We start from the raw sequence: 58,035 nt of genomic DNA on the forward strand, positions 1-58,035 counted from the left end.
TATTTCTCTCTTTTTGTAATAGCAAAAGAGCATGAGCAAATAAACACAATAAGGCATCACTAATAAATATATTCATGAAATATTTCATCATCTTTTTATTTAAGCTCTTTATATCAAATGTTAAAGATCTTATACCAATTGCTATAAACATACAAGAAGAAATATCCATAAACTCTCATTCTTTTTGTCATAGCAAAGGAAAGAGAGATCAAAGTAAGGCATGGAACAAAATGCTTGATACTAATAATATCAAGAGTATTTTGAATGCATGTAATCAAGTGTAATATGTATAATGAAATTCACATACGTGTATTCAAGTATAAAAGTATAAATGTATCAAATTTAAATGTTATAGCCTAAAATCATTCATTCAACCTAGTCACATGAAATTTATTAGCAAAAGGATAATAAATTATATGTAACCTACTCATAAATCATGTTATCATAAGATGTGCTTAGAACTTAAAATATCAATAGCAATTAAGCATAAATTCAAGTACATACATACCAGTCCATACCAAATGTTATAAATACCAATTGTTAAGGATATATTATCATAAAGTATACCAATTGTTATCACAAAATAAATTAAATAAAATTGTATTATAAGATTTCTCTTCCTTTTCAAAATAAGAATTAATCAATTTAAGGTACACACAATTTTGCATGAAAGGTACAAGTTATATCAAAGATAGGTACATAAACAAATATCCATGAAAGTTCAAAAATTTTTTAGCAATTTTGATACCAATTGTTAACAATTATTAACTATTTTGTTCACAAACTTTCAAGAATCACAATATATTTCAAGCATATAAATAGTTCAATCAATATATGCCTAATAGCATTCTTTCATAAGCATATCCTATCCAAAATAAATATTCAATCATCATGTCATAGCAAATAATTATACAATCATGATGAACACATATGCTATAGCAAAAAAATAATGAAAGCATAATTATTCAAATATATTCTTTTTTGTTTCAATGCACAGTATTGAATTTAATCCAAACATATGCAAGTATTCAATCATATATTTTAATCAAAATCATATAAGTATATACAAAATAAATAAGTAATATACCTAATTCAAAAACAATATACAAGCATTTAAGCATAATTTGATACATGCTATCTCAGTTATCTCAATCAATGAACATGCATACAAATTTCAAATTTATAATTCATAATCTATAAGTCAAATGAATTTAAAGATAAAAAAATCAACATAGTCAACTCATGACCATATTCAAAGATTCATCTTAAACAAATATTCACGTAAAAAAAATTAATCACATCAAGGCAATCAAGAATTAGGGATGAATATTAATCAAAATGAATTAATCAATCCAAGCTTTCAAAAATATTAAGACAATTTTTATTAAATATTTTGGTGACTAATTTATGCAATGTGTTCATATGTTCAAGCACACTATCTCATTTTTACACACAATCAAAGCATTCAAAACAAATAAGTTTTTTAAGTACATATTGAGGCAAGCATGTATTCAAACTCATTCCTCATAGACACATAACATAGAGTCAATACATTTACCTCCATCGATGTCAAGCTATGTTTATGCTCATTTAGTTTTGAATTCTCCAATCTAACTCTTTTGAGCAAAACTAGGCTTGATTGATGAAGATGACTTGCTTTGCTTATTCCACTTGAAAACCCAAAACTGTAAGCTCATTCATGACCATTTCAAGTTTTCCTAGTATAAAATTAAAAAAAAATTTTGACAAAAGATTTTCATTAGTAGCATCAAGAATACTAATTGATAAAAATTATACTAATTGTTAGAAAATAAATTTCACATTATAAGTCATTATAGGCAAAAAAAATTTTATTCATTAAACACAGGTCACCAATAGCAAATGAGATATATATTTAAGCTAGAAGTCATATATCAATTTAAACATCAAATAGCACAAGAATGACAAAAAAGCTAAAATCCTCATGTAATGTGCAAAAGTCAATTTATGAAAATAATGAACACAAAAAAGACATTCAATATTCAAAATTATTTAAGAAATCACAAATTAATATGTCAAAGGCCGTATAGAAATTGAAAAGCTCAAGCAACACATTTATCATTCAAATATATTCAAAAAAAATTCATCACAAAAGCATAAATATATCTACATAAATTATAAGCCTAATTGACAATGACTTAAAGTAAAAATAAACATCATAAGAAAATTATTCACTTAAGTCATATTTTAATCATATGATCTTTGGGCATAAAAATTCAAATATCAAATCAAGCTAAATCATATTTAGCATGCACATATAAGAACAATTGATGAACCAACAATATACTTAATTTAAAATCAAGTAGTTCATCATGCATCAAATTTAAGTGCAAAAATTAAAAAAAAATCAATTAAACACAAAATAAGCATATTTCAAAACTATTTCAAAAATTAAGAAATAAACAATTTAAGTATTTTCAAATCAAACATTTTGACCACATGAGCATTGCATCAAAAATTAATTTCATCCATATGTGCATATGAGATTTATGAAAGTAATAAAATTAAATTTCAAATATGAAAAATAATAAATTCAAATATTGAAAGCAAATTCTCAATTTTAGAATAAATACTTGTTCCAATGTAGCATTTAAAAATATAATCAAATCAATATTAATATGCATACCCATTTTAATTCCGAAAAAAATAATTTTTAAAAAAATATTATTGAAAAATTCAAGATTAAAGTCCAAATTGAAAGTCAAAAATCAAAGGTAAGCTTGGCACATGTGATTTCAACCCAATTAAATAGTCAAAACTCAATTTGATGGCATTTGCTAGAATGGATTGGTTGCCTCCATGAGATGATCGATCATGTTATTGGGGTGATTGATCCCATGTAGGGTGATCAATCCTTTATTGTGATTTTCAAGTCTATTTTGCTTATGGCTAAAAAATCAATCAATCCCTTAAAGTGGATCGATCTTTTTTCTGCTAGAGTAATAAAACAATAAAAAATTATAGTTTTTTTTTATTTCAAATCTAGGGTTTTGATGTTTTTAGACAAAAATAAATTTTAAACATGTTAAAAACATCAATTTAGACTTGTAGAAATATGACATTTGGATCAAACATATTTTGAAGCAAATTTTTTGTATGATTTTGCAAATGTTCTAACTTTACCCTTTTTGCAACTCAAGTACGAAAATTTGTTTGGATAAAGTTTATGCATTAAAAAGCATTTCAAACAAGTTTGAAATGATCAAATAAATATGATAAAAGCACAAACATTCAACAAATGCATGTATTTCAGATTTTCAATGGTCCAAACCCCATTTACGTATGAATAATGCTAGAAACACCCTTAAAGTATTAAACCTTTGTCACTTTCATTCCAAAAACTTTGGAACAAGTTTGTAAACATTTTTCATAAATAAGAAAACTTGTTTGAGTCGTAAAGTATATGCAATATGAACACATTTCTCAAGCAAGCTTATTAGGCCTTATATAATTCAACCATCAATATAAACCACACAAAATGCATTAAGATCATAAAAATCATCTTTTTAACACTAAACTTATTTAAACAAATTTATTTATGCAAAACATAATAGGATAAACCATTCAAAGCTTATTATTTTTAAGATTTTGATTTTTGACACCTTAAAGCAAATTTTTACTTGGAAAATACGTTAAAAAATTTTAAAATTTTGTCAAGCTCATTTTTATTCAACTTGAATCATTCTAACAAATTTCAAATGTCAAAATAAAGTTGTTCAAGTGATCATTTGGCCTTAGATATAAGAAAATCAAAAAGTCAATTCTTAAACCCCATATTTCCTTGAAAAAGGCTACTAAGATGGGAAAAAATTTTATAGATATATTTTAAGCTCTTCAAACCATTTAGAAAAAGTTTTATATCACAATTTAAAATGTTTAAATGGTTTTTATATCCCAAAATATTCAAAAACAAGATTTGATCTTTTAACCTTCAAAAACTTTTGAAACTTGCATGTAATATTATGAAAAATTAAAATCAATGTAAGTTATCAAGTTTCTTTGTTTGAGCAAGTTTAAATTATTGAATACATGATATTCAAATTCATTTTATACTTAAATTACTAAAACAAATTTTCTTATTTTAAAACCTGACTTTAGCAAAAATTATTTTTAAAGCAAAATTTAAAAATTCAAAATCATTAAGCTTTGTATGCTACCCCTAAATTTGTGCATAAATATAAAAACAATCGAGCACACAATTAATCACACCAAACATATAACATCAATATTAACTATTTAGATTAACAACAATACATATATGGTCGTCAAAATAAGTATAAACATCTCTTAAGTAATTAAGCTTCAAAATCAATTTCAACAAGCATCTTAAACATACTAAAGAGTACAAATAAATACATACTCAATAACAATTAAGCACTTTAATATTCAACAAGAATAGGCAACTAATTTCATATTTACTTCAAATAAAAATTTGGTTTAGAGGTTATCCATCTCTATTATATATTTAGAATTTCATTTTTCAAACTCTTATTGTAGCTCATTGCTCTAGATCACTTAGAAAATATATTCTCATTTGAGTTTTGTTACCTAAATTACTTTGGGTCATTGAGAGTTAGTGACTAAATCTTTTGTTTCTTTAGGAACCTATACTTGCCTAATTTTAAATGAGATTTTTTTTTTAAATAGGACAAGTATGTAGTATGACCATGAAAATTATAAAAATCACATTTTATCATTTTAGTACTTAAACAATTCTTGAAAAGCTTTTGTTTTTCATTCATCAAATTTCTTTTGCAAATTAAAATTTTCTTTTTCTTAAAATTTATTTCTATTTTAAGAGGTTTCAAAATTTATTTTCAACTTTTTATTTTTTTTTTCTAAAATATTTTTAGCATTTATCAAAAACTCATTCTCAACATTTAACTTTGAAATCATTTTTTTATACTTCATCTTCATTGATTCACATTCGACATATAACTCACTAAAAGCATCTTACAATTTATCAAATATATATGAATTTGAATTACAAGAGTTAGAAGTTACCTCTGGTTCTTCAATGGTCATAAGACATGATGCATATTGGTTGAAAATTTATCTTTCATTTAGCTTATTCAACTTTCTTCATGTCTCATTTGAGGTTGAACACTTTGAGATCAAGTTGAAGTTGTAAGCATCTAAAACTCCATAAAGAATGCACTTGGCCTTTGCTTCATTCATCTTTTGCCTCATGTAATTTACATCATTTGAAGGAATTTCAAGCCCTTTTCTTTATCACATTTCAAGCTCTAAAATATTATGCAATTATGAACATTTTTATCCTTATTCTCTACTCACAAAACTTATATTTGTCGATCATTAGAATTTAAGAACTTTCTCACCATTTTGAAACCTAAATTGAGCCATAGAATTTTTACTAAAGATGGTTAAACCTACAAAAGGAGATCAAAGCTCTTATACCAATTGTTAGCTTTTTAGGTGAGATGGTGATCCAAAAAGAAGGTGAATCGAAAATTTTTAAATTCTTTTCAAATAATGATTTCAAAATAATTGAATGAAAATTTAAAATTAATATCAAAATATGATGTAACTGACAACAATTGATATATCTTGAAGTAAATATAATCAACAATGACAATAAAGAGATAGGGATAAAGAGATCAAATTAAAAAATTTATGAAAGCTCGATCATTTTTCACAAGGTACCTATATCCTCTCTTCTTAATTGTCCACACCTAGGCTTTAATCCATTAATCTTGAATTGAAAATATAAACCTATCTTTTTCTCTCTAAGGCGTAAGATAAAAACCTTTACCTTTTGTAGTATTTTACTTAATCTTATTGCAAAACTCTCAATATGATGTTTTTTCTCTTATTCTCTTCTCCTTTTGTATATCAAAGGTAATTTTGTAAACAATAAAATAACCTCTCTAAGGGTAGGTGTTTGCTAAGTTTAAGTACAAGAAAATGATGAATGAACAACAAATATGGTTTGGATACAATAAATACAAAGATATAAGCTTTAAAGCTCTAAAACTATTGATTTCTTTGAGAGAATGAATATGACTTGTTTGATTTTGTTCTCTTGATTCATTAGCTTATTGGTGTGTTAGAATGCTCAATTTATAGAGAAAAATGAGGAAATAGTTGTTGGGAATGCTTGGGAAAATGAAAAACCATGTTTTCCTTCTTTGAAACTAGACATTGGAGCTTATTTGGGACAAAAGGATAGATTGGCTTTGATAGGAGACGATTGGTTCTTGAATTTCACTCAATTTTTGACTTTATAGTTGAGAGGATCGATTAATTTTGGTACCCGATCAATTAGATTAGTTAGGTTTTGTATTCCCAATGATTTTGGATGAGCAATGCCATTGGTAGTCTCCTACGTTACACTCTACTTACTAATTTAATCATATCTTGAGTTATATAACTCCAAATTAAGAACCGTTTGAAGATTTAAAAACTAGACTTAAGGGGTTTTCTATCCATATAAAATTCATCATCTAATTCATTGTATTCAAATTATAGTGAATTTTCAAAACTATCTTTTATGCAATTTTTAGACAATTGCATGGTGTCTAATAAAAATTCAAAATCTTTTCTTAAAAAATTTATATTTTGATTTGTTTAATCCATTAGAAAGTAGACTCAAAGAGTTTTTCAACAATATAAAATTCAAACATTAAAACTTTGTGAATTAATACAGAAAAATAAAATAAGTTCAATATTAGAAAACTTTATTCTTGTAAAATAATTATCTTAAGTTAATCTATTTCTTAAAATCAATATTATCAAAATTATATTGAGTCCACAATGAATAAGTTCACTTAAAAAAAATAATTAGATTTTTATTTAAGCTCAAATAAATAATATTTAAAGATAGTTTTGATTTGAGAAATAATAAAATATAAAGAAAGTTTGTTTAAACTTTGAAAATCATATTATTTATTTAGTACCAAATTAATAAAACTTAAGAACATATACTAACTAAATATTTTTTAAAATCTTGATCAAGCTTATTTAGCTTAATATTTTATCATTTCAAAATAAGAATCAATTTAAAGCTAACAAATACCTAACCTTTTTCTTTTCTTTTGTTTTATTTACATGATGTTAAACATTATGGTGAGTCAATTAGTTAATTTATAGAAATCAACACATTTTTCTTTATTTGAATCGGGGTTCTTTTTTTTTTTTTTTTTTTTCTCCTTATGGCTAAGCCTAATTAAATGTTGAGGCTTTTTCCTTTTAAGGTTCATTTGATGATGATTGAAGGTCCATTTGAATGGATAGTAAAATTGATTTTGATGAGATTGAAAATAATAATAAAAATTATTATAATTACGATTAAAAAAAAGTTATTATAATTAAGATTAAAATATTCAATGAAAAATTTATATTGAATAAACCTTCCTAAAATTAACATTTAAATTTAATTGATAGTGATTAAAATTTAATTATAACTCACTAAAAATGTAGTCGTTTTCAAACATCCATTGAATCGGGTGAAATGTGAATATCGTTTTGGCTCCGAATGATGTTCCAATATGAAATGAATTGAACCCTGCCCAACATCATCCAACAAGCCTAAATCCTTTTTGTTTTGGTACATTAACGACTTATTCGAGGTATTTTGATTTTTTTTTATTTGAGTCAATTTGACTCATTATTTTATTTTGGGTTAAATTAATAACGTTAGTTAATCACGTGCAATCATGTGACTAATGGTTTTGTTAAGGTTGTCACGTGGATTGACATGTGTTGGTCCACATGGCAAGCCAACAAAAAAAATATTCCTCTCCTTTCCCTACAATCATTATTTTAATAATTAATTCGATAATCAAAATAAAAAGTCTAAAAAAAATCTTTGACTAAACATTTAATTAACCAAAAAAAATACTTGAATGAAATTCTTTTTTACGTTGTTTTAATTTCAGATTTACTTAAAATAATTGATTTCAAAATTAATAACATGCTAGGTGAAATATATGAAAAGGATATAATTGGTAAAATGTACTATAATGTATCATTTTCTTTCTTTTCCTGCATTAAACCAAACCAAAAATATTAGTAATTTATTTATTTTCTTTTTTTCTTTTAAAAATTCATTTTTTTCTTTACTAATAGAATTCAAATGTAGTGTAAAAGATATGTTCTCAAATCCCTTTTTAGTCTAATTTTTTTTTAATTAAATCGCATGTGCTTCTAGATGAAAAATATAGAAAGAACAAAAAAAAAGTATTAGTCAGTTAATGAAAATCTATTTTATTTAAGTTGTCATTTTGGCTTTTGGTGACCCTTAAATTTCAGTTCTCATTGACAAAGACCTCAGACTTTTGGTCAAAGAGACGTGCCCATGTGACAGGACAAAAGAACATTCCAACAAAAGCTTTGAACTATCTTTTCTTTCTTTCTTTTTTTTTTTTTGTTTTGAAAGCTTTGATTGATTGATCAATTCAAGGAACCCTTCTCTGCTCTATTTTCATTTTCCTCCAAGTGTTTAATTTGATGATAGTTTTTACATTTTGGCAAAGAAAATGTGATAAGAAAATTATTATAAGCAATTATTCCATGAATGAAGTTATGGAAAATAATTGGTTAGTTTAAGGATATGGCAATGATGATTATCAGTAATTACTGAGATAATCTCAGATTAAAAAGGCTACTATGCTTGTGATTCATGGCATCTTTTAAAAAAAGTTTTTCTTTTTTTTTTTTTTTTAAGAAAATCCAATGGAAAAATTCAGATCAATGAACATAGACTAAGGGAACACTTTGTGATTCAATAAAGTTGGCATTTAGCTAAAGCTATGGTGCTCAATAAAGTAGTTCTGATTATGGGGTAGTAATAATAATTGGTGAAAGAAAAAAGATAATGGAATTCTTTCCCTTTTTTCTTGTTTTATTTGTTAGTAGCAAAATCAAAACCAGTTACAAGAAGTCAAAAAAGTGCTTTAATTGTTTTTTTCTTTTTTTTGTGAGAATGATATGCACCCTATCAATATAACATCTAAACCTAAATATTAAGCAAACAAAAAGATTGAAAATCCTATTATTTAGTTTTTTTTAGGGTTTGAGATCAAAATACCATAGGATCTCCAAGAGAATGGCAATGCATTTTTAATTTAATGAGTCAATTGTTACAAGTTCATTGAATTGGCATTTTCAACATCAAACAAATAATTTCTCCTTTCCTGTCTTTTTCCATTAGAAAATTTCTGGCTTAAAACAAACTCTAGTCTCTTCATGTCTTTTAAAAATCCTAAATTTTTCTAATTTTGACTTTGAATATATAGATAAGGTAGAATCAATGGCAAAAATAAAAGTAGCAATTAACTGATCAACTAAACAACAAAATTGCTAAAGAGAGAAATTTTCTTTCACAATATATTGTGTTTATTCAAACTCAGTTGGTTGTTGTCCCTCTTCTCTTCCTCAAGAGACCAGCTCTTGAAGTTTGAACAGTCAACAAAGCAAGAGGAAAAGGGCTAGAGAAAGAGGAAGATCATGGCATTTTTTACATAAGCAAAGACATGTTAAAATGCAGCTTCAATGACCATAGATAACTTTTTCTTTTTTCCTATCTAAACCAAAAGAATCCATATTTGCAGCTATCATGGAATCTTTTATCCTAATTATGTAGAACATAACAATTGTTTTAATAAAATAAATAAATAAATATTAATGCATAAAACTCTTTTTTGATGTGAGATAAGAGCTGGCAAAGCATAAATTATAGATATTGATTTTGAGTTGAAGTATAGAGATTCCAAATTCCAATTATATGGATTCATAAGCATATTAACGACTTGATTGCAAGGAAAAAAAATATGAATATTTGTTTAAAATGAGTAATTAAATATAGGGAAAGAAGCTTGCTACTACTAATAATATAATATAGTATTAATTGATTTTTTTAAACCTTGATTTAAGATTATGTTTGCACATTCAAAAGTCTTATTATAAAACATGCTAACAATTTTCATGTAACTGAAGGATAGTGGTAATTAAAAATGTGGCAATCCAAAAAACAGCAAATGAAGTCAATAATTTTGATCAAATGCATTATCGCTAGATCCCAAAACATGAACCCTAATTAACAAGTAACTAGGTGAAAGGTGAATTACTAAACACAAATAAAGTTTACTTGAAAGTTTTGTTATTTAATAGAATTATTAGAGTTCGACACTATATTTCATTTCAGGCCATTGGCAACATCAGAATCCAACAATATAGTATACAGCATCTTTCATTTTCAGAGAAACCATTCACCAGTAACAGATTTGATTGTTCATTATATGTTTTAGGTGAGCATAAATATAGAACAAAATTAAAGAAATAAACAGTTGGAAAAGAAAAAGGGGAGTTCAAATAGAAAGTGTATAATTCACTGAGAAAAAGAAATGGAAAACTAGAAACCAGACCATTATTTACAAAATATTATGCCCCATTCTGAACCTACATATGTAGTAACAATACTCCGTGGAAAATGTTGTCATCTTGGTCAGGCATCTGAATGCCCCTCTGAGGGATACGTGCCAGCGACTGGTGTTGTTGAGGCTGAGCTTCCACTGCTACCACTTTGTTTTCCAGGTGCAACAACTGACATTACTTTCTTTACCAGCTGTTTAAACATCTTAACCTTAACCTTACCCCTCTTTCGAGGGATCCTTACTTCTGGCTTCCTCTCTGGAGTCTTATCATTTTTCATGGTTTTGACTTTTGAAGTTTTCTAGGAATTCTGTTTACAAGTAGAGAAGAAAGCAGAGGAAAAATTAATGGCAGAGTTTGGAAGGAACTGAAAAATATTAAGAAGTGAAGATTTATATGTAGTGAAATGAAAGAAAAAGCCATATGGGTCAGAGGGTTTTCACATAGTGTGAAAGGGTGTTTGAAATACCAAATCAAGGAAATCAACTTCTAATGTGGGTTTTGAAATAAGTATCAAAAGGACCTATCAAGACAGCTATTGATCAAGTTTTACCGATTTAGTAAAAGTATCATTGATAAGCTTAAAGCCATTTATGGCCTTAATTTTTTCTCATATTATTAGTAAAAAAGTTACAAGAAATTTATACACCTAGGTGAACACGGGAACTGGGATCTAAATTCCTTCTTATATATATATATATATATATATATGTATGTATGTTTGTATGTATGCCAGGTATTAATCTAAGTTTTTTTTTTTTTTTTTTTATTAAGGAAAGAGTGGATTCAAACCTGTTCTTTGAGTAAAGGATCATGCATCAATCATTGGGCCAAATGCTCAAGTGCCTAAGTTTTTTACTTAGAATCCATTTATTCATTTATCAATACCAAGTCCATTAATCTGTGACTGTATATTCCAAAATCAATAGCTTATGATACTGCCTCTATTTCTCCTTATATCTTCCCTTCATCATGGAGATAGGCATGGCCCTTGTTTCAAAGGGTGAGTTTAATTGTATATTCAAAGGCCATTCAACAAGTTGCAGTGTTTTAAGGCTTTTTTTTTTTCTTTTTCAGAAGAATATGCGTCCCAATCAGTTTCCAGAAGAATGGTAAAATAAACACTTGACAGGTGTGCAGGAAATGAGGAAAAAAATACAGATGTTGAAGTTCACTGTTCAGTGAAAAGAACTGCCCAAGAAGGGTTCAGAAATCACCTATTTCCTTGGACTTACTAGGTTCATCCATATCTGATAAAAAATCTTTTTCCATACCGATTTATCACTTAATCCTTTTTCTTTCCAGTCCTCACATTCACAAAGCTCCAGTCTCCAAGTGACTCATAAATAAACAATGTGAAACCTTTGGTTTATTTTAAAAATATGAGGTGCCAAATAAGCCAGCATTACATCCTTTGACTGCTGACTGTGATAGAAACATGAAAAGTATAAAAATTATAGTTAAAAGGTAAGGCATATATATAAATTGAAAGTCTTAGGTCAGAATTCAGATGTTGATAGATTATAAAACATATGAAAAAGAAAGATAGAACGAACCTAATAAAGATGAAGTTTGAAATTGAAAGAAATTTTCTCCTCCCATTTATATCTGGCCAGGCAAAACTCCAATTCAAATTGCAACAATTATTGTTTTCAAATGTTAAGGACAATAGCTAAATGTTCTGGTTGAGATAGATCAGTTAATAAATTCAACTTGAGACACAGCTGAAAACCCTTTATTTTTTAATGAGAAAAGGCATGATCTGCATTGAAGTAATAGAAAAAAAAAAGCTCAGAATTTCATGTGAATCATAGAACATATAATGGTTTATAGATAAAGGTAATCTTGACATTCTTTTCAAACCTTTGTCCAAGTAATCTTCACTTTTCAAGTTTTTGTATTATATCATTACCATTTTTTTTCACTTTATCTTTACTCTGCTTTTTTTTTTTTTTATGATTAGTCAAAAATACAAAGTGGGTGATCCAAGCATATGCTTCAGAAAGATCACATGAAAATGCAAAGAGAGAAAGGTAAAGAAAAGGAAGTGAAGTCAAATTATTTTCTGCATTTATCATTGATTAATCACTGAAAGATTAATTTAGCATATTACTGATCTCCCTTGATCTTGCTATTGCAATATGGGAGTCTCAGGTCACAAACTTTTTCCAGCGTACAGAATCAATAGTATTTTGTAAGCTGAATTGTTTCAGCAAAATAATTGAAAATTCATTTGTTTCTATATGTTTTTAACAAATGTTAATAAAAATCTCCAATGCCACTGACATTGATCCAAGTACAGAATATTTATTAATTCATTATGAATGTAATGAAAGTAACATAAATCAACAATCGTTCTTCACTTTTTGAGAGTACATATTAAACCAAACTCGATGAGTTGCATTACTCATGCTTCCTTCTCCTTCTGAGTGTCATGACTTTATATTCAGGAATAAGAAGTTTTGGATTAGATCTTGACCTATAGAGAGGCATTCCGGCAGTAAATTCTTCGCTAAGTGGCATTTCCCCTTCCATAACTTCCACAAATATTTGATCATCTTCTGCATTTGCAAACCCTCTGCACAAAACAAGGGTCACCAAGAGCATAGCTATGAACCCTGCAGGGATTTTCATGATAAATGTTGCAGCCATGTTGGGGCCCCTCAGAAATGTTCAATGTAATATTTTTGGATGAAAAATGAAATTTAAAGGTAGGAAAAGGTGGGAGATAAAAGGGTAAAAGATGTTTGGTTTTACACCGACATTGCCAAATTTTGCGGGTTGTTAGATATGATGGGAATTAATGCCTTATATTGCTTTCTATTTTTAGTGTTATAAAGTTGTTGTAACCTTCAAATTTTGTTAAAACTTTGTGGTTGAAAGAGTTTTTCGTTTGTTGGGTTCAGTACGCTTTGGAAATTGCGATGTTTTAAGGTTTCTCCCTTAGTGGACTATTTTTGGTATTAAAAAGTGGTCATATGCAATATAACCTTTTTCTTTCCACGCAAGAATTTGCAATTAACTTTGCCTATTAGCAAGAAAGGAAGCCCAAAATAACGTGGCCCCAATTAATAAATATTGAGCATTGTACAAAAGCCCAATATTTTTTATTGGATCGAGCTCTGGAGGATCCAGGTCAGACCTCATAAAGCCCAAAATTGGAAGAGTTAGCCCAAACTTGTCCATCTATTATTGATTTTATTATTAAAAAATAAATTAATTAAATATATATACGTGTGAATTATATTTAAATAAAAATTTCGTATTCTTTTACCATACCATAATTTTTTATTTTCATTTTCAAGCTATTTAAATTCAAATTTTAGGTGAATTCGGATTTTAGAATTATGATTTCTTCAATTTTAGACAATACCATTAGAAAAAATGGAGCTTGTTAGCATTAAATTTAGCATTACAATGTTCTTTTTATAATAAAATTAGAATTTTTTTCATATTTACCTAAAATGAGTGAACAAAAATACATATGATAAAAAGAAAAAAAAACATTAAAGAAACAATTATATTATTCTATATATGAATAAAAAATTTTGTAAACTCTACAAATGATTTTATATAAATTATACATGTCTATAAAAATTATATTAATTGAAGAATAATAGTTGTATTATTATATTAATATTTTTAATTATTACCTTAAAAAAATAAAAATAAAATATAACTTGTTAGCTTTTAATTGGGAAAGAATTCTTTAAAATCAACGTGCCAAAATGCTTCATCTTAATCAATCTATTCTGTAACTTATAATAAAAATTATCTCCAATTGAGCAAACACCCATCTCAGCAATGTTTTCAAAAAATTAAGGGTTAAATTTGGGAAGAAAACATATTTGAAACTTTCAGCACAATGTATGTTTAACACCTGTTAAATAAAAACAAAAACGTATGTCTAACACCTGTTAAATAAAAATTGAACAAAAATCTTTTTTTTTTTTGAGAGAAAGGGAGAGAAAATGAGTTACCTATTATCAATGCTGAAGAGGAAGAAAGGAGTCGACACGATCATCTAAGACACCATCGACAAGCTCTCGGTCCTCTGCTTGTTTGTTGATAGCTTACAGAATAGAATATTGTTGCAGAGAGAAGAAGCCCAACAGATAAGTGGTGATGATATGATTATTTTTGTACATAAATGTTGAAAATTGACTCTAACAGAGCAGATCTAGGAAGAGTAAGAGAGTTTGTTTACTTAACTTTTTTGTGTTTGTTTTTATGAGCTGGTTGCTTTTAGGTAACATAAAGAGTGAGAAATCAAAAGGAAAAAAAAAGACAATAAAAAAGGGAAAAAAGGCAAAAAATGGACTGGTTACTTTCAGTAAATTAGAAGAAGTTGTCGCCAATAAAGGAGAATGAAGGTGATGGTTGACCTCTTGTTGGGTTTGAGTTGGGATCTCAAGTTCATGGCAGCTTGTAGTTGTTGGGTTGAAGTGTTGATGTGTTTTGGAAATTGTTTTCCTCTTAAAAGAAATGGAAGACAATTTTCGTGTTTATGGTTTTTTTGTTGACCAAAAGTTATTTTCAATTGACTTTGTTAATTTCAGTTATCTAAACAATGGAAATTAAAGAAATAGATTTCCAAAAATCATTTACGTGGTTATCAAATGGAGCCTTAATTTTAAATATTTCTTTGCAAGTTTACCAACAATCAATAGCTGTAGTATGTAATTTAGATTAGCCAAAGTCAAAAATATTAATTCAAGTTTTGGATGATTTTGATGATCAAATGACTCAGCTGCTTATTAAAGAAGAGGTGCATAAATGGCAACAAGAAGGTGCCCATATTGTGTATTGGCACCATGTAATTAGAGATGGTTACAAAGCTGGTAATCTTAAGTCTGCCATGAGTTGTAGCTATGTTAAAGACTATGAATTTCTTGCCATTTTCGATACTGATTTTCAACCCACCCTTGATTTTCTTAAACGACCTGTTCGCCATTTTAAGGTAACTAATTTAATTATTTCTATTTTGAGTTTGGTTGCAGTTTAGTAAATTCAAGCTCAATTTAGTATGTTTAGGATTAGTTGAATTGAATTTTTATTTTGGTCATATGCTTACAGGATAATGAGGATGTAGGATTGGTTCGGGCAAGGTGTTCATTTGTGAACAAGGATGAGAATTTGTTAACAAGATTGCAAAACATAAATTTGGCATTTCATTTTGAGGTAAAGCAACAAGTGAATGGTGTTTTCACTAATTTCTTTGGGTTTAATGGGATTGCTGGGGTTTGGAAGGATAAGGCTTTGGAGGATTATGGTTGGTGGTTAGAGAGAACCACAGTTGAGGAGATGGATACATCTTTCAGTGTTCATCTTCAAGAATGGAAATTCATTTTCCTTAATGACATTGTTTGACGGTGTTAGTGACGCCTTTGGCTACAACTTGGACAAAAGCCGCTGTTATCTAGTGTTATCAGCTTGGCATTTTGCAACTCAACTAGGTTTCTTATCGCTTCTTATGATGAAAGCTATTGGGTTAGTAAATGCTATTAGCTTTCTAAATTCCTAATGAAAACACAATTCAAAGGAAAAAAATGTCATTCTAATTATTTTTCCTGATTGTATATATGTTCTTTGTTTAACTTTACAAAAAATTTAATAGGAAAATATGGTGGTGATCAATTTATAGGGGTTACATTCAAAATGGCAAGGTACCTCTGACCGTCTTCCAGTTACCTATCCTTCTATTCATTTTTTTATATTAACTTCAACGAGATGAGGTTTGTCCTACTCCTCTTTCAATTACCTATCCTTAAAAAATTTTGTTGACTATTTTTAGGTTTGCGCATGCCAATCCATTACATTTGGATGTGTTCCAAAGTGTGGCACGATTTGAGGCTAAAGTGGTTGCTATGACAGCTGCTTTACTTAGCAGTAAAGAGAAGGCTTTTGGTGGTGAAGTATGTGGAGACATAACATAAGGAAGAACTAAGAGCATATTATTAGCTAAGAAAATGTCTCGAGATTATATGAAGATAAATAAAAGGATTATAAGTCTATAAATATATATGTTTCCTGATATTTACTTCAATAATTTTATTACTTTTTTATTTACCCTATTGTATCTATAGTAGTGTTGGTACTTTGGCATAGAGTCATAGTTTTGCAGGTTAAAGGAGAAAATGCTTATTAGTTTTGTCTTTAGCCATATGATGATCCTGCATTTATAGGAAACACAGTAAGTTTGACAGCATATCTCATTGTTTAATATACAACTCTTTTTTACTTCACCGTTTTTTCTTCTTCTCCTATTAGCAAAATGCATAAATGTTTTGCATTTAAGTCTTTCATTTACAGGGAAATGTTCAATGCTTTCCACCATCCTTACTTGTCTCTTTTTGGTAACTCTATACCATAAGAGACAAAACATCTGAAAGTCTTTTTTGAAAGGTTTTATGGAACTGAAATCCATGAAAGTTAAGGAATATCTAGCCATGTGAAACCAAAGTCAACATTTGTGAAATTTTGCCGAACCAACTACTTGCAAGTTGTTCATCCTAAGATGGAATTATCTTTTTTTGGCAATTTGAGCATTAGAGACATGGTGAGTTCTTATCAATTCCCAGACATTACTTTTTTTATCCTTATTTATTGAAATGGCGAAGTGGGTATGGCTTCTACACTACTTAGCCCTTGCTTTTGAGCCTGAGGCATTAATCTTTCAAATAATCAAAGGATGTAGATTTTCTGAAGTCTTCATGGAAAGTGTAGCTGAGGAAGCATTCCTTTCGCTGGACATTAAACGGCAATCAGAACCACAGGTGGCATTTACCGTTGTTCTTGGATTTAGGATTGGTAAAACTGTAATACAGTGCCAGGTCTATCTTTCAATTAAAAACAAGTTAACCTGTTGATCCTTTGTTAGTCACAGAGAAGTTTTCAGGTACATTTGGACCCACAACATAGTCGATTGAACTGGATGCCATTCTTTTGACTCTTTCTTTTTTTTTTTTGGGAACTTAGATTAAATGGCTTTGCCTGGTTGCTGTGTATGTTATGGGGATATGAAACATGGTCACTTGGGCAATTTGTCTCCTTGTTTTTATGGCCTTGATGATAAAGGAAAGGCTCATTGACCAGTAATTTATTTTGTAAGACAGATCTCCCAATTTTGTTAATATTAGGCCAATGATGCTTTAGCTATTTTGCATTATTGCCTTATTCTTACGCTTTTGTATGTATATAAATTGTATAGGTTGAAAACATTTCATATCCACCATCTGTATGTATATAGCATGGGGTGCCCATGCCATGTGTTTTGCCTGAAAGGTTGTTTATATTTCTACTAATATGAATTTTGCATGGTATTTGATGGTAATTTGGAGATACCATGATTGAAGTTCAAGAATAACTACCATTTTCTGCTTTTTACTCCATTGCAGTTGGTAAATCCCATATTTAATTTTTGTTTATAATACATATACTCTTCTCAAATTTCTCATTAAATTGTTCTTGGTTGCTTAGTTTTACAAGCATTTGGTTAAGCAATATAATGATAAAATGAAAGAAAAATTAAAAAAAATTCAGAACAGATGAATGAAATTTTTATGAGCATTGTTTATTCTTGTTGCTTACTTTTATCTTGAAAATTTTTAATGGAATTTGTAGCGCAATTGTTAAGCTAGTTATTGATTCATTGTTTGAAACTAGTAGTGTTTAGGTTTTGGTTTGTTGTTTCAAAATAAATGATGTTCTTAACTTATTTTAATTCTAGGGTTAAATTATAAGTATATAATTTAATTTTACTCCCATGGCAAAACAGATCTACAACCTAGTTTATACAATTAATTTTACTTTGTCTAACCTTCATATAGGTTGCCACTTGACAGTCTCACTCCTTTTTTTTTTTTCCTTTTTTTCTTTTTATTTCTAATTTTTTATGCGTATTTAATAAATCATTTTATCAAAAAGTTGTATGGGATGCATTTGATATTATTAATTCAAAAATAATTTTCTTGATTTTTTTAATTAGATAATTTATCATTTATCATTTCTTTTTTTATTTTAGTTTCTTATTTTAATTTCTAATTTTTTTCCTTTTTTCATGCATATTTTAATAAATTATTTTATAAAAAAAATTTATGTAGGATCTATTTGGTATTATTAATTAAAAAATAATTTTCTTGATTTTTTTCTTTTTTAATTAAATAATTTTTTAAGAAATATATATTTATAAAGGTGTTAACATATCATTGAATTTTTTATTTTTTATAATTTTTGTTTTTATATTCGATCTAATAGGTACTTTTTTATATTTCTTAATTAGAGATTGGGTCAAAAATATTTTTTTCTTAAAAATTGAAGTTCTGTTACAGATAGATTTAGCCTACAGTATTGATCTTACATATTTATTTTGACTAAACTTTAACTTTCATCATGGTTTTTCGTGTCAATTTTTTTGTTTTATATTATGTGAAAAGAAAAAAAAGTTGTAGAAGGTTCAGTGATTTTATTTATTTTATTTTATATTCTGTGAAAAAAAAAAAGAGTTGACAAAAAAGATTAATAATAACAAAAATTAAGAGAAGAAGCAAGGTAAAGAAGGATTGTGCTAAAGAAAAGAAATGGCATCTCCCCTTTTCAAAGTGTTGACATGATACCTTACGTTCTTTCTTTTTTGGCTCTTTTGTTTTTTTTTTTTTTTCAACTTTTTTGGTTTTAATTTAGATCAAATTTGTGGAAAAACTAATAAAGGTGTCTATGTAACACTCTAATTTAGATTTTTTTTTCTTTTATTTGTTTTAATTAGATAAAATTTTCAACAAAAAAAACCAATAGATAAAGATGGTAAGACAATTATTATCTAATGAATTTTGATCCATCTTAATAAGATAAGGGGTAAAAAATTTTTTTTTACAATTTTCTTTTTTTTTTATTAATTTTAAATTTAGATAAATTTTGTAAAAAAAATAATATTAATGTTGTTGTCGATGTTGCACTCTCATTTTTTATTATTATTTAATTAATTAAATTTTATAACAAAATGAGTCAATAAATAAAAATAATAAAATAATCAGTATTTGATAGATTTTGATTTATCTTGATTTAATATAGATATTTTTGTAAAAAAATTGATTTTAAATTAAGTTAGATTGATTTTTTTAGGAAAATTGGCACATATCATAAGAGAATTTAAGGTGTTTTATCAAAAATATTATGTGATATATTTAAAAGTATATAAATTTTATTATTTATTATTTAATTATATATATATTATATTAATAAAATTATTATTTTATACCTATTTTAAAATATTAACATTTTAAATTCAATTTTGATATCTATATGGCATCTTAATGCTCTCTCTCTCTCTCTCTTTGCTTTTTTGTTAATTGTGACTTTTCTTTTTTTTTTTTAATTTTATTCTCAATTTTTTATTAATAAATATATTATTTGATACTTTAAGATATTAATATTTTAATCTCAATTATAATATCAACATAGTGCCCTAATGAGCTCCATTTTCTTTTCATTGTTTTTATTTTTCCTTTTTCTTTTTCTTTTTTCTTTTTTCTCATTTTTTAATTGGCTTTTTTTATCTTTCGTTATTTTTATTTTTTAATCAAATAATTTTATTAAAAAATTAATAAATAAAATTAAAAATAAAAATTTCACCCGCAACAGGCACGTCCCAGTAAAAATAAAATTCTCAAACGAACAAACCCTAAGTGGGCCCCCCAAAAGTCTCAAAACGGACTCAAGTTCGACCCGGTATCAGTTTCCGAGCCTCCTGAAGAAAGCTTCAGTTTTCTTTCTTTTTGCCAAATCGGTTCTTCAAAAGAAATTCGGGTTCGTTTCAGAAATTTCTTCAATGGCTCTCTCTCTCTCTTCACTTAATCATTCTTAGCTTCTTTCGCATATTTTCAGGTAAAAAGCCTAACTCTCTCTCTCTCTCTCTCTCTCTCTCTCTCTCCCAAGATCCAGGGAAATTTTAACGTTTTATTTTCTTTTTTAAATTTGAACATTGAATTTTTATTATGTTTATGATTTAATGATTTGAGGAAAGTATAATTCTATGATTTTGGGTGGTTTTTTTATTTATTATTGTTTTTGTGAAATATTTTGGGTTATTTTAGTGAAGTTGTAGGTGAGAAGATTTGGAACCGTTAAGTTTGATTATAAATACGCAAATCGTTTTATTTTTCTTTTAGTTTTCGGTTAAATCTGGGAAATTTTTTTATACTTGTTTGGAAAGAAATGATTGTTAGAATTGTAATTACGAGGTATGTATTCTATATTCTTTCGATGAATTTAAGGTTGTGTATTTTGAAAGGTTAAAAAAATGGTTTTCTTCGTTTTTGTGCTTCCAATATCGTACTTATAGACATGCTATTATTTATATAGGCATAGTTGGTGAAGTAGGACTAGTGCTTCAGCATCTTGTATTGTGTTGACAATTTCGGGGCTGAACTTTAGGGTATCATAGTTTAAAAAGTAATTGAATCAGAAATTGTTCCAAGAAAAATTGCTGTATTACCGAGTTGACAACAGTATTTTCTGCAACTTAGCTTAGGAGTTCAAAATGCTGGTGGAGGGTGTGATATTTGACACATAGGAGATAGTTATTTCTGTAGTTATTACCTCAAAGTGCATGATTCTGGAAAAGCTAGAGGAAGATCTTCTTTAGGTACTAATAGTTCGTTTTTGTTTTCAAGCTAATTTCTTGAGTATGTTCTTTGACTATAGTTAAAAACCTTGTAGAAGGTTCTGTTTAGCTCCTGATTATTCATATTTTTAATGCTAATTTCTTGATAATTGGTTCTTCAGTTAGAGTTATATAGGGAATTATTGTGACGACAAGTAGATGTGATGGATCATCATGAGGATGAATGTCGGGCTGGAGGTGAACACCATGGTAAACAAGATGATGAGGTAAGATTGATGGACCTGGTGAATTGCATATGGATGCATGAAGAAGTTTACTATTTGATCATTGTTCTTGTTCTTTTTCTTCATAAGAGGTTACTTTGATACGACACACTTTTATATGATTTATTCCAATTGCAGGAAGCTGTTGCTCGTATTGAGGAAATTAAGAAATCAATTGAGGGCAAAATGGCTCTTCGTCAAACCAATTTGAATCCTGAAAGGCCTGGTAGTAAACTTTACTACATTTTAGGGTTTTTAAATCCCTGTTGGCTGGTTATGGAAATGATTAAAATTGTTGATGTGACTGGTTTTATTTTCTATTGTAGCGATTTTAGCTTGTGCTGGAAATAAAAATGCCTGTAGTTATCCAGTAATTCATCCTTAATTCTTATTGACATTTGCTATAAATTAGAAACTAAATAAAGAGAGGACCATGGCTTATTGTACTTTTAGCAATTAAGGTCAGTGCTGAGATAAGGCTGCTTTAAGTAGGGTTGTAAACTTATTATTAGATGCTGCTGAAAGAATGGGGTTTGCAAGTTAGAAACTTAGATTTTGGAGCTTGTGGAGAAACTTTGTGTCTTGGCATTTAGACCATTCAACTCTTTAATTATGCTTCTCATTATTGTTTAGAAATTGAATTCCTTTCTTACCACTTTCATCCATGAGATTTTTGGTTATTTCTAGTTCTGTCTTCCCTTCCACTTGAATCAACTTGACTTTCTCTTTGGTGCCCTGGGCCTATATTGCAAATAATCAAACCATCTAAAACAATCTTCCTTTAGGTTTTCCTAGATACTGTTAAGTCCACTGTACTTGATAGCTATTTAAAGTGCTGGACTGCTAGCCTTTCTAAGTTTTGCCCATACTATTTTTTTCTCTCTAATTCATCTTAATTGGTTGTGATTATATGTTTTATACTAGTTGTCATCTGTAGAATCCCTTCTTCTTCTTATTGTATTTTCATGAAATATTCAATTTTTTTTTTCTTTGACCAATTCAATTTCTTTTTAGGGATATTTATACTCATCTGGTGATGTATGTTATGTCATAAGATATTCTTTTTCAATAATATGTGAACCAATTATATTGGAAGTTCATCCTCAACAAAAGTGTATTAACACTAAATGGATCTTGAACAAAGTGCTCTTTTAATGTTTTTGAAGATGTTTTAGGAGGCTTCCGTGATGATGACTTATGTACTTTACTTGATGGACAATTGCTAGAAAATCCATCGTGAATAATTCTTGGACTTGTAAAATACCTCAAACTACTGGTCTCTAATATGTGTGAGGGTATAAGATAGAAAAGCTTTAAAGAAAAGTGGTGTATTTTCCTTTGGGTTATTTGAAGCTTTAGATTAGGTAATGAGGCAGAAGAAAATGTGAGAGAAGATGAGAAGCATGACTTTGCAGACTTATCTCTCGTTTATTTAATTAAAGGTAAATGAACCTTACCAAGCAGAAGTGAGTGAGCAAGCAAATTTTCTGTTCCTTCTTCCTTTTATGCCTATTATTATTATGGGTGATGGAATTCATGCGCCTGTAAGACTTATCTTTTTCTTTCCTTATTGAGCTCAAAATAATATTTGTGGATTAACTTCAATATAATCTAGGTTGTGGGTATTTTTTTTTAAGTTTGATTTTGAATAACTGTCACATAGGCATTAATATGGTTTACTCTTGGTTTTAGACTCTGGGTTCCTCAGGACATTGGATTCCAGCATTAAGCGCAATACAGCTGTTATTAAAAAATTAAAGCAGATAAATGAAGAGCAGAAGGAAGGATTAATGGAGGAGCTACGAAATGTCAATTTAACTAAATTTGTTAGTGAAGCTGTGACTGCTATTTGTGATGCCAAGCTTAAGAGTTCAGATATACAGGCTGCAGTTCAGGTAGCTTTAATGTTGATCTAGAAATTGTATCATGATATTGAATTATTTGGTCATCCATGTTATCTCAGTTAATTTGCTGTGAGTGTAAAATGTCACAAAAAATCTAATGTTATTTCCAATTCAGACATGTAGAGCTAATAGTAATATGTTTGGTCAAATTTTGAAATTTGAGCTTTTCTTATATTCTCTTCAGCTGAAAATGATACATGGTTTCACGAGCAAAAACCCAAAGAGTTGAATGAATCATAGCTGTTTAAGCAAGGTAATTAAGCAGCAAGCATGTAGGTAATTTTGATTTAAATAAGAAAGAAAAAGAAACCTGTAGTCTTCAGGTCGAAATGGTTTGTAGTAGCTTGTATGATTCATTGGTTACCTCCTCCAATTTATTTGTGTGTACCTTTCAAGCTTTTGCTAGCAGACTTGAGTTTTAATGAGAATTCAATAATTTAAGGTATGAAAATTGTTTATTGCATACGTTTCAAAGATCTATGGAGTGTCCTAGTCTGGTTCTTCTTACTATTTTCATCACGTCTTTGTATTTCACCTTATCATTTATGCATATATGAATAATAAGCTGCCGTAGTTTATTGTATTGGTAACTAAAACACAATTTCTGGTTGTAGTTTTTCAAGACCTTACAAGTTTCTTGTTATATAGAGTACTCATCTAATGTCCGACTGTTGGTGAAATCAATTGCTGAAAGTCTATAAATGTGTTGATGAATATAGGTACTATTTACATTTCTTGGTATTATGAAGGATATGCATATCTGTGACTTCTGTATGTGCATGTATGTTAGCAATTGTCAAAATTTGCTGGTTTCTTTTATATTGAGTTCTCCTCTTCATATGCCATGATTGATGAAGTTGCCTGCTCAATGTTTGTAAATGTGTTAACAGATATAGTCCATATCTATTCTTTGTACTAAGAAGGATATACTTATGTGTGATATCTGTATCAATATGTATGTGCTTTGCATATGTTTGCTAGCTAGCTTTTGTTGTACATTGAACAATTTCTTGGGGCCAAGCAGTGTTTAGTTGGTAATTATATGTCCTTTACCTCCCATATGATACTTACTATTGTTTATTTGTCAAAGATCTGCTCTTTGCTTCACCAAAGGTATAATGACTTCTCACCAAGTCTGATTCAAGGGCTCCTGAAAGTCTTCTTTCCTGGAAAATCTGGGGATGATTTGGATGCTGACAGGAACTTTAAGGCAATAAAGAAGCGTAGCACTTTGAAACTTCTTCTTGAACTTTACTTTGTTGGAGTTATAGAAGACAATGGAATCTTTATCAATATCATTAAGGATCTTACCAGCACAGAGCACTTGAAGGACCGAGATGCTACTCAGACAAATTTGACTCTTCTCGCTAGCTTTGCTCGACAAGGGCGAGTGTTTCTAGGACTTCCACTTTCTGGTCAAGAAATTCAAGATGAGGTACATCCTTTTTTGTTCTTTAAAATAGCCTAATAGTTTCATCTTGGATTGTTTTTGTGAAGCTATTATGGCTTTGCATTTTGACTTCCAGGTTATTTGTAGCTTTGATGTTCATAGTGGCAGTTTACCCTTTGTTATTGGCAGCAGAAATTGGTAGATATAGGTTGGTTATATTTGGATTGATTTATTGCCAGCCTGATTGCCTGTTTATACCCATTTATTTGTTAACATCAGCAGCCATAACTATTAATTTCAGATCTTTTCCTTCCTTCACCTGATTAAATATTTTCTGCTGTTGAGAAACATGGTCAATTTGTATAATGTTTAAACTAAGACTTAGGTTAAGTAGCCAAAAAACCTATTAAAACAATCAATATTCTAACTGAAATTGGTATATGTATGTATATATTATAATTGTTAAATGTATTTTAGGCAAAAGTGCAAAAAGAGGAAGAAAAAAAATTGATCACAGTGGGCTTTATTGATAGTTTGAATAAAATGGCGTGCCAAGTGGTTGACAAGCTTGCCATTGCCATTGTTGCCCCGATAGAAGCTCGACCTGCTGAGATCTGACTCAGTAATCCTACTAGTCTTGATAACTCAGTTGTGGTGAGTTAGCCATGTTTGGCAAAGAGGTCCTCAGTGACCTCAAGGAGCAAATGATGAGGGGTTATGCTGGTGGTGGGAAGTGAGCCTCTGATCGGTCTCTTTGGGATGTGGCAATGAGGCTAAACTCAGTAGTAATAGAAGTGAGGTTTATGGTGATGTGAAGTGAGAATGCTGAAGTTATGATGGATGAAAAAGGGGTTTTGGGAGTCATATGTAGTTACCCACACCTTCCCCTCTTAAACATGTTTATATCTGGGGTCAATGAATTCTAACCCATTTGTAACCACTAACCAGAGGTTGAATTAATTTCACTAACACCAGGTGGGTAGCGGGATATGCGTTACAATAGTCACCCCTCTTTGTAACTATTAGATGATTCTATCTTGCTTTAGTGGTTGTATTTTGGTAATGTAAACTTTTTAGTCATGTTTGGTACACAAGATTATGATAGGATACAATAAGATGATATTATGAATAAGATTGGATTAAATAATGTCATCCTATCTTATGTTTGATGTATGCAAGGATTAAGATAGGATAATATATTTATTAGTCAAAATTATTCATCCTCAATTTATACAATTTAAATTATTAATGTAATTTTAAGGGTATAATGGGACATGTAAGTTTCATCCCATGGATTAAAACTAATCCTTTCCACTTTGGGAGGATTGAATCATCCTATACCAAGAGGATGATAATCTTCCTTGTAATCCTATCCCTTTCAATTAGATGCAAAAGAACATAATATAGAATGATTATCATACTATCTTATCCATCATCCTATGCACCAAGCATGACCTTTATTTTGTGTGAAAAATTGTTCCAATCTTTGCTAGACCTTAGTTTATAGCTTCTCTGCTGACAATTTGATACAGTTCTTTAAGGGCCTTAATATCACTACGGATCAAAAGAAAGCTTTTAGGAAGGCATTCCATGCGTATTATGATGCTGCCACTGAACTTCTTCAGTCTGAGCATGTGGTAAGCTTTTGCAATTGGAATTTTTACCTTTTAGGGCAATAAATGTTGAGGTTCTAATTTGGACTTATCCTTAGCCATGTCTTTTGTTCTTTGTGTTCCATAAATTAGAACGCTTAATTTCTTTCATTATCTTTTTCTTTCTTTCCGAGCTGCCCTAAATCATCAGGTTTTTCTTTTTTAGTCACTTCGCCAAATGGAGCATGAGAATGCCAAGATTCTAAATGCTAAAGGAGAGCTCAATGAAGAAAATGCATCTTTGTATGAAAAGTTGCGAAAATCTTATGATCATTTGTACCGCAATGTCTCATCGTAAGTTGCTTTATAATGTCATTGTCATGGTTCTTTATTCTAGTGGCAACTATATTAATGGGTCTGTCAATTGATATTAAGATTTGTCTGGTGATTATGGTATCATATAATTTATTTTATATATTAATCATAGATGTTTAGATCATGCCTGAACCTTGAATAATGTTACAAGTTTATGGGCATTGACTAATGATGGAGTTGCATTCTGATATCTTTACTCTTTATTTCGGGATTAAGGGATATTTTCTAAAGATCAAACATCTGCTACATAACAAATAATCAGCATAAATGGAACAGAATATAAATTGCCACATCATACCATAAATATTCTGTGTTTCATAACTTAAATATTAGCTGCTTCTAGATGTTACATGCACTACATATGAATTAAGGTTTGGATTTTTAAATTGTTTGTCAAGAAAGGTGTAGTTTATGGGAGTGCTTAATTCAGTAGATTACTTAATCTTTGGATGGTTAGTCGAGAAGTATCCCAAGTATAACTATTTTTTGGGAAGTGCAAAAACTAGAAGTAGTGAAGAGCCTTCATAATAGGTCTACTGGTATTTCTAGCGTCAACCTCAATTTTGTAGAGTTTTGAGCACCATGTGGTAGACCAAGATTATTTTTGGTAATGTCAAGATAAGACTATTGCTGCTGAGGTTTTAGTGATAGCTGTGATCTCTGAATTTGGAAATCTGTAGTGAATATTGTTGCATTAATGATTATAGTTCAGAGTATGAAGAGTGTGATTGGTGGCAAAGCATAAGTAGTAGTGGACTTGTCTATGATTTCTTTGGATTAGAAATGCTCCCTCAGATCATTTGAATTGTGTGTAATCCCAAAATAGCTCTTCCATTACAGAGTTTAGGAGCTAGATCCCTTATGAGATCCACCTAGTACTACTTGCACTTTCTTCCATGCAGGGTTTGAGCTAGGGACGGCAATCAAGCCCGTCCCCGACGGGTTTCGGCCCGAAGGGTCGGGTTTTTTTTTTTTGAATTTCAGGTTTCGGGTCGGGGTCGGGTATGCCTGAAACCCGACCCGACATTATTAAAAAATTATTTTTTAATTAATTAATTAATTATATATATATTTATATAATGATATTTTTAAATATTTATATTTAAAAAATAGTATTTTATATTTTAAAAATAATATTTTATTAATTTCGGGTCGGGTACGATTTACATAGTATCGGGTCGGGGTCGGGTTCGGGTATTTAAAAAATTCGGGTCGGGGTCGGGTTTAATAAGCATAAAAATCGGGTCGGGTTTGGGCGCGAGCAAAACCCGCCCCGAACCCGACCCGATGCCATCCCTAGTTTGAGCTTGATATATAAAGAATTGTGCTTGGGATCTAGAATTGTGGCAGAAATGCAGGGTTTGAGCTCGACTCAGTGGTCTCTTTGTGATTTTTTGGATTTAATGATGTGGCTGTACAGCAGCTGATTGTATAAAGATTTAATAGAAATGGAATTATGGTGAAATGTTATTCTATTTGTCAAGGTTAGTGAAGAATCAGTTAATTATTTAATACTTAATGGCACCTTTGTAATGTTGGAACTTTAGACCTCTGTTTTCGTCACAATTTAGGGTTGCCCGGGTCTTGCCAACATCAGTGGCTAAGATGTTAAACCATTGTACAACTGTCAGATTTGTACTACTACTTCCACCTTGCTTTTCAGGATTTTTAGATATTTCCCCTATTAAATATGCCTTTTCTCAAGCATGCCTCTTCATCTAGAGTAAACTTTATGTGAGCCTTTATTAGATTTCATTACTTACAAAAGAAAACCATTCATAATTGTCATTTTTTTAAAAAAAATTAATTCAAATTTTTTTCAATCCTTGTATTGCAGTTTAGCAGAAGCACTTGATATGCAACCTCCAGTGATGCCAGAGGACAGTCACACAACTAGGGTTAGTACTGGAGAGGATGCTTCATCTCCAGCCACTGGAAAAGAGTCTTCGAACCTTGAAGCTATATGGGATGATGAGGACACTAGAGCTTTCTATGAATGCTTACCAGATCTGAGGTATGTTGTGGCCATTATTCAGTTAGTTAAGAAGAGATATTCTCAATAGTGTATTTTGTTGATGGTCATTTTTTGGAAGTTAAAGACGTTTTTGCTTGCTGTTAAGAGCATTGCATACATGTTCTTCTCAGAGCATTTGTCCCAGCAGTATTATTGGGAGAAGCTGAGCCCAAAATGATTGAGCAAACTTCAAAGGCACAAGAGCAACCAACTGTGAGTAGATCAAGCTTTTGAACATTATTATAGGCTTTCATCTATGGTTTTATACTTGCCAATAATGTATTTCCTTTTTGTGTTTCATATCAAGTATTCGTTGAGTTCAAGCATCAGTTGCTGATGTTCTGACATTTCATGTTTAATCCTTATGCTTAAAACTAAAGAAATCCAATAGTTCCCCAAACCCTCTCCCCCCCCCTCCCCCCCCCCCCAAAAAAAAAAAGAAGAAAGAAATTTGATAGAAATGAGGCATTTTGATCTGAAGAAACACATTCGGACTGAACCATTTCTTGATTTCTTAAATACCGTGCATCTAATCCTAGGCCAGAAATCTTGTTTCCTTTTTCTCTTTATGGAGGCAAGGTACAGGGTGGGGGAGGCTGAGTCAGTTTTCTAGATTTCTTGATTGTTTAACTTTGGTCTTCCTGAGCCCCTTGTGACAGATCTGATTTAAGATTCCTAAATAGTCCATCTCTATTTAATTATCTAATGATAATTTGATTTACCTTTTTAGGAATCCTCTATTGAAGCAGATCAAAGTACACCAGTTGCACAAGATGCTGTGGAGGCTTCTGTAGACTCTGAGACTCTGCAAGAAGGGAAAAGTATAGGGAAAGGGAAGGATAAAGAAGAAAAGGACAAGGAAAAGACCAAAGATCCTGACAAGGAGAAAGGGAAAGAGAAAGAAAAAGATACTGATAAAAAAGGAGAAAATGAAAAGGAAAAGCTCAAAGGTCTTGAAGGGACAAATTTGGACGCACTACTGCAAAGACTCCCGGGTTGTGTGAGCCGTGACCTTATTGATCAACTGGCGGTAATCATACTTCCTTTTTCAGTGTTATTGTTTTATGCCCCTTTTTTATGGGATTTTATGCAACTCTAGAAGAGTATTTAATTGTTCATTAAAATTTCAGGTGGAGTTCTGTTATTTGAATTCAAAATCAAATCGGAAAAGGCTTGTTAGAGCTTTGTTTAATGTCCCAAGGACTTCTTTGGAGTTGTTGCCATACTACTCACGTATGGTTGCAACATTGTCAACTTGTATGAAGGATGTTTCCTCTATGCTCTTGCAGATGTTGGAGGACGAATTCAACTTCTTAATTAATAAAAAGGTCTGCTGCCCTACCAATCTTCTGTTTGTACATTCATTCCTTTTTTCAAATATATATAACATTAATGTTAAAATTGAAATCTACTGCAGGATCAAATGAACATTGAAACAAAGATCAGGAATATTAGGTTTATTGGAGAACTCTGCAAGTTCAAAATTACACCAGCCGGCGTTGTTTTCAGTTGTCTGAAGGTATGCGCAGAGTTATGGTCAATGTTGGCTACTATCCCAGTGCTTGTTCCTATGATGATAGTTCCATCTTATAGAAGTTTATAAACATTTTGAAGCTAAGAGAAGCTTTTGTTGCTATCGTTTTCATGTCTTATAAGTTATAACCTATAAATGCAAACTTGTTTGAAAACATACAGTAAGTTTCGGATGGTTGCTTATTCTATTTTTATTTTGCATCAGACATGTTTAGATGATTTCACTCATCATAACATTGATGTCGCTTGCAATCTTCTTGAGACATGTGGTCGTTTTCTATATCGTTCTCCTGAAACTACCATAAGAATGGCTAACTTGTTGGAGATATTGATGCGCTTGAAAAATGTAAAAAATTTGGATCCTCGACAAAGCACGCTTGTAGAAAATGCTTACTACCTTTGCAAACCACCTGAAAGATCTGCACGGATCTCTAAAGTCCGTCCTCCATTGCACCAGGTCGAATTTGCTTTTCATGTTAAAGTTTTCTACCTGTTTTGATGTTAAAGCTCCCTACTGAGTTCTGTTGGATTCTTTCGCAGTATATTAGAAAATTGCTATTTACAGATCTTGATAAGTCTTCCATTGAGCATGTGCTGAGGCAACTTCGTAAATTACCATGGAGTGAATGTGAATCATACCTCTTAAAGTGCTTCATGAAGGTTCACAAGGGGAAATATGGTCAGATTCACTTGATTGCTTCTCTCACTGCTGGTTTGAGTCGCTATCATGATGAATTTGCTGTTGCTGTTGTTGATGAGGTTTGCTTCTCTTATTAGAACTTGTTCTTGTTGAGTTGATATTTCATTTTCCTTTATCTATGTTATCTGGATTTCAAAGGACTTGCTACTGTATATCATTGTGCTTATATTTGTGTAGTCAGCTGTATATTCCCTTAAGATTCACAATTTGCACTGACTCAGTGTTGCAATGGTGAGAAATGCTAGTCTGGAACATATGGTCTCTGACATATGTTCTTTGTAATATATTAAAATTCCTTTTGGTGTATACCTTTTGTGAACAGCTGAAACACTATGGGCTGATTTGTAGAAACAGAAAAATTACCAATTAGGCTTTTTGTTTTGAGCTCAATGTATTATTTAACTTGTAGAGTTTTGTTTCATAATCCATCTGCCGTGTTTTTGAAGTCAATCTAGGGAGAAGTTCTAGTAAACATGATATCGTGGTCTTCGGATGTTTCCTTATGCTTAAGAGCTTCTATTCTTTTGCTTTGTTGGGATGGCAAGCTACAAGAAAACGGATTTCTCATGACCTGGACTGTTATGTTTGTTTCCTCCCAGTGATTGGAGCTAGGTATTACCCTTGGTGTGGAATAGCTTTCTTGTAGGGGAAATATGCTTGGAGAATGCTCTGCCCTTTGAGAAGGTTTTGTGTTTTAGGGTTCTACTAGGTCTTCTCAAAATTAAACTTGTTACCAGCCTAACTGTTGCTGACTCCGATGCAAGACTTTGTTTAACCATGTTGGAAATATTATTAGGATATTCTAAAAACATATAGCTTGTAACATTATAACCTACTATTTTCATTAAGTTTACTTTCTTAGTTTCTGAGATATTTGTGCTCATTTTGTTCTGGTATTGTCTTTCCTATGGATGATTATGTCAAATTCTTTTCAAGCATAATCTTCCTTACAGACGAGTGGAAGCGTGCATACCTATGTTTTTTTTTTTTAATTAATTATTTCTTGTTTAAGTTTCAGTAGTTATATTCCTTACCTTCAGGTTTTGGAGGAGATTAGGCTTGGTCTGGAATTGAATGATTATGGTATGCAGCAGAGACGCATTGCTCATATGCGTTTTCTTGGGGAGTTATACAACTATGAGCATGTCGACTCTTCTGTCATCTTTGAAACACTCTATTTGATGCTTGTTTTTGGCCATGATACAGCACAGGTATTAAGTCATCCTGTTTATTGTTGTAAGTATCAATTATGTAGGGTTTGTGTGGCATGCTTGAAAGGTTCAGCAATGGTGCTTTCTAGGTACTCAATCAAAAATATTTTTACCAGTTTTGTTCGTTGAACTTCTTTACAAATGCATTCTGAGAGTGGAGTTAATGTCGTAGAACAGATTGGAAGTTTAGGGTCAAAGGCTACAGGAATTGGTCAGATTTGATTCAAATGAGACTTGGATTCCAAAAGAGGACTGGAATTGGAGAAAAGGTTCACTGGGATTTCTGGTTAGCAGAAAATCTCAGGATAAATCAAGCTTTTGAATGCTGTGAACACTGAACCCCAAGAATATTGTAACAAGAGAGAAATAGGAGAGTGCAATCTTCCTAGATAAGTAGCTAGTAAATAGCCAACTTGGTCGCCAAGAGACTAAACTAGACTCCTGGAGACTCCTAATTTAAACTTTACAAGCTACATGCTCAACCATAGAGTACAGAACTTGCAGAAATTATGATATTACCTCTGAAGAGTAAAATATTGAATATTCCTAATAGAAAATGCCAAATTCCTAGAATTGAAGTTATATAGGGAAAAGTAATAATTAAGGTCTTCAATGGCCACACTATTAATGGTAGACCTGGTAATATAAAACACGACACAGTGACATGCATGAACATGATACGAATAAAACACAAGTGATGCGATTTAAAATTTTAACAATAACTATATATGGGTTTAATAAAACCAAAAAAACACATTTTATGTTTTAGTGTTGATATGAATTATGATACAAAATTTTCGTGTAAAACACGGCACGAATACATGAATTTCAATATTTTAAACGATACGAATACACAAATCGCTAGGTTTAATTAATGGTTAGGAAATAAGATGGTCTACAAGATTTTAAATGATTTTGTTGTCATTAAGTGTGCATTTAATTCACTTTTAATTAGTATTATGATTTGATTAGTTTCTGCATTGTCAGCACGATGTCCTCGATCCACCCGAGGATTATTTTCGAATCAGGATGGTAATTACTCTTCTTCAGACATGTGGGCACTATTTTGACCGAGGTTCTTCCAAGAGAAAACTTAATCGATTCTTGATACACTTCCAGAGGTATATTCTTAGCAAGGGTGCCTTACCAATGGATATTGAGTTTGACTTGCAGGTAACCAGAAATGCACTAGTCATTATACGTTCTAGAATTTTCATTTGGAGCTAATCATGGAAAAAGAATGATTAACTCTTTTTATGCGATCCATGCCTGTAGAAATTACTTGGAATAGTAGCATAGATACCTTGTTTTAGGGGGCTTTTTATAGATGATAAATTGGCATTCTAATTAGTTCTCTGATCTTGCAAGCATGGATATGTTTCACCATTGACTGTAATCCAGCTGCTTTAGCAAACATGTCTTAGCATTGGTGTAGAATATTCAATAGTCTGCATGATCCCCACCTGATTGGTTATAATAAAACTTAAGGTATTCTGGCAAAGATAATGAAGCTTCCTCTATAAATAATTAGGCTTTCCTTTGTGTCCTTTGTATATTTTGTTCTAAGAATGTCTGCCTGTGATGTCTAAATGTGATGAGCTGACAAGTTGAAGAATATGCAGGACTTATTTGCAGAGTTACGTCCCAACATGACCCGGTATTCATCTGTGGAAGAAGTTAATGCAGCTTTAGTAGAACTTGAGGAACATGAACGTGCTGCTTTAACTGACAAGGCTAGTGAGAAGCTCTCCGATACTGAAAAGCCTTCTGATGGGATTACTGCCTATTCCATCTCAGCTGATCGACCAAGCATTTGGAATGGTTCTGAGGAAAATGGAGTGCATGAGGAAATTGGTGACAGTGACAGTGAATCAGGGAGTGGCACCATGGAACCCGAGGGAGAGGATGATTTGGATGAAGAGAATCATGATAATGGATGTGATACTGATGTGGAGTATGAGGAGGATGGCGGACTGGCATCTGACGATGATGAAGTTCATGTCAGACAGAAGGTAGCAGAGTTGGATCCTGAAGAAGTAGCCAATTTTGACCAAGAGCTCAGGGCTGTAATGCAGGCAAGCTTTTGTTTGTTTTTAATTATTTCTGTTGCATCCCTTTGTCCATTTATTTGTTTATCCTATTTTAATATTAATTTACTTTGAGAATATACGTCAAAATATCTGCTATGCTAAGTACTGCTAATATTTTTTTATTTTCTTTGTCTAATGTGGTTTGCTGGGATCAAATTCAGTTAGGAAGAAATAGTTGGCTTTGCTGTCCATTTTAATTCAATTTTAAATGCAGGAGAGCATGGAGCAACGCAAGTTGGAGCTAAGGGGCCGACCTACATTAAACATGGTGATACCAATGAATGTGTTTGAGGGTTCTATTAAAGATCATCATGGACGGGTAGTTGGAGGGGAAAGTGGTGATGAAGCATTGGACCAAGAGGCTGGAGGGAGCAGAGAGGTGCAGGTGAAAGTTCTTGTGAAGCGAGGGAACAAACAACAGACAAAGCAAATGTATATTCCTCGCGATTGTACTCTTGTCCAGAGCACAAAACAGAAAGAAGCAGCCGAGTTTGAAGAGAAACAAGACATTAAGAGGCTGGTCTTGGAGTATAATGACAGGGTAGAAGAGGAGAATAATGGACTTGGAACACAGACATTGAATTGGCCAAGTGGGAATAGCAGAGCTTACAGTCGTGGAAACTCATGGGAAGGATCCGGTGGGAGGACTGGGGGACCACGTCATCGTCATCATACCCATTCAAGGAGTGTAGCTTATTATGGCAGGAAAAAGTGAGTTTCACAGAAACAAATAAAACTTTTTGACGTGTGGGCATATCATCATATTTTAGCATATGTTGCCTACAACAGAGAAGGATTGTAAACAACATTGGCATGCGCTCTCACTCTACTGCCAGATGGGTGAATGATCTCTTCAGGTGCAATTCGAAATGGAATTTTGATACTACCATTGTCCTGCGACAGCAATCAGGCCTTCCTGCAAGAGGATTACTGTTTTATCGATTTCCTCGTACAGGCAAGGTACACATACATCTGACCTGATTTGTTGCCAGAAAGTAGTGTTAATTGGGGAGTACATACAACAGATTGCCACGTGTGATTTTGGGAATGATTAACTGAAGATAAAGCTTTAGGAGTCCTAAAATTATAGTGGTTCCTGTATTTACTGTTGTATCTGTTAGAAAGGAAGAAATGGATTTTGATTAAACATGGCTTTGTAGCAACCCCAAGTGAAATTTCGATTCGATGATGTTTGTTAATATTAGAAAATATCAATGCCACATATTTGGTCGGATTGATTGTGCCTGTTTATCAGAGTTGACAACACTTTCTTGATTCCTGATGGTGTTGATTTGCAGGGTGATAATCACCTCTTCTTGTTTCTACTCTTTAGAAGCTTGACATGTTGAAGTAAACTGGATTTGAAATTTTTCCCACTAGACTTCTGCTTAATTGGTATAGTTTTCTAGTTGTAAATTGAAGCTGTGCTATTTCATTTTTATTTGTGTTCGTTTCAATGACCTTTAATAGCATTTTAAGTAAATTATGATCTAATTAATAATTTTATGTAAGGAAAATATAACGAATAATAATAGCCAATTTAATAATTGTTTCAAAAGAAAATTATAGTCAATTTAATTAGTGCATTACCCATTATATATTATAAAGAAATGGATAAATATTCTATACATTGTCCCGTGTAGTTTTTAAACTCATTAGATACTTGTTTTATATGTTTTTATTTTTTAAAAAATATATTTTAATAGGATGTGTGGTAATCCTTTAACTGTATTGGAAGATGTTCCTGGAGAATTAATTTGTTAAAACGGGCCATTTGAGTCCAACAAAGATAAAAATCCAAACCCAAAAGTCAGAGTGGGACCAAACTGAAACCATTTAATTTCATCCTTTTGGTTGCGACTGAGGATGTACCTCTATTTCAATTTGACTTCCGAAACGTATGTCCCTTTTTTTTTTATTTTAATGGAATTTAAGGAGAAATTTTGATTTTATTGTATTTAATATTAATTTTTAAAAAAATTATAAAAATTACATGATTTTTATTTTTTTAATGCTAAAAATTAAAAAAATATAAAAAAATAATAGTTTTAGAATGTTTAAGAAAGGAAAGAGTATAATTTTAAGATATTAAAAAAAAAAGAAAAAAGAAGATAAATGAAGAATATGAGATGAAGAAATTATAATTCTAATTAAAATCAATAGAAACACCTACTATTTGATAGGTGAATATTAGTCCAAAATTAGAATTTTCCTAAAATCTATTATTCTAGCACTATCCTCACCTTTGCATTTTCATTCATTATTATAAAAGAGTACACCCCACAATGATATGCTTAAAGAGGCTAAAAATGACATTAAATCTATGATAATATAAAGTCTATGGTTACCAACATATTCTACTAATTTAAAAAGGAGACAAGTCCCCTCTTTCAAATCCTTCTTGAAATTAAAATATCCACACTAAATCCTCTTCAATTGGAGGTTTCATTTACTCCACATTTAAAACAAATTTCTTGAAAAGAAAAGGCATGAAACAAAGTTTGGTGATTGGGAATTTGGTTCTCCATTTTCCTCACCGCCATAAACATTTCTAAAATATGCTTCACATTATCTATTGGGTGCTAAAAAACAAAAAAAAAAAAAACAATTATTCCAAGTTCACTTTTTACAGCTAAGACATGGGTGCCACAAATCCAACATGCGGTCCTAAGTTTTCCATTTTTGGGTATGGCAAAGGCCCACTTCGCCTTGTTTAGTGTTTCACATGTTCTTTCTCGAAGAGGAAAAAAAAGAAATTAATTATTCTTTTGAAAAAAATAATTAAACTATTTGCACCCAAAAAAAAAAAAAAGAAATCATTGAAAATTTTAAAGGATAACCAAAGAGAAGCAAAGTAGTAGGTTGACGTGTTGCTTAATGTTCCTAGATTGAGAAGGATTCTCCTTTTCTATTTTGGTAAACGTTTTAAAAGAGAATTCTAGTTCCACCGTCTTCTACAATCATTTTTTGAAGGAATTATTATTTTTATAAATAAATTTTACTCAAAAGATTTTATTTTAAATTCGTTTGATTAGTAGTAATTCAAGATGAAAAACGGTAATATCAGGACATGACAATGGTTTAATTCTAATATTTTCATCTTTTGAGTTTAGATTTTTTTTTTTAAATTATGATTTTATTTATAAAATTTTCTAAATTATTTTTATACTTTTGAATTTTATTACATCTAAAACTAATAAATTCGTATATTCATATTGTATAAATTATTAATAATTTATGTACTCGTATTATATTTTATATAAAATTATATATCACAATTTATATTAACAAAAAAACACATTTATTAAACCATATATAATTTTTTATAAAATTTTAAATTGTGTTATATATATATATATTGATATTTTTTCATATCATGTCTTCTTATCTTATAACTATAAGACATTGCTTATTTATTCATACAAGTTTTCTTGTGAACTTGCACAATAATCAACGAGAAAACTCTTTCATTCTATTTATAAAAAATAATGGAGCAATGTGGTATACGGCTACACGCTTAGCACCATATACATATATAATTTATAGAATATTAAAAAACAAGCAAACATTAAATTTCTAATAAAAAATCCTTGCAAATGGCCAAAGGTTGTGCTTTTGTTTTTCAATTAAAGAAATATTGTTAATTTATTATAGAAATATCATTGGGTACTGCTTAATTTATTAATTAATTATATATTTAAATATTATTGCATGTGGGCATCCATTATATAATTGATGGTGTTTTGGTTTATAAATTAGGTTAAAAGTTAGTACATATTGAGATATGAGTGGGGAACCATTAGGGACATGTATAGATGTTGAATTATTTTTTTTATACATGGATTTTCTACTAGAAATTAATAATTAATATGGTTAGGTGGTATTTGTTTAAGTTTTTTAAACTCTATCATATCCATTGGTACCAAAATTTGTTAGGTTTTTTTATGAATAATTTGATTGCGTATTTTTTCATCGACTCCAGTTAGACGCAACATCTTTATTTGTTTCTGATCAGTTGAGAAGAGAAAAAAAAATTAACCCTAAAAAGATTTTTATAAATGGATTTGTTGGTCAATTAAATAACACAAACACACAATTTGAATCTATGATTCAATTCTAATATTATTCAAAATTTTATATTATATATTGCAATGTCTAGGTGGCATCAATGTTGAATTTTTAATTTTGTACTATTGTATACAAAAATGTAATTTTTATCAAAGAATTATATAAAAAATAAAAATTAATTAAGAAGACGCATATGAAAAATAGAGTACAATAAAAAAACAAAAAAAAAACAATTAAACATTTTTATTTCTAAATCCATCCATTGAAAATAAAATAACATACTAATGATTTGCAATTTCCTTCTTCTTAACCTATCTATGTCAAATTATACATACATAAATAAAAAAATTTTTAAAAAAATATCGAGTTAAATCAACACAATTAATTCCAAAACCATTATGCAACAAACCATTCATTTTATTTTTTCAAAAATTAAAAAACAAAGTGACGTCTCTAGTGGGAAAGGAATCCTTATCTCCGCATGTTGTTTTTGTCTTTCATCACTAACGAAAGCCACCAAACAAACAGTAAGGGGTGACGTGGACGGTTTCTCCATTTCTACAGCACGTGCGGTAAAACCAAATTAACGGCAATTACGTAAATAAAAGAAAATGTATGACGGGAAACTTAAGAATTCAGGCGATGACTTTGGTATGAAAGGAGGACAAGAAGCCACGTTACCTAACGGCCTTTTAAACCTCGTACGTTTGCCGACAAGTACCACCGCATCCATGATCAACGTAAATAAAATAAGTACTTTCTATTTCTTTTTAATCTTTTATCATCATCATCATTATATTAATTTTTTATTATTGATTAGGTTATGAAATTAAATTCGTTATTTAGTAGATATATATCATAAAATCTTATCATGATATCTATTATTTGTATACCATAAATCATTTTAATATATCTTGATTGATTAATATATTTACAAAATTAAAAAATGTTGACATGACTGTAAATTGAATTATGGGGCATTCAAAAATAAATTTTTATTTAAATAATTATATTTGTAATCCACCTTTGTGTCAATTGTAACGTACGTATTAAAATTATTAACTCTATTATGTATACAAATTAAATGATTGTATTATTTTTGTTTAAGATTGGATCGTCTTAATTATTATTTTAAAACTGTTCATTGAAGTGAGAACACTGGACAAAAAACAAAGCATACCAGCTGCGAAGTGCCGAACCAAATCTTTACTAATCTATAAAGTAAAATGATTATAAGTATTGTCCCATTTGAATGACCATATTTAGCTTTTCGCTAATGATGGATTTAGCATCCCTTAAAAGGAAAAATTATAACAAGAGGCAAACAATGATAAATAAAAAAAGTCTTGAGTAAGACTCCAAGGTTTTATGATTTTGGACCCTTTGATAGCTATGGATCTTGTCACCAAGTTGTATCATTATTCTTTTTTAAATTTTTTTATAACTCAAACTATGCTAAATATTAGATATTTGTATGAGTTGATAGACATGCTTTTTTGCCACGCATGATTCATGTTGTATCTTGGAAAAAAAAAATACCATATGCAATCATCATCTCTTTCTAGGCAAAGCACATTGTTTTTTAGTTATATAATTAATTTATTCTTTTTTAATTGACAAGAAACCAAACTTGAGTTTTGATCTAATAATTCTTAACCTCTCATTGAGGGATTCTTTGTTAAAGTCTAATGCAACCTTGACAAAAAAAAAAAAAAATTGAACAAGAAAAGTTCTAAAAAATGAAAGAGCAAGGAAGGTGCAAAAATACTGGTGATCATTTTATTTACGTAACCTTTCCATATTAGGAAAATTTGTTTTTATATATATCACGTTTTAAAAATATATATAATTCCTTTATAATTTGTGGACAACCACCTTCATAAAATTAAAAAATGCATAAAATATTAAGAAGAAGAAGGATTGTGATATAAGCAATGACGTCTGCTTTGGAGCGGTTGTGCTTCATACAAAGGTACGGCCAAATCCTAAACAGCGCGCGAATGTGACAATTATCTTGTGACTGGGCCCCACCTTTCCTTCTTATCCTCGTCTCCAAAAGTATTCGACATGAACGTGGTAGCTAACCATTGGATCACTGTGGATCGAAGTTGATTGCTTGATTTTCGGAAAAGCAAAAGACGATTTAATTTGAATATTCAATTATCAAAGTATTTCTAAAAATAATTTTGTATTTATCTTTTTAGATCTGATATGATTTTTCAAAAAAATTGAAAGCAACTATTGATAATTTTTTATTCTTATTTTTTTAATTTAAAATTTTTAATGAAATTATATGTTTCATGCCTTTAGTTTAAAGATTCACATGAAATAAGATTTGAACAAAAAAATTTTTTTCAAATCAAAAAATAAATCTTGTGACATTTTTATTTTGATGAAATCATAAATTTAAAATATAATAATGAGTTTATAAAATAATAATTTATTTTATAATCATACTGTTTAACATGATCAAACTTAAAAATTTATTATTATGAATAACAAAAAAAATCTACTCATACCAACTCATTTTGAAAAGCAAGATTTTTTCCTTAGGTTTAAGTGTGCATATTTATGAACTTTATTAATGAAATTAACAACTTACTAAAGGATTATGATATATATTTTAAGTTAGCAATTAGTAGAAGATTTAGGCGGTTTCATTTCATACCAAACAAAGAAGCCATCGTTTTGTCTCATGGGATACCCAAATAAAAGGCAATTCTTGTGGAGGAGACAAGTGGCGGATTACCTCATTACCCGAAATAGCAAAATGGAACCAAAAGAAGAGGATATTTTTAAGGTAAGGATTACCATAAGAGGAAAGTTTCTAACATGAGATAATATTAAAAAATAAAGCAAAAGAAAAAAAAAAAAAAAGGGAAAGATTCTAAAGCTCTCAAATCAAATTAAATGTACTATTGTATTTCTCTTTCGTTTCCAAATGGGGTAAATGGACGGCCTTCATATGTCCATCATGATATTTTTCCTTTTTGGTGGTGAAATTGATTGGTTGTTTTGACTTTTTCTTTTAGTGCTGCCAGCTGACAAGACCCCTCCTCTCTCTCAATTAAGGTTTCTCTCTCTTCCCATTCGCTTTTTTTCTCTCTCAAAATTGGCGGTTGGCCCCTTTAGTAAATTTATTAAAATACCCTTTACGAGAAAATTAAATTACCAACATTTCATTTTTTTAATATGTGTAATTATTATTTTATACATTATTATTGAATTTTTAAAATTTTCAGAAATAAAATTAAAATATCATCAGGTATCTTTTTATTTTTTCATATTAGTTTGTTAAATATTTAAATATATTTTAATAAAATATATGATAATTTTTTAATTAATAAAATTTAAAATTTCCGTCAAAGATGGACGAGATAATTTTTCGTATATTATATAATTATTACAAAAAATCTCTTCTTTCATAGATTGTTCTAGCCTTTGTAGCCTACCAACCAATGACTGGATATGCCAGAAAAAAGTTGCGTAAAATTATGGTGGTGGGGCAACCTAATTTATTCTTAACTGCACAATAATTTATTTGAATTCATTTTATAAGGTTATGTTCTTTAATCAAGGTATTAGTTATCCTAATTGTTTTTTTATGCATTAAGTTTGAGGTATCTTATTCTTATCTCTAACATTTTTCTTTGTTATCTATGAGTTTAGTTTCGAATTTTCAACTTATCAAAGGTGAAGTTTAATCCAATTGATTAAATATAATAATAATTTGGATCAGATTTAGTTTAATTTTTTAAAATTTGATTTAATTTTGAATTAATTTTTTAAATCAATTTGATCTGAATCAAATTTTATCAGTTCGATTAAATTTATCGATTTTTTAAATTTAATTTTTAAATTTTAATTTATTATTTTAATATAAATTTTAATATATTTAAATAGATTTAGATATAAAATAATTTTTTTATTTTATAAAAATTAAAATATATATATATATACAAAAGTTAATAAAATATGTAATTTAGTTCGATTTTTTCTTTTAGTTTTTCACTTTCTAATCCAAAATTCATCTGAACCATTATATAAATTTAATATCTGAATTTAATTTAAAACTAATAAAAAAAAATCAATTCGAATTGAATCGAATAGAACATTATAATTTGGAATTGATTTTTGATTTTTTGATTTTTTCTCATCTCTACAAATTGGTTTATTGATTCATACAATTATCTTTAAAAAATAACATTTGATATGTTTAGATTTTAAATATTAACACTTGTAATCTCTTCTCATGTGCTTGTTGTTAAAAAAATTCAAGTTATCTAAATAAAATATATGTAATAAAATAAATAGTCCAAGGTCAAATAAATATAGATCAAGTGATTATTCTAGCTGTACGTCTAATAATTGTTTTGGGGTCCATTAAGTTTACCTTTCCTAAAAGAAATTTTAAACCATGGATCAATTGAGTGTGCAATGCATCATTGATATCCAAGGAACACTTTGAATAAATTTGAATTCATATGTTGGAAGGAAGATAGCGTTCAAGGGATGAGAAAGGGCAACCTTCGTTGAATATCATTTTATTGGTATTTAAAACAATATTTTATTTTATTAAACAATTAATATGTTGATGTGAGTTGCATTTATATATATATTATATGTCAATTTGGCATGGACTGAAATAAAGTTATTCAAAATTCCCATTAGCTTAAAAATCATGATTAGGATTCTAAAGTTTATAGTATGTAAAGAAAGGAATATGAAATTGTATATTGATCAATACATTCAAATTCTTTGAAGGGGTACCTTGTAATCGAAGAAAGTAGGAAAAATTTAAGATGAAGTTGAATCAAATAAACCAATTATTTCTAATAGTTTAAAAAGACCTCTACTACAACTACTATATTTGAGAAAAAGTCCAATAGAATCGATCATTTTGTACATAGACATCGGATGAAAACAAAACCCATTTTCATATCAATACTAAATTTTTGGAATGAGTAACGCATAATTTTCTAAAATTCAAACTTTGACCTTTTAGAAACGAAATTTTAAGTTGTAACTGAGTCGGGGTAGCTAATACCAAATTTGATAAACCTAAAAAATAAGCTAGGATCAATTACAATTCCTTATTCCACTTGATGGTATATAATATTTAGTATGGGCTAAGTCATAATTTGACTTAAACGTGAAGACAAACTATTGATATATATATAAGGGATCAAATTACATTAGTACAAAATTAAAAAGTTTTATACTTTTTTAATTATTAATTTTAATATATCTAAAATATAAGAAACAAGTTTAAAAAAATTAAAAAATCCTTTAAATATATTGAAATTAATTATTATAAAAATATATAAAATTTATTAATTTTACATTTATATAAGTTAATCCCTCTTATATTAGTGTCAATATGGTTCAAGAATGACAGAACATCTGCCTTTTTTATTCAACGGAAGAAGTGTTTTGTTGCTGAAACCGTTGCAAATATATCAAACACGTGATTCTCTTCCTTTTCAAGGAAAACAGGCTATAAGTGTTAAATTTGAACTTTAAATTTGATAATATAAATTATTAAAAATGATAGTATAAATTAATTGAATTAATTTTCATATTTTTAAATGGTAGATAAATATTAAAGTAATTATTAATAAATATCAAATAAATGGTAGACAAAAGTTAATGGATTCAAACTCAAAATTTCATATTGAAGATTTTGAATTTGAATTATATAGCATATAAGATGGGATCTGTAGAAAGGAATATATATTTTTTTAACTTAATATTACCTAACACATCTCTTATGTACTAAATTTTTTCACAATTTTTCTATAATTTTTGTGAAAATTTTGTAAGAAATTGTATGCAACCAACGCATCTATCATGTACTAAACTTGTTCACAATTTTTTTCTATAACTTTAATGGGAATTTTGTGATAGACTGTATGCAACAATTATACAAAAATATTTGATAAATACTCGTTCACCTTTTTTATTCAATTAACTAAAAGGATTTGTTTAAGAGGTTAGAAGTAAAAAAAAAAAAAAAAGACTGTTGTATTGGAATTGTGGCTATCAAAAGCTATAAAGTTGCAGACTATATATTATATCTTGAAAAAAAAAAATCCCAAGATAACAATAACAAATAAGGGCCAAACAGTCCAACTCATTTTTATATTTAGGTCAGAGTATAAAATTTTATACCTTATGAATGTAAGGTGGGTTTGATAGGTTAGGACAATAGTAGAATATTTAAAATGATTTCACCTCTTATTTATCATAAGTAGAGCTGTTTATCATAAAGTACGACATTAATTCTAAAAATGTCATTTAATTATTAATTAATCTTAGTCGTGGCAAAAAATAAAAATAATATTAGTCGGACGATGTTTATAGTTAAAATATTTTTAATTTATAGACTATTAAAACTTGACATTTCTAGAGAGATTTACAAAAATGAAATTTATTAATCCAATCTTTCATATGTAATGGTAATATCGATTACTATGATTGTTATTTTTATAAAATCTAACCATTGAATTTGTAAATAATTTTTTGTTATAATACTTTTTTTAAAATTATTCTGATTTGATAATACCTTCTTTTCATCCAAGAAGAGTATGATTATGGGCATGTCAACGAAGTTAACGATGATAACGACATTGACAACCAAAGTCAAGGTCCGCGAATCACACAAGAAAAGGTCTCCATTTTGTGAACCGCCCAAGGGGACGTCGGTCATCAAGTTTAAGGAAAGGACAAATCCGTATAACAACCGCTTATTATCCATTTTTTCGTCTTTTACTAATAAAAACAATTTAAAGGAAAAATCAGCTACATCTTCGGCACACAATTAGTTCAATGTACTTTTCCAGCTTTTAGATTTTTGTTTTTGTGGAGTCCATTCTAATTACTAGTTGATAACGCGGGCCCAACCATCAGATTAATTGAAATAACAATACAAGGTTTATGAAATAAAATAATACAAGGGTTATCCTGAAAAAAATTATTTTATTTTATCTTTTATAATACACTAATGTATAACTTTAGATTTTGTTAGAGTTTAATTTTTTTTTTTAATTTTAAAAATACACTTTCTCACATCAAGTTAATACATTTAAAATTTTACTTTAAAATACTTTTCACAAATATTGATATATGATTGACAAAAACAAAACTCTTATTTTTAAAAATTAAATTAAACTCTTGTAAGTATAAAAAAATTATTTAATAACAAAAAACAAATTGAAAGAAATTAATAATATTGCATGGCTTTCTTTGAGAAAGTTTTTATTTATGAATTATTAATCAACATATAATTGGAATTTTTTTTTTTTTTTTGGTGTGTGGGAATTCAGACATGGTGGACCGACCAAGGAAAAGTTGAAGCCATAAATAGATGATGATTCATGTGAATTTCACTATTTGTAGTTAGGAATATAAACTTTATTGCTAGGGGAAGGAGAAAAGTACATGTTTTACTTTTTCACTGCTACTTTATAGTTGAGTTACAGACGTAGAGCGGTATATTTACCGTTAAATATAAAAGCTATAATATATATTCAGGTTTTATATTGGATTTAATTCACAAAATAAAATTTATTTTCCTATGATCAAAACGTTGTTAGAAATTTACTGACCAAAGCAAATTCCTTACTTTGTGCATGCACCATTAATTTTACTTGTAATGAGAGATAATCATGAATCAATCACAATAAACATATTTGTTGGGCTGTAAATTTGAATATTTATTTATTTATACATATAATAAATATATAATAATATATCAGCAAAGCATATTTCAAAGGTTAAAAAAAAAATTGGCGAAATTGCATAATAAATCAAACCCCCACCCAAAAAAGAAAGGGCAAGTGTAAACAAAGCCACCTTCATTGTTAACACGTCCCCATCTTTTTTTTTTTTTTTTATTGTATATTTTTTGCCCTTTTTAGTTCTCTTCTCTTGTTTGTTGCCAGTTACTCTCTCTTGAGATCAAACTCGCCTTTGTTTTTCCTTTCTGTCTCTTTCTCTTCTTTTCTCTTGATCCATTTGTCTACGACGGACTGCCGTTTTTCTTCAATCTTTTCATCCTTAAAATATCTCTCTCAAATGCAATCTTATTGAGGTTTTTTTATATCATCAACCCATACAAGAAAAAACCAATCTTTCAAACACATTTGAAGTGATTTTTTGTTCATTTCTTGCTTTTTTTTGGGGGGGGGGGGTGGGGAGTTGTTTTGGTTTTGTTTTCTTCGAGAAACTAAGGAAAAAAAAAACTGTGGGTTTGGATATCAAAATCTGGAAAGTACCCAAAAAACATTGGTTTTACTTGGTTTGGTTTGGTTTTAAAGATCAAGGGAAGAAAGCTAGAAAACAAAGGGAAAACATGTTGGATCTTAACGTTGATATTGTCTTAAGTGAGTCATCTTGTGATGAGAACAACAAGATGTTAATAAATGGAGACAAGCTACCAGAAGCTGTAACATTTACTCAAATGGAAGATTCAGGTTCGACTAACTCTTCCATCATCAACGATGAAAATGTTCCATCTAATGCTGGGGACGAAAACTCTTCAAACAACGCTTCTGCATTCATTTTTGATATCTTAAAGAAAGAAACACATGATACCACCACCACCAACAATGCTAAAAAGGTTGAAAACACTTCAACGGGCTTCGTTACGGAACAGCTCTTTCCGGTCACCAGAGAAAAAGGCAGTCTGGAGTTGGAGTTTGGAACAAGTTTTGGAACCCAGTCTTTGCTTAGGCCTCAGTGGTTGAATTTATCTTATGCTGAGTCTAGTGGTGAGGCAGAACTGAAAACTGTTCAGATGAAGCCTCAGCCAAGGAAGAGTAGACGGGGGCCAAGGTCCCGGAGTTCACAGTATAGAGGTGTCACGTTTTACAAGAGAACAGGCCGATGGGAATCACATATATGGTAATAATTCATATAAATATAGATATATAGTTTTCTTCTTACATTAATTCTTTTTGTTTTTTCTTAATAGGGATTGTGGGAAGCAAGTATATTTAGGTAAGTAAATGATTTATCTAACTTTTTTTTTAAAATTTAATTAGGTTAAGGAATTGATGATTTGTGAATAATTCATAGATTTCGATTCTTCGCTGATAAAGGCATACTTGTTCTTTTCCTTTCTGTCAGGAGGATTTGAGACTGCCCATGCTGCAGCCAGGTGAGTTTTTTTTTTTTTTAATTTTCTTTTGCATGATAGGTAGTTATATGTATCATATTTTTTGGTTCAAAGTTTTATATGGATCTTAATTCAGAGCATATGATCGAGCTGCAATCAAGTTCCGGGGAGTTGATGCTGATCTCAACTTCAGTTTGAGTGATTATGACGAAGACAGGAAACAGGTACCATATAGCAGAAGACTATGAATTTCTTAACTTATTTTTTTGTTTACTTGATTTTGATTGTAAATGTATTGCTCTGCAGATGAAGCACATGAGTAAAGAAGAATTTGTTCACATTCTTCGTCGTCAATGCGCTGGATTCCCAAGGGGGAGCTCAAAGTACAGAGAGGTAACCTTGCATAAATGTGGTCGATGGGAAGCACGAATGGGTCAATTCCTTGGAAAGAAGTGAGAATCTGTTTTACCAAAGCTTTGTTTCATATGATCTTCGGATTAGATTTTGTCATGAAAATTTAGTATACATACAATATTGTCTGTAGTACTCCATAATCCAGATTAGGCTTTTAGTTAAGAACATATCACGTTTCACCTTCTCTTATGAATCAAAATCAAAGATGAAAATTAATCTGAAAGGGGAAAAAAATTGTATAGGCTGTGAAAATTATGACCGTTGCTTTCAGGTATATTTATCTTGGATTATTCGATAGCGAAGTAGAAGCTGCAAGGTCTTTTGTGATCATAGTTTTATTCTCCAAGGCACTGATTTTATATAAAGTAAAATGTAGTAATTCATATGGTTTAATCTAACTCAAATTTCACTTTTTCGTTTCTGAATTCAGGGCTTATGACAAGGCTGCAATGAAATGTAATGGAAGGGAAGCTGTAACCAACTTCGAGCCAAGTACTTATGAAGGGGAGATTACAAATAGTGGAGGAGGTACTTACAGATTTGAAGCCTGTTGTTCTGTTTTTGTTCAAAACAAGTGATACTAAATTTTCTTATATATTGAGTGTAGGCAATCGTCACAATCTTGATTTGAGCCTTGGGATTTCAGCTCCTTCAGTCGCCCAAAATGGGAGCAACAATGCAGGGGAGTTCCATTTTCATCAAGCTGCTGCTAGTGCCGGACAGAGATCAGTGGTATAGTCTTGGACTGAATTGTTGAGTAGGGATGTAATCTTGAATGGGAAGCCAAAATTTTTGTTCTTTGAAAACTTGGATCTTAGACTCCATGTCTTTGAAGAAACCTCCTGATGCCATTAGCCTTTCATTTGAAAAAATTGTCGGTAGCAGTGGCCTTGTAGTACTGTCAGATTTGCTTCCATTTCTGCAATCATCCTCTTAATCATCCTTTCTTTAATCAACATTTCCTTTTGTACAACTGTTTCAGAATTAATGTACATACTCATTTTCCTTAGTGTGTTCTTTTCACAGTTTGAGAGATCTGCTTCTGGTGTACAACCTCAACATTGTCTAACAATAGCATCAAAGCACCCTCACATATTGTCTGGTGTTTGTCCTGCTCTTTTACCAAACAGTAAGGTATTGTCTTTCATATTTCATTGGCTCATTTGCTTGCTGCTTCTACAATTACAGACATGATAATAATTTGTGTTTCATCATGGTAGATGCCAATAGCTTTTTCGTCTATACAAACTTTCAGATCCTTACAACATTTATTTTAAGAGTGTGGTTTCTGTCTCCTTTACTGATGCAAACTACACAGAATTAATATCAAAAGTGAAGATTTCAGTAACACATTGAAACTATCTAATTCTGGAAATTTGTACTTATTTCAACTACCAAGTTAAAATTTCCCCTAACAATGACAATGTTAAACACATATAAGGAATACAGGATGTATTCATTGATCTTATGATGACAGGAACGGGCTATGGAGAAGAGGGTTGAAGCTGTTTCTTCGACAAGATTTTCGGACTGGCCATGGCAAATGCAAGTCAATGGCAACATTACCCCAACCCCAGTGTTTCCTATCGCAGCATCATCAGGATTCGCTCCATCCAGTGCCACTGCTTCATCAACTACTTTCCCTTTCAACAATTCGGTCCGAAACATCTGCCTTCCGATGCCGGTCACATCCACCAATAACAATTCTCGTTACTATAGTTACAGAAGCTGAAATCAAAGACCTCTTGAACCGCGACAAAACCTTCATTATGCTCATTAGAGAAGTTAGGTGAGCATAAAAGCTGTAACAATTGGAAGAGTAGTCTGTAGAGCTTGCATTTGTTACAAGTTTGTAAAAGAATATCAGGAATTTGTTAATGTTGCAATACTCAAGAACCTGCTTTCATAACATTTTTGTTAGTCTAATCCTCTGCAAGACCTCGTGCAATTATATAGAATCACTTGGTTCTTACCATCTAACATTGCAAACAACATAGTCTTACGGGGTTAGTGTCACGATTCCAGAGGGAAGCCTTTAATCCTTGGTTGTGTACTAGAGTTCGTTTGGATATTTTATTACCTTTTGTAAAACAGAACCGAAGGGTTCAATGGGATGAAATGAATAATATTTTGCATGTTGGTGTAGATTGTTACAGTTAATTTAGTTGGACCAAATTCGAGTATCCATATTCATCAGGGACTTGGATTAGTACCCAGCTTAAGCATGTGCAAAAAAAAAAAAAAAAGGCTTTAGAATTCAAAACAGTGACATGCAAACGGAAGAATGATTGCTATAATGAAGCAAGAAAAGAACACTTGAGAAGAATTAAGAGGTTGGGGCCCGCTTAAGTACTTAGCAGGAAATGGAAAAAGAAAAAAAAAATATAGCTACAATTGACTGAAACAAACTTAAATAAGTAAATCAAATCCTCATGGCAAGAAATTTTCTCTCCAAGATTGGGATTGTTTCAAAACCAGTTGCAGTAGTCAATTTCAACTAGCTCAAGTTGCAAACAAGGATGTAGCATTGATGCTCGAGGTTGCCATATCCAAGCTTCATGCCCTAATTTACTCAAACAAAAACAAGTTGGTTGAGATGTTGCAAGTTGCAAAAAAGAAAATATCAGGCCCCCCACATTTAAGAACCTATCTCCGAGGCCTGTATATTAATTACACTACATTAATTTCAAACCTACCCCAGAGTTGCATATCCCACCTCCAAAATCTCATTGTACACTCCACGTCGATAGGTTTCGAGGGTTGATAACATGTACTTGTAGAGTTGAATTACTTGTCAAAAAACTTTAATTTAAATATCATTTGCTCTCTCGTAATAATATATTTATAGTTATTTTTTAACTTGATTTGGACTCAAAAAACTCACTTAATTCCACTTTTCCCTTGTTGGACATCCATGTCAATAATGTACAGTTTGGTCAGGTGAGTAAAATTGAGAAAGATGAAAGATGTTTGCTGAGAATATACACAAAGTGTTGAGAATGAAGGTGGGAGAGCAAGTGTTGTGAATTTTAATGGTGTTGTTTTTGAAGCTTATCTTGTAGTGGAAATTTGTATTTGTGACCAGTGGTAGCTGGCAAATAGAGAAATGGCAATGGGCTTCAAAGAGACCTTAATCTTTATTGCTCTTACAGGGTCAAATCCTTAGATTCTAAAATGAAACAGAAGCACACCTTGAAGGAAATAAATAAAGATTATCATTCAATACATGAAATTTTTTTATTTCTAAGTTTAAAAGATTAATATGTATTAATTTAAAATATATTTTTAAAAAATATTAATAATTTAATTATTAAACTATTGAATAAACTTTTTTGTGGAATTGCAACATTTCACTATCAATAATAATAAAAAAAATTCAAAATAGCTTTTTTTTTTTTAATTACAAAAGGAACCATATTTTATAAGCCATAAAAAAAATACAAGCATTAAAGATGGAACCTAGCTTTGTAAGAATTCAAAATAACAATTTTATATGATTCTAGAAAAAAAAAATATAAACCAAATTCAGCCCAGTTGAAATGTTAAAGAGAAACCCATCCATCTGCCAAAACAAATGGGTTTGAATTGAAATTTTAATTTTTAATCCATTGATTTACCGAGTGACATGGGTTTAAGAATTGCAGCTCTTGAACTCTCGAATAAAAAACATGACAGCTACATATAAATGAAATTAGACAAATTAAATCTGATTGTAAATAGAAAAAAAAAATCTAATCCAAAATTCTTGGTTCAACCATCACAAAATTTCATGAGCCAAACTATTTCACTTATCCTAATAATATAGACCCAAGACCAAAGCTAATAAATCAAAGCATAGAGGTGACAATGAAACCAAATCAAGTTGGAATTCTATTATAGTCATTTCAGATTTAAGTAATTTTTTACTTCATTTAAAAAAATTAATAAATATCATCAAATTTGAATAAGATTTCAATGCATTTCAAATTTTGAAAAGATCAATTTGATATTATTATTAATTTTTTTTTGTTTTAAATTGTATTGAATTAGATGGATCGTTTCAATTTGTTTGCAACCCTTGAAAGCAAATTCCATATTATTAAATTTGGATACAGAAGTACTCTTAATATGTTTTAAAATTTCAGGATCATTTACAATATATGTTTTTAAAGAAAAGCACAGACCCAATCCTTTGCTTCTTCACAAGCCTTTAAAGGCCACAAATTTTATTTTTGTTGCGCCTGAAGCAATAATCACAACAATACAGAAGCAATAGACAATAATTAATAATCAAATACGTAAGAAAAATAAAGCACACCAAGATTTACGTGGAAAACCCTCCAGTGTAGAGGGAAAAAACCACGGACTACCAGAAAAATTTTCACTATCAAATAATAGTTATACAAAATTCTTCTCTAGCTAAAACTAGAGCTAATCAACAACTAGAGAAACAATTGGAGAAATCTCACCAAATAAGTGACTCAACAAATACACCATGGATTTGTTCCTAGAGAGCTTCAAACCCGATCTTCATCGTTCAGAATGTAGAACTCTGAATCATAAACCTCCTGACAAGGTTCTAACTCAATCGGACCACGGATCGATTTTCGCTCAACCAATTCTCCCTTCTCTTTTTTCTTTCTCTGCTTTTCCTGGCTTTTCTTCTTTCTCTGCTTGGTTTTCGACACACACTTAAAACAACCCCACCTTTTTTTTATTAAGTAGTTAGGGCTCTGTGTAAAATAAAAGATCAAGGCCCATGGCCTTTACTTGGTCCAAAATCACTTACATGGGACTGGACCCCATTTTCCTAACAATCTCCCCCTCCAGCCCCATTAGGAGGAGATTCACCACCATAGCAGTTTCATTTGGAGCTTACCTTGGCCAGGGAACTCATTCTGACTAAGTTACTGCAAAGCTCAAGCTTTTCCCTGGGAAGTATCTTAGTCAACATATCTGTTACATTCTTATCAGTACGGATTTTCTTCAATAGCATCTGCTGTTCTTCAATCACTGAACGTAACCAATGATATCTAACATCAATGTGCTTTGTTCTAGCATGGTACATGGTATTCTTACTCAAATATAAAGCACTCTGGCTATCACAAAATACCACATACTCTTTTTGATTCAACTCCAATTCAAGAAGAAAACGTTTCATCCTAAGCATTTCTTTACATGCTTCGGTTGCTGCAATATACTCAACCTCTGTAGTTGACAAAGCAACACACTTCTACAACTTAAATTGCCAAGATACAGCTCCTCCTGCAAAAGTGAACAAATATCCTGAAGTAGATTTTCTACCATCAAGATCACCAGCCATATCAGCATCATAAACCCTTCTAGAACTGGTTGTGAAACTTCATAAGTCAAGCACATTTTTGAGGTACCCCTCAAATATCTAAAAATTTATTTCACTGCTTCCTAGTGAACCTTTCTTGGATTAGAAAGAAATCTGCTCACTACACTAACTGCATGAGTAATGTCAGGCCTTGTACAAACCATAAGATACATTAAAGAACCGACTGCAGAAGAATAAGGAATACTAGACATAGCTAGTTTCTCTTCCTTAGACACTGGAAAAGATTTCTTACTTAGATGAAAATGGTTGGCAAGTGGACTGCTAACTGATTTAGCATATTGCATGTTGAATCTACCAAGCACTCGTTCAACATACTTTTCCTATGACAACCACAGTTTTTCAGCTCTCCTATCTCGGATAATATCCATACCAAAAATCTACTTTGCTGGACCTAAATCTTTCATATCAAAAGATTTAGACAATTGTTCTTTCAACCTGCAAACCATACTAGCATCTTGTCCTACAATCAATATATCATCAACATATAATAATAGGATAATGAAGTTACCATTAGGGAATTGTTTAACATACACACAAGAATCCGCTGCTGTTCTTTTATAGCTATGACTCACCATAAAAGAATCAAACTTCTTGTACCACTGTCGCGGAGCTTGTTTCAAGCCATACAAGTTTTTCTTCAATTTGCAAACTAAGTGCTCTTTCCCTTTCACTTCAAAACCCTCAGACTGATTCATATAAATGTCCTCCTATAAATCACCATGCAAAAATGCAGTTTTAACATCAAGTTGCTCAAGTTCAAGATTCAAACTAGCTGTCAATCCCAGTACCACTCGAATAGAACTCATTTTTACAACTGGAGCAAAAATCTCACCAAAATCGATGCCTGGTTTCTGAGAAAAATCTTTTACTATCAATCGAGCTTTGTACCTCACTAGTTTGTCACCATCCTTTTTCAACTTGAACACCCATTTATTCTTTAATGGTCTCTTCCCTGTTGGAAGTTTAAAAGATCATAAGTATCATTCTTTCGTAATGACTCCATCTCTTTTTTCATTACTTTTAACCAGTGCTCTCTATCCGGAGTAGCCTGTACATATTGGAAGCTTTCTGGCTCTCCTTCATTGGTAACTAAAATAAAATCTGAACTTGGATACCTGATAGATGGCCTGCGCTCTCTAACAGATCTCCTGGGCTGAGACTCTATATCACTTGATGCCGAAGGTAGCTCCCCCTACTCAACACTCTCAGGTAGAGAGGATTGCTCCCCCTATTCAAAACTAATAGCATCTGGCTCATCACCAACTGTGGCTGGCTCATTCATATCTTCAAGTTCTATTTTTTGTTCATTTTCACCATCTGTGACTCTTTCCTGTGGAATCCCTGTCGGTATTGAAACATCACACTCAACAGTAACTCGTGTAGTCTTCTCATTTTTCTCAAGGTCTGCTATAGTTTTTTTTTCATGAAAGACCACATCCCTGCTTCTGACTGTCTTTTTTTTTACTGGATCCCATACCTTGTAACCAAATTTTTCATCACCATATCCTACAAACACACATTGTGTGGCTTTACTGTCAAGCTTTGATCTCTGCTCTTTCGACACATGTATGAATACTTTACACCCAAAAACCTTCAAGTGAGAGTATGAAGTATCTTTTCCTGTCCACACTCTTTCTGGAATATCAAAGCCCAAAGGAACTGATGGTGACCTATTAAGTAAATAACAAGCTGTGTTGACTGCTTCACCCCAGAATGGCTTTGGTAATTTTGCTATCCTCAACATACATCTGACTTTTTTCACAATGGTACGATTCATTCTTTCAGTTATACCATTATACTGCGGTGTTCCAGGTTCTGTCCTCTCATGCCTGATCCCATGCTTTAAACAATACTCTTCAAAGCCTTTAGATGTGTATTTCCCACCATTATCAGTCCGAATATACTTCAAGGGTAACCCTGTCATCCTTTCAACCATGGCATAAAATTTTTAAAAATACTGCAGTACCTGACTTTTGTATTTCAACATATACACCTAAGTCTTACGTGAAGCATCATCAATAAAAGTAACAAAATATCTGCTACCACCTAATGACTCAACCTCAATGGGACCACATACGTTAGAATAAATTAATTCCAATCTATTTTCTTTTCTCTGAGAACTTTTACGAAAAGAAACTCTATGATGCTTACCAAAAAAACAATAATCACATGAATCGAGAGACATACCTTTGGTCAAGGAAATGAGAGATTGCCTTGCCAAAACCTGTAACCCTTTTTCACTCATGTGTGCCAGTCTCCTGTGCCACAAGTTTGCTGAAGCATCATTTTCAATGGTATTTACCTGGTTACTGTTCAATTGCATCTATGTCTTATACATTGTGCAGTATAGTTTTCCTCTTGCAACTACCATAGATCCTTTGAGAAGCTTTCATTGTCCATTCTTTTGTCGACTTTCATATCCTTCCTTATCAAGGACATTAATAGCAAGCAAGTTCATTCTCATATCTGAAATGTGTCTGACATCCCTCAAAGTCAACATGCAGCATGTATTAGTTTGTACAATAATATCACCAATTTCAATAATCTGTGACACACTTTTGTTTTCCATCTTGGTACAACCAAAGTCTCCTGCTTTATAAGTTGTAAACAACTCTCTCTTAGGAACACAATGATATGTCGCTCCTGTGTCAACTATCCACTCAATGCCAAAATCACTAACATGATTACAATCACCATGTGTACAAATCAAAGTAACTGAATCACTATCTGAATTCACTGCTGCAACATTGCCATCATCTGAACTCTTGCCTTTCTCATCTTTTCGCTCTTGCTTTAAGATTCTACAGTTTCTTTTTATATGACCCGTCTTACCACAATGGAAACACTTCACTTTACCTCTAAACTTGGATCTATGTTTAGACTTACCACGACCTTTTGAGTCCTGACCTCTGTTGATGTTTCTACCCCTGTTCTCTGTGACTAGAGCTTGATTCCCAGGGTCTACATCTTTTTGCCTTGCTTCTTCATTAAGCATACTGTCCTTTACCATCTTCAATGTTACCTTATAATTAGGAGCTGAATTAAGAACAGTCATAACTAGAGTATTCCAGCTGTCTGGCAATGAACCTAAAAGAAATAACACCTTCATTTCATCATCCATCTTAAGCTCCATAGTAGTCATCCGATTAAATATATCTTAAAAATCACTCAAGTGCTCTGTAACAGATCGTCCATTCCTGTACTGTAAAGTTATAATCTTTTTAACAAGCATAACTTTATTCATACTTATTTTTCTCTCATACAATGCTACCAATTTTTCCCAAACAATATGAGTATCTGACTCCTGCGCTACATGATGGAACACGCTGATATCAACCCATTTTCTGATTGTAGCCAGCGTCTTTCTACCTAGCTTCTTCCAGCTTTCATTTTTCATATCTGTTAGTTTAGTCGAATCACCCAATACTGGCTCATACAAATCTTTGCAGTATAGATGATCCTCCATCATAGGCTTCCAAATTGAATAATTCGATGCTGTCAATTTTATCATGGAACCTGTATCACCCTCCATGATCTCAAATAAAATTTACTTCTATCCTGAGTTACTTCTGTATCGATGTCTCAAAATAACCCTCGCTCTGATACCATTTGTTGCGCCTGAAGCAATAATCACAATAATACAGAAGCAATAAACAACAATCAATAATCAAATATGCAAGAAAAATAAAGCACACCAAGATTTACATGAAAAACCCTTCAGTGTAGAGGGAAAAAACCACGTGCCACCAGAAAAATCTTCACTATCAAATAATAGTTATACAAAGTTCTTCTCTAGTTAAAACTAGAGCTAATCAACAACTAGAGAAACAATTGGAGAAATCTCACCAAATAAGTGACTCAACATATACACCCTAGATTTGTTCCTAGAGAGCTTCAAACCCGATCTTCATCGTTCAAAATGTAGAACTCTGAATCATAAACCTCCTGACAAGGTTCTAACTCAATCGGATCACGGATCGACTTTCGTTCAACCAACTTTCCTTTCTCCTTTTTCTTTCTCTGCTTTTTTTGGCTTTTTTTCTTTCTCTGCTTGGTTTTCGACATACACCTAAAACAACCCTACCTCTTTTTTATTAAGTAGCTAGGGCTCTGTGTAAAATAAAAGATCAAGGCCCATGGCCTTTACTTGGTCCAAAACCACTTACATGAGACTGGACCCCATTTTCCTAACAATTTTCTTATAAGGGAAAACCATTTCCCACTCCATATAAAATATCTATACAAATATATAAAAGCAGTTTTCAAATTAAGACTGTTCATCGAGGAGTTTTAATTTTGCGCTACATATTGCATAACAATTAACTCTTCATTTATGGGCTTTTCAATTTTTTTGGCATGAAAGTAAAATGCATCGTTTGCCTTGAAATCAGTGGAAATAGAATAAATAAAAACAAGAAAAGAGAAATAGAGACTTCTAGAGACTTTTGGATATGTGAGAAACAGAAGAAATTCTAGAGATTCCAAAGATAAATGAAAAAAAAAAGAGTAGAGAGTGGAGAGAAGAGAAAGAAAAATGGAAAAAGAGAGAGAAAGGGTATGAGATGAGAGAAAATCAGCTTGGATGAAAGATGAATGAGAAAGGGAAAGAAAAAAAAGACAGTGAAGAATGGCTAGCAGTAAACTAAGTCATTGACGAAGAAAAAGAAAAGGTAGAAAAAGGGCAAGCAAAATGGTAAAAACTTCTTGATGTTTTTTTGGCATTTTTCATGTTTTAGTTTTCTATTGTCTTTGATTTTTTTTGTCAATTTCTCTTTTAATTTGATTTTTTTATTTATAGATTTTGTCGCAAAGGAAGAGCTTGACCGTTTTTTTATAATCCATCAGTAGTGTTTTATATTATGTGATTTTTATTATCTTCGAGTTTTTGAAGAATTTAGTTTTCCATTTGATTCTTTCTTTTATATTTATAGATTTTGATTTTATTTTGATGATTTTTTTGGATTTCAATC

At 30.6% G+C, this 58,035-nt stretch overlaps 3 protein-coding genes across 17 annotated transcripts; all 3 read left to right on the top strand.

The window, feature by feature from the left end:
- The first annotated feature begins 14,208 nt into the window (after window positions 1–14,208).
- LOC111294605 (putative xyloglucan glycosyltransferase 9) lies at window positions 14,209–17,613 on the top strand. 9 transcript variants are annotated; one of them, XR_016327649.1, is made up of 5 exons: window positions 14,209–14,553; window positions 15,508–15,612; window positions 15,811–15,921; window positions 16,049–16,097; window positions 16,226–17,613. XR_016327649.1 is itself a non-coding variant. In XM_089743671.1 (2 exons), exons 1-2 carry the CDS (start codon window positions 15,173–15,175, stop codon window positions 15,799–15,801), a joined length of 513 nt encoding a protein of 170 aa, XP_089599797.1. In that variant the 5' UTR covers window positions 14,220–15,172; the 3' UTR covers window positions 15,802–15,922. The 9 variants fall into 9 exon arrangements, 1 of the variants encoding a protein (XP_089599797.1); XR_016327648.1 differs by having other exon boundaries at window positions 14,220–15,272; XR_016327645.1 differs by having other exon boundaries at window positions 14,221–15,391; window positions 16,076–16,097.
- Window positions 17,614–20,162: 2,549 nt separating this feature from the next.
- LOC111295511 (regulator of nonsense transcripts UPF2-like) lies at window positions 20,163–35,402 on the top strand. 7 transcript variants are annotated; one of them, XM_089743676.1, is made up of 19 exons: window positions 20,170–20,313; window positions 21,214–21,318; window positions 21,454–21,541; window positions 23,008–23,210; window positions 23,404–23,472; window positions 24,310–24,654; window positions 26,142–26,246; window positions 26,428–26,555; window positions 28,414–28,590; window positions 28,722–28,803; window positions 29,321–29,620; window positions 29,721–29,918; window positions 30,008–30,109; window positions 30,329–30,580; window positions 30,664–30,882; window positions 31,864–32,034; window positions 33,022–33,207; window positions 33,657–34,109; window positions 34,339–35,402. In XM_089743676.1, the coding sequence occupies exons 5-19, from the start codon at window positions 23,449–23,451 to the stop codon at window positions 34,837–34,839; spliced, it is 3,243 nt and encodes a 1,080-aa protein (XP_089599802.1). In that variant the 5' UTR covers window positions 20,170–20,313; window positions 21,214–21,318; window positions 21,454–21,541; window positions 23,008–23,210; window positions 23,404–23,448; the 3' UTR covers window positions 34,840–35,402. The 7 variants fall into 7 exon arrangements, with proteins under 7 accessions (XP_022744756.2, XP_089599800.1, XP_089599802.1 ...); XM_089743675.1 differs by having other exon boundaries at window positions 20,215–20,313; window positions 33,007–33,207; XM_022889021.2 differs by lacking the exon at window positions 23,404–23,472 and having other exon boundaries at window positions 20,163–20,313; window positions 21,218–21,318; window positions 33,007–33,207.
- A 10,731-nt stretch (window positions 35,403–46,133) lies between these two features.
- On the top strand, window positions 46,134–49,635 carry LOC111295193 (ethylene-responsive transcription factor RAP2-7-like). The gene is made up of 9 exons (XM_022888584.2): window positions 46,134–47,096; window positions 47,167–47,192; window positions 47,322–47,352; window positions 47,447–47,534; window positions 47,617–47,762; window positions 48,155–48,252; window positions 48,332–48,456; window positions 48,751–48,858; window positions 49,202–49,635. Exons 1-9 carry the CDS (start codon window positions 46,546–46,548, stop codon window positions 49,454–49,456), a joined length of 1,428 nt encoding a protein of 475 aa, XP_022744319.2. The 5' UTR covers window positions 46,134–46,545; the 3' UTR covers window positions 49,457–49,635.
- Window positions 49,636–58,035: the final 8,400 nt, after the last annotated feature.

The sequence above is a fragment of the Durio zibethinus genome, chromosome 14 (assembly GCF_047325235.1).
Source record: "Durio zibethinus cultivar Kanyao isolate XHJ-2024 chromosome 14, ASM4732523v1, whole genome shotgun sequence".
Taxonomy (NCBI): Eukaryota; Viridiplantae; Streptophyta; class Magnoliopsida; order Malvales; family Malvaceae; genus Durio; species Durio zibethinus.

Bases quoted from the DNA above. Each gene is read 5' to 3' on its own strand.
- LOC111294605 (XM_089743671.1), top strand. From the start codon at position 15,173: ATGACTCAGCTGCTTATTAAAGAAGAGGTGCATAAATGGCAACAAGAA. The intron at 15,392-15,507 runs GTAACTAATTTA...ATATGCTTACAG, and splicing joins GACCTGTTCGCCATTTTAAG to GATAATGAGGATGTAGGATT.
- LOC111295511 (XM_022889021.2), top strand. From the start codon at position 21,256: ATGGATCATCATGAGGATGAATGTCGGGCTGGAGGTGAACACCATGGT. The intron at 26,556-28,413 runs GTAAGTTGCTTT...CTTGTATTGCAG, and splicing joins TTGTACCGCAATGTCTCATC to TTTAGCAGAAGCACTTGATA. The intron at 29,919-30,007 runs GTCTGCTGCCCT...AATCTACTGCAG, and splicing joins ACTTCTTAATTAATAAAAAG to GATCAAATGAACATTGAAAC.
- LOC111295193 (XM_022888584.2), top strand. From the start codon at position 46,546: ATGTTGGATCTTAACGTTGATATTGTCTTAAGTGAGTCATCTTGTGAT. The intron at 47,097-47,166 runs GTAATAATTCAT...TTTTCTTAATAG, and splicing joins CGATGGGAATCACATATATG to GGATTGTGGGAAGCAAGTAT. The intron at 47,193-47,321 runs GTAAGTAAATGA...CCTTTCTGTCAG, and splicing joins TGGGAAGCAAGTATATTTAG to GAGGATTTGAGACTGCCCAT.